Genomic DNA, 52,781 nt, shown 5'->3' with positions numbered 1-52,781 from the left:
TCCTTGAGGGGGGAAAGAGAGAGAGGGGGCCGGCCACCTCTCCTAGTCCTAATAGGACTAGGGGAAGGGGGGAGGCGCACAGCCACCTTGGGCTGCCCCTTTCTCCTTTCCACTAAAGCCCACTAAGGCCCATATAGCTCCCGGGGGGTTCCGGTAACCTCCCGGTACTCCGGTAAAATCCCGATTTCACCCGGAACACTTCCGATATCCAAACATAGGCTTCCAATATATCAATCTTTATGTGTCGACCATTTCGAGACTCCTCGTCATGTCCGTGATCACATCCGGGACTCCGAACAACCTTCGGTACATCAAAATGCATAAACTCATAATATAACTATCATCGTAACCTTAAGCGTGCGGACCCTACGGGTTCGAGAACAATGTAGACATGACCGAGACACGTCTCCGGTCAATAACCAATAGCGGGACTTGGATGCCCATATTGGCTCCTACATATTCTACGAAGATCTTTATCGGTCAGACCGCATAACAACATACGTTGTTCCCTATGTCATCGGTATGTTACTTGCCCGAGATTCGATCGTCGGTATCCAATACCTAGTTCAATCTCGTTACCGGCAAGTCTCTTTACTCGTTCCCTAAAACATCATCTCACAACTAACATATTAGTTGTAATGCTTGCAAGGCTTATGTGATGTGCATTGCCGAGAGGGCCCAGAGATACCTCTCTGACAATCGGAGTGACAAATCCTAATCTCGAAATACGCCAACCCAACATGTACCTTTGGAGACACCTGTAATGCTCCTTTATAATCACCCAGTTACGTTGTGATGTTTGGTAGCACCCAAAGTGTTCCTCCGGCAAACGGGAGTTGCATAATCTCATAGTTATAGGAACATGTATAAGTCATGAAGAAAGCAATAGCAACATACTAAACGATCGGGTGCTAAGCTAACAGAATGGGTCATGTCAATCAGATCATTCAACTAATGAAGTGACCTCGTTAATCAAATAACAACTCATTGTTCATGGTCAGGAAACATAACCATCTTTGATTAATGAGCTAGTCAAGTAGAGGCATACTAGTGACACTTTGTTTGTCTATGTATTCACACATGTATTATGTTTCCGGTTAATACAATTCTAGCATGAATAATAAACATTTATCATGATTATAAGGAAATAAATAATAACTTTATTATTGCCTCTAGGGCATATTTCCTTCAGTCTCCCACTTGCACTAGAGTCAATAATCTAGATTACACTGTAATGATTCTAACACCCATGGAGCCTTGGTGCTGATCATGTTTTGCTCATGGAAGAGGCTTAGTCAATGGGTATGCAACATTCAGATCCGTATGTATCTTGCAAATCTCTATGTCTCCCACCTGGACTAGATCCCGGATGGAGTTGAAGCGTCTCTTGATGTGTTTGGTCCTTTTGTGAAATCTGGATTCCTTTGCCAAGGCAATTGCACCATTATTGTCACAAAAGATTTTCATTAGACCCGATGCACTAGGTATGACACCTAGATCGGATATGAACTCCTTCATCCAGACTCCTTCGTTCGCTGCTTCCGAAGCAGCTATGTACTCTGCTTCACATGTAGATCCCGCTATGACGCTTTGTTTAGAACTGCACCAACTGACAGCTCCACCGTTTAATGTAAACACGTATCCGGTTTGCGATTTAGAATCGTCCGGATCAGTGTCAAAGCTTGCATCAACGTAACCTTTTACGGTGAGCTCTTTGTCACCTCCATATACGAGAAACATATCCTTAGTCCTTTTCAGGTATTTCAGGATGTTCTTGACCGCTGTCCAGTGATCCACTCCTGGATTACTTTGGTACCTCCCTGCTAAACTTATAGCAAGGCACACATCAGGTCTGGTACACAGCATTGCATACATGATAGAGCCTATGGCTGAAGAATAGGGAACATCTTTCATTTTCTCTCTATCTTCTGCAGTGGTCGGGCATTGAGTCTTACTCAACTTCACACCTTATAACACAGGCAAGAACCCTTTCTTTGCTTGATCCATTTTGAACTTCTTCAAAACTTTGTCAAGGTATGTGCTTTGTGAAAGTCCAATTAAGCGTGTTGATCTATCTCTATAGATCTTAATGCCTAATATGTAAGCAGCTTCACCGAGGTCTTTCATTGAAAAACTCTTATTCAAGTATCCCTTTATGCTATCCAGAAATTCTATATCATTTCCAATTAGTAATATGTCATCCACATATAATATCAGAAATGCTACAGAGCTCCCACTCACTTTCTTGTAAATATAGGCTTTTCCGAAAGTCTGTATAAAACCAAATGCTTTGATCACACTATCAAAGCGTTTATTCCAACTCCGAGAGGCTTGCACCAGTCCATAAATGGATCGCTGGAGCTTGCACACTTTGTTAGCTCCCTTTGGATCGACAAAACCTTCCGGTTGCATCATATACAACTCTTCTTCCAGAAATCCATTCAGGAATGCAGTTTTGACATCCATCTGCCAAATTTCATAATCATAAAATGCGGCAATTGCTAACATGATTCGGACAGACTTAAGCATCGCTACAGGTGAGAAAGTCTCATCGTAGTCAACCCCTTGAACTTGTCAAAAACCTTTCGCGACAAGTCGAGCTTTGTAGATATTAACATTACCATCAGCGTCAGTCTTCTTCTTGAAGATCCATTTATTCTCAATTGCTTGCCGATCATCAGGCAAGTCAACCAAAGTCCATACTTTGTTCTCATACATGGATCCCATCTCAGATTTCATGGCTTCAAGCCATTTTGCGGAATCTGGGCTCACCATCGCTTCTTCATAGTTCGTAGGTTCATCATGATCTAGTAGCATGATTTCCAGGACAGGATTACCGTACCACTCTGGCGCGGATCTTACTCTGGTTGGTCTACGAGGTTCAGTAGTATCTTGATCTGAAGTTTCATGATCATTATCATTAGCTTCCTCACTCATTGGTGTAGGTGTCGCAGAAACAGATTTCTGTGATGTACTACTCTCCAATAAAGGAGCAGGTACAGTTACCTCGTGAAGTTCTACTTTCCTCCCACTCACTTCTTTCGAGAGAAACTCCTTCTCTAGAAAGGATCCTTTCTTAGCAATGAATGTCTTGCCTTCGGATCTGTGATAGAAGGTGTACCCAACAGTCTCCTTTGGGTATCCTATGAAGACACATTTCTCCGATTTGGGTTCGAGCTTATCAGGTTGAAGCTTTTTCACATAAGCATCGCAGCCCCAAACTTTAAGAAACGACAACTTTGGTTTCTTGCCAAACCACAGTTCATAAGGCGTCGTCTCAACGGATTTTGATGGTGCCCTATTTAACGTGAATGCGGCCGTCTCTAAAGCATAACCCCAAAACGATAGCGGTAAATCAGTAAGAGACATCATAGATCGCACCATATCTAGTAAAGTACGATTACGACGTTCGGACACACCATTACGCTGTGGTGTTCCGGGTGGCGTGAGTTGCGAAACTATTCCACAGTTTTTCAAATGTACACCAAACTCGTAACTCAAATATTCTCCTCCACGATCAGATCGTAGAAACTTTATTTTCTTGTTACAATGATTTTCAACTTCACTCTGAAATTCTTTGAACTTTTCAAATGTTTCAGACTTATGTTTCATTAAGTAGATATACCCATATTTGCTTAAATCATCTGTGAAGGTGAGAAAATAACGATATCCGCCACGAGCCTCAATATTCATCGGACCACATACATCGGTATGTATGATTTCCAACAAATCTGTTGCTCTCTCCATAGTACCGGAGAACGGTGTTTTAGTCATCTTGCCCATGAGGCACGGTTCGCAAGTACCAAGTGATTCATAATCAAGTGGTTCCAAAATTCCATCAGTATGGAGTTTCTTCATGCGCTTTACACCGATATGACCTAAACGACAGTGCCACAAATAAGTTGCACTTTCATTATCAACTCTGCATCTTTTGGCTTCAACATTATGAATATGTGTATTACTACTATCGAGATTCAATAAGAATAGACCACTCTTCAAGGGTGCATGACCATAAAAGATATTACTCATATAAATAGAACAACCATTATTCTCTGATTTAAATGAATAACCGTCTCGCATTAAACAAGATCCAGATATAATGTTCATGCTCAACGCTGGCACCAAATAACAATTATTTAGGTCTAATACTAATCCCGAAGGTAGATGTAGAGGTAGCGTGCCGACCGCGATCACATCAACTTTGGAACCGTTTCCCACACGCATCGTCACCTCGTCCTTTGCCAGTGCCCGCTTATTCCATAGTCCCTGTTTCGAGTTGCAAATATTAGCAACAGAACCAGTATCAAATACCCAGGTGCTACTGCGAGCTCTAGTAAGGTACACATCAATAACATGTAATTCACATATACCTTTGTTCACCTTGCCATCCTTCTTATCTGCCAAATACTTGGGGCAGTTCCGCTTCCAGTGACCAGTCTGCTTGTAGTAGAAGCACTCAGTTTCAGGCTTAGGTCCAGACTTGGGTTTCTTCTTCTCTTGAGTAGCAACTTGCTTGCCGTTCTTTTTGAAGTTCCCCTTCTTCTTCCCTTTGCCCTTTTTCTTGAAACTAGTGGTCTTGTTGACCATCAACACTTGATGCTCCTTCTTGATTTCTACCTTCGCAGCTTTCAGCATTGCGAAGAGCTCGGGAATAGTCTTGTTCATCCCTTGCATATTATAGTTCATCACGAAGCTCTTGTAGCTTGGTGGCAGTGATTGGAGAATTCTGTCAATGACGCAATCATCCGAAAGATTAACTCCCAATTGAATCAAGTGATTATTATACCCAGACATTTTGAGTATATGCTCACTGACAGAACTGTTCTCCTCCATCTTGCAGCTATAGAATTTATTGGAGACTTCATATCTCTCAATCCGGGCATTTGCTTGAAATATTAACTTCAACTCCTGGAACATCTCATATTCTCCATGACGTTCAAAACGTCGTTGAAGTCCCGATTCTAAGCCGTAAAGCATGGCACACTGAACTATCGAGTAGTCATCAGCTTTTCTCTGCCAGACGTTCATAACATCTGGTGTTGCTCCAGCAGCAGGCCTGGCACCCAGCGCTGCTTCCAGGACGTAATTCTTCTGAGCAGCAATGAGGATAATCCTCAAGTTACGGACCCAGTCCGTATAATTGCTACCATCATGTTTCAACTTTGCTTTCTCAAGGAACGCATTAAAATTCAACGGAACAACAGCACGAGCCATCTATCTACAATCAAACATAAACAAGCAAGATACTATCAGGTACTAAGTTCATGATAAGTTTAAGTTCAATTAATCAAATTACTTAAGAACTCCCACTTAGATAGACATCCCTCTAATCTTCTAAGTGATTACGTGATCCAAATCAACTAAACCATAATTGATCATCACGTGAGATGGAGTAGTTTTCAATGGTGAACATCGTTATGTTGATCATATCTACTATATGATTCACGCTCGACCTTTCGGTCTCCGTGTTCCGAGGCCATATCTGCATATGCTAGGCTCGTTAAGTTTAACCTGAGTATTCTGCGTGTGCAAAACTGGCTTGCACCCGTTGTAGATGGACGTAGAGCTTATCACACCCGATCATCACGTGGTGTCTGGGCACGACGAACTTTGGCAACGGTGCATACTCAGGGAGAACACTTCTTGATAATTTAGTGAGAGATCATCTTATAATGCTACCGTCAATCAAAGCAAGATAAGATGCATAAAAAGATAAACATCACATGCAATCAATATAAGTGATATGATATGGCCATCATCATCGTGTGCTTGTGATCTCCATCTCCGAAGCACCGTCATGATCACCATCGTCACCGGCGCGACACCTTGATCTCCATCGTAGCATCGTTGTCGTCTCGCCAATCTTATGCTTCCACGACTATCACTACCATTTAGTAATAAAGTAAAGCATTACATCGCGATTGCATTGCATACAATAAAGCGACAACCATATGGCTCCTGCCAGTTGCCGATAACTCGGTTACAAAACATGATCATCTCATACAATAAAATTCAGCATCATGCCTTGACCATATCACATCACAACATGCCCTGCAAAAACAAGTTAGACGTCCTCTACTTTGTTGTTGCAAGTTTTACGTGGCTGCTACGGGCTTAAGCAAGAACCAATCTCACCTACGCATCAAAACCACAATGATAGTTTGTCAAATAGACTCCATTTTAACCTTCGCAAGGACCGGGCGTAGCCACACTTGGTTCAACTAAAGTTGGAGAGACAGTCGCCCGCAAGCCACCTATGTGCAAAGCACGTTGGGGGAACCGGTCTCGCGTAAGCGTACGCGTAATGTTGGTCCGGGTCGTCTCGTCCAACAATGCCGCCGAACCAAAGTATGACATGCTGGTAGGCAGTATGACTTATATCGCCCACAACTCACTTGTGTTCTACTCGTGCATATAACATCAACATAAATAACCTAGGCTCTGATACCACTGTTGGGTTTCGTAGTAATTTCAAAAAAATTCCTACGCACACGCAAGATCATGTGATGCATAGCAACAAGAGGGGAGAGTGTTGTCTACGTACCCAACGCAGACCGACTGCGGAAGCGCTGACACGACGTAGAGGAAGTAGTCGTACGTCTTCACGATCCAACCGATCAAGCACCGAAACTACGGCACCTCCGAGTTCGAGCACACGTTCAGCTCGATGACGATCCCCGGACTCCGATCCAGCAAAGTGTCGGGGAAGAGTCCCGTCAGCACGACGGCATGGTGACAATCTTGATGTACTACAGCAGCAGGGCTTCGCCTAAACTCCGCTACAGTATTATCGAGGAATATGGTGGCTGGGGGCACCGCACACGGCTAAGGAATAGATCACGTGGATCAACTTATGTGTTTCTGGGGTGCCTCTACCTCAGTATATAAAGGACTAGAGGGGGGAGGCTGGCCGGCCAAGGGAGGGCGCGCCAGGAGAGTCCTACTCCCTCTGGGAGTAGGATTCCCCCCCCCCCCCCAATCCTAGTTGGAATAGGATTCCTTGAGGGGGGAAAGAGAGAGAGGGGGCGGGCCACCTCTCCTAGTCCTAATAGGACTAGGGGAAGGGGGAAGGCGCACAGCCACCTTGGGCTGCCCCTTTCTCCTTTCCACTAAAGCCCACTAAGGCCCATATAGCTCCCGGGGGGTTCCGGTAACCTCCCGGTACTCCGGTAAAATCCTGATTTCACCCGGAACACTTCCGATATCCAAACATAGGCTTCCAATATATCAATCTTTATGTCTCGACCATTTCGAGACTCCTCGTCATGTCCGTGATCACATCCGGGACTCCGAACAACCTTTGGTACATCAAAATGCATAAACTCATAATATAACTGTCATCGTAACCTTAAGCGTGCAGACCCTACGGGTTCGAGAACAATGTAGACATGACCGAGACACGTCTCCGGTCAATAACCAATAGCGGGACCTGGATGCCCATATTGGCTCCTACATATTCTACGAAGATCTTTATCGGTCAGACCGCATAACAACATACGTTGTTCCCTTTGTCATCGGTATGTTACTTGCCCGAGATTCGATCGTCGGTATCCAATACCTAGTTCAATCTCGTTACCGGCAAGTCTCTTTACTCGTTCCATAATACATCATCTCACAACTAACATATTAGTTGTAATGCTTGCAAGGCTTATGTGATGTGCATTACCGAGAGGGCCCAGAGATACCTCTCCGACAATCGGAGTGACAAATCCTAATCTCGAAATACGCCAACCCAACATGTACCTTTGGAGACACCTGTAATGCTCCTTTATAATCACCCAGTTACGTTGTGACGTTTGGTAGCACCCAAAGTGTTCCTCCGGCAAACGGGAGTTGCATAATCTCATAGTTATAGGAACATGTATAAGTCATGAAGAAAGCAATAGCAACATACTAAACGATCGGGTGCTAAGCTAATGGAATGGGTCATGTCAATCAGATCATTCAACTAATGATGTGACCTCGTTAATCAAATAACAACTCATTGTTCATGGTCAAGAAATATAACCATCTTTGATTAATGAGCTAGTCAAGTAGAGGCATACTAGTGACACTTTGTTTGTCTATGTATTCACACATGTATTATGTTTCCGGTTAATACAATTCTAGCATGAATAATAAACATTTATCATGATTATAAGGAAATAAATAATAACTTTATTATTGCCTCTAGGGCATATTTCCTTCATATATATCTCTAGAAAAATAGAGTACTCCACAAGAGAAACAGGTCTGGCCCATTACGAAGGAAAAAATTCACGCACGAACTGATTCCTTCACTGGCTCCTTGAATCACGCCCTCGTTCATTTCCGTTCTCCCTCTTCTTTCCCAATTAATTTCCCCCAAATTCCTAAGAGGCGCCCCAATTCCCAAAGTTAATCAATGAATTTCTTTGGTTCCTCGCATCCTGTAAACTGTCCCAAAATCAGATTTTCTTTGGTTCCTCGCTGCCCCAAAGGACCCCGACGGACGTTGGCCAGCCGGTGACACATCCTTGTCCTGGCCCCTGGGAAGAACGCGAGAGCAGCAACCTACACCATGGCCGTCCATCGACAGAGCCGTGGTCAGTGTCTGAGGGCAGGCGATGCAGACGTGAAGTCCAGGCACTGTTCAAGCTAAGCAATCAAGCCATTGCTCCTCCAGGTAATTTTTAGATCTCAATTCTTTGATCTTTGCCTGTGTATTTCTGTTATGATGAGTTGACGTAATAATCAAAATTCATGATAAGCCATTGCTGATGTTTAACCTACTTGATTGCTCTATTTTTGTTCAAATTGCAGTCATGTAAATTATGCAGGTTGTGTCCTTGCATGAATTTTTATTATTGGATGGATGGAGCATAGAATTTCTTCTAATTTACTCCAAAACCAAGATTTTGGAATTCAGGTGCTCTCTCCTTTTTTTTGTTTGTCATAATGTTCCAAAAAAGCAATTATCATCGGTTGTGAGAAAAATAAAGGATCTAAGTTGTAAATTAATTAGTTGAATTTGGAAACGGTGCTAAGTCCTTCACTGGAAAAAAATTAAGTATATTATAAGGGCCCATTATATGAAACTCGCACAAGGGCTTCTAAGGGCATCTCCAGTCGCGCCCCCAACAGGCCCCCCAGGCCACTTTTTCGGTGCCGTCGCCGAAAAAACGGCCCAGTCGCACCCCCAGGACGCCGAAAATCGCTGGTTCGGACCTTTTTTCCGCCCGGCGGTCACAGGCCGAACCCGGCGCGCTGGGGAGCAGTTGGGGGCTCCGGCGCTTGGAAAAAGCACGCCTGGCCCACACCGATAGGGGAAAAGTCAAGGTTTTCTTCTCCCGACTCGCCTCGCACCCCCCGCGCCCTCGGCCACCACTAGCTATATCCCGGCGACGGCCGCCGCCCTACTCCGGTAGATAGCCATTCCCCGCCGGAAAATAGCAGCGCTTCACCGCGGCAGCCCCTCCCACAGCAGCTGGGCGTTTCCGGCCGCCGTTTCCGGCCGCGGAGGCGCGGTTTAACGGCGGGTACACGCCCACCGAGCGCAAGGTGTTCGGCGTTTTGCCTGTCTCGGCGATGGACTCGGATGAGGAGGAAGAGCTCGCCGCGCTGCTGGAGGAGGAAGCCGCGGCCGACGTCCAGGAAGAAGAGCATCTCATGGTGCTCGCCGCCCTTGCCCAGCTGCTGGCGAGCAATGAAAAGCCGCGACGAGGTGGCTCGGCGCCGGGGCGGGTGAAAGCAAAGAACCGGCATCGTCTCCAAGGCTACTGCATGCTCTACTCCGACTACTTTGCCGATGCTCCACTTCATGGCGAGAGAACATTTCGGCTTCGTTATCGGATGAGCCGAAAGCTCTTCCTCAGGATTGTGAATTCCATCCGGGAGTTCGACAACTACTTCAAGTGTAAGATGGATTGCACTGGCGCTCTTGGATTCACCTCCATCCAGAAGTGCACGACAGCGATGAGGATGCTTGCATATGGAGCTCCCAGTGATTCACTCGACGACTATGGGCGCATGGCCGAGTCCACCAGCATAGAGTGTTTCTACAAGTTCTGTCGGGCAGTGGTGGCAGTGTTTGGGCCACAATACTTGAGAACACCCAATGCGGAAGACACTGCTCGGATCCTAGCCCAGAATGCAGCAAGAGGATTTCCTGGGATGCTTGGAAGCATCGACTGCATGCATTGGAAATGGAAGAACTGCCCATTTGGTCGGCAGGGGATGTACAAAGGCACCAAAGGCGGTTGCAGTGTGGTGCTTGAGGCGGTAGCCACACAGGACCTCTGAATTTGGCACTCCTTCTTTGGTATGCCAGGAACTCACAATGACATCAACGTGCTGCAGTGCTCTCCTGTTTTTGCCAAGCTCATTGAGGGCCATTCTCCTCCGGTGAACTTCAAGATCAATGGGCACCAATACAACAAGGGGTACTATCTAGCTGACGGCATTTATCTGAGATGGTCGACATTTGTGAAGACGATCTCAAACCCTGTGGCAGGAGGCAAGAACGCCTGGTTTGCGAAGCTTCAGGAGGCTTGCAAGAAGGATGTCGAGCGGGCATTTGGTGTGCTCCAATCTCGATTTGCTGTTGTTCGGTACCCCGCTCAGACCTGGTCCAAAGATTAAATGTGGGAGATTATGACTTGCTGTGTCATGTTGCACAACATGATCATCGAGAGCGAGCAAGAAGACCCAGTGTTTGACACTGAACCATACTACAGGCAGGGTCCTCTAGCCGAAGTTGATCACCAACTACCGGCAACTTGGACTGCCTATCTCAGTATGCGTCAGGAGATCCGAGACCCACAGGTGCATCATCAACTGCAGAAAGATCTGATTGAGCACCTATGGAGGCTCAAGGGGGACGCCGTGTGATGAAATACGAGTTTTTATTTGTTGAACTATATAATTTGTATTGAACTATTTGTTGTTGTACTATTTTGTTGAAGTATTTGATTTTTCTGTGATGAAATATGTGATAAGAAATAATTGTGTTGATAATTGAACGCCAAGACACGGCGAAACCACGCCGAATATGGGCCTATTCTCGCCCATATGGGCCCTTTATTCGCCGAAATTGGGCTGCAAAGTGGGCCAATTTTGGCGCCTGGGGGCGACGACTGGGCGCAAAACCGCCCCCAGCGCCGAGTGTATCGCCGGCTCACCCCCAGGGGGCGATTTTTATGCGTCCTGGGGGGGCCAACGGCTGGAGATGCCCTAAGATGCTAGGGCTGGCCCTGTTTGAAGGGAAAAGCTTAGCTTCAACCGGTTGATGCGTGCGCGAGCGTCCGCCGCTTGTGTAGCCGTTAGATCAATCCTGGTCAAGCAGCCATGCTGGTCATAAGGCAGTCCCGCGTGAGGAGTCGTTTTCTTACAACAAGGGTCTTGTTTCAATAGATTTATGCAACACAAGACTAATTTTAGAAAGAAAGAAAAAAAATCGATGGTGAAGGTTTTTTTCTGTAACTGGGGTCTTGTTTCAAAAGATTTTCGTAACATATCTTTTGTTTCGGAAAGAAAAGAAAAGTTTTGGTTGTGAAGGTTTTCTTTTCTGCAACAAGGGTCTTGTTTCATAAATATAGCCCGAGTTGCAGCGCCGCAGAAGCGCTCGACGTTAGAGAGTGGGTGGTCAGACACTGCAACATGAGGCATGTTTCAGAAACATAGCTCCGGTTGCAGAAAACGCAAAAACAGCGTCGGGCGTCAGAGGTCACCACCGTCGTGCTCGATGGGAGCTAGTAGCTGCTCGCGGGGCTGGTACGGAGGAGCAACAACTCCGGCGAGCACGACAAGCACTAGTTCCCCGGCGCATCGGCGGCAGGGATTTTGCGGTGGCGGCGACTGCCGCCGCGCTGGGCGGAGCTGTGGAAGGACGACGAAGAAGGGATTCTGTTTTCGAAACTGAGCGGTTGTTGCAGAAAGTAGAGAGGTGGTCACGTGCGTGCGATGGTTAGATCAGACGGCTGTCAGGGTGCTCATCCAACAGTGCTCCATGCGGCCGATGTTTCTAATACATCCGCGGGAAGACGCGTAGCGGCAAAGCTTCCAAACAACCGGCCGACTTTACGCATGCATCCACCACGCGCTACACCGTCCGATCACAATTTTTATGTTGGGCGTCCGTTCACACGGGGATAGTACCTTTTCAGTTACATGGTCCTGTACGCAGCGCTTACACCACTGTGTCTTTGAAATTCAGCGCTTCGCACGATACTAGTCAGCTAATACTAGTAAGCTAGTAGGACACCAAGTGAACTTGAGTAGAGAAGTAGCTTCGGCTTCTTCCCCATGGCCGACCACACGTTGCTGCTGCCATGGCCGGCAAGAGTGATTGATGCTGTGAGCGCGTGGATGGTTGTTCGGCGAGCCGGCCCATGATGCTGCAACAACGGCGAGACGATATTGGCGATGCTCCTGCAATCGCTATGCCGTTGATGTTGTGATCACAATGCCGATCATGTTGCAACCGTAATGCTGATGATATGATGTGACATGTCGTTGCAAAGGGGCATAGTAAAAGGGAAATGGTACCCGGTGGCGGAGGCTAACATTGACGATGCTGCAAACAGTGGCGAACGACAGTTGTGCTCTGATGTTTTGAGACATCAACTTCATTGCAAAAATTTCCGCAACATTACCTATATCGCAAAAAGTTCCATAACATTATCGAAGTTGAAAATCGTGAAGACAAAAATAAATAAATTCCGCAACGCAATCTCTGTTGCAAAAATCCTTCCGCAACATCGTCAATGTTGCAAAAGGGTGAAAGGCGATTTTTCTCCAACACAACCTCTGTTGCAAAAAAAATCTGCAACATGATCTTTGTTGCAAAAATTTCTGCAACATTACCTATATCGTAAAAAATTCCATAACATCACCAAAGTTAAAAATCGTGAAGACAAAAAAATATATTCCGCAACACAATCTCTGTTGCAAAAATCCTTTCGCAACATCGGCAATGTTGCAAAAGGGTGAAAGGCGATCTTTTCTCCAACACAATCTCTGTGCAAAAATATTCTGCAACATGACCTTTGTTGCAAAAATTTCCGCAACATTACCTATATTGCAAAAATATTCCATAATATTACCGATGTTGAAAATGACAAAGACCAAAGAATAAAATTTCTACAACACAATCTTTGTTGCAGAAATCCTTCCGCAACATTGTGTATGTTGCAAAAAGGTGAAAGACGATTTTTTTTCCTGCTCTAGGTGTTCCGCAAGAAATTCGTTAATCAATTCTGTAGTGAGCCGGCCAATCCAAGTAGTGCGCGTCGGGCTGATCCGATTAGAGCGTTTCAGCCTCTGCACCCGAGGTAAATACGCCATCCGTCACCTGCGGATCACACGGCTGGTAAGGCGGCTGATGTTTCTTAATTTTCAGCCGACGGACGCGTAGTGCAGCCCGGTAGATAATCCAAACTTCCGCCTCCTTGATTCTGTTTTGACTTGCTGCTGCTAGTCGCTGAGATGCGTCATTGGCTACGATTCGGTGTCACTTTCCATCAGGTAGTTTTTCAAGAGTTCTCATGTCGTACAAATTTTGTTAGGGCGAACCGTAAAAAGGAATGTTTCCATTATTTACTTATTATATGATTCTGCCACAAGGGAAATCTCGAATAAAAGCATCTACAGCAGGCCCTTCAAAGCCGGATGGCCTGTTCACTAACACTTAAAAAAAGACCGACCCAGGCGGACGCCTTAAACTGGCCTCAGACGTCCGGGTTGGTCGTTACCCCTCATATCCAGCCCAAACCTGAAGCATATATGAGAAGACCTGACACGTCTGCCACATCGGAGCTGGCCCACCCCGACTCCACATATAATCGTCTTCATCCATTCCTCGGATCAAACCCTAGCCACTCCACTCTACTTCCTTACAATCCACTCCTCCACCCAAGCTCCTGTCGGCGCGATCTCCGGCCTTCTCCAGCATGGCGGGCAATGTATCCGAGTCCTCCGTCGGTCGATCCATGAACCTGACCTCATTCCAGTCGAGCCCGAGGAGGAGATGATTGTCCGCATTGCGCTCCGCCGCCCCCTCGAGGTGAATGCCCGATAACGGTCAGACTCGAACCGCTGCAAATCCATCGCGTCGCCCAAAGGGTGTGTGGATCCGACACGAGGCAGGTCGACGCTGCCTCGCCTGAGGCGGTCCGCTCCGTCTGCGAATGCGCAACCCCTTTGTTGGTGCACGGATGATGAGGCCATCCGTGGCCCGTCCGTTGAGTGTATGGCGCGGTGTGCCTGTCATTCGAGGCAGAGGGTGCGGGAGGCCGCGATAACCCTCGCAGTAGACATCAGCGAGGCGGAGTCGCACTCTTCGTCGCGTTGGATGGGCTGCAACACCGAGTGTCACAGCTGTGTCATGGTGGATGTGGCCTTCGACCATGACGGATCCGTCGTGGACCTCACATCGACCGGCATCGTCAAGGCTCCGGACTCCGACGAGGAAGAGTACGGCATGAGAGACGGCGGCGCCTTGAGTTCCTTGAGCCGGTCTATGCCACATGTCCTACTCTGTGTCGCCGTGACCGGGGAAACGCTTAGATTAGGTTTCACATTGCAAGTAATTGTATAGATTTGAGGTTTCTTAATTGAGGTATCCGGTTGTGGAAGATATTATTTGAGGCATATGACTGGTCACTGACAGTGGACGCGCCCGCTCGCGGCGTTTGAGGGTTGGATTTGGTGTATCCGGCTGTAGATGCTTTAAGACATGATTATATTAATATATATCCAAATACTTCAAACGAAACTTGTAAACTTATTTTCATGGAAAATATAACTTTGAGTTTTTTTCCAGAAACGCACACAGATGCGCATAACACACCCAGTCCTATGAATGCACGTATCCACACCTTGTCGCATAGAGGTTGGTTCCACGAAGAAATCTAAGGACCAAATAATCTGCAAAAGAAATGGAAGTTAATCATCTAAGTCATGCTTCGTTCGTAAGTATAACCACGAGTCTTGATTATGTTATGACCATATATGCGGCATTCAAACGACATACTATGCTGATTTTGTCCTTTTTAATATAGCTCACATGCTAAAATCTCCTAATAGAATATACTCATGTGATTTTTCAGTATTTTTCAAACAAAAAATTTGCTAGTCACGATTATCCAAAACAACAAAATTAAATATAATATATTTGTCCTAGTCACAACCATGTCAATGTGCCTAAGAATTAAAATATTATAAGGAATCGGTACCTTCTATTTGACGTAGTTTGTCGAAGTTGTTCGTCTCTCTTGTAGCCCGACCACAGTCTGAGAATAGTATACCAGACATAAATCTCCCATCCAACATGGGATATGGCTGACACGGAACTGCTACTGGTCACGGAAATGCCGGATCCTATTTGGCGCGTAATGCGCTAGATAGCGAGTCCATTTAAAAAAAAATCCCACCGGTTTTCAGCAGGTTTTACAACCTTTCCTGATCCATTTGTTTATTTATTTTTTCTTCTTTTGTAATTTTATATTTTTCGTTTTCCATGTTTATTTTTATATTTTACTTCCATATTACGACATTTTAGTTTTTCCAATTTATTTTCATTTTGTGATAATCTTTCATATTCACGAACATTTTCTGCAAATTCAAGAACATTTTTTGAAATTGTAAACATTTTCGAATTTGCAAACATGTTTTACAAATTTTTGAACATTCTTTGAAATTATTAATGTTTGTTTTGAATATGTAAATATTTTCTAAAAATTTAGAAGAAAAAAATTTAATTCACGAAAATTATTTAAGAAAATATTTTTTTATATGCATGAGAGTTTTTCGAGTTAATGAACATTTTTGGATTGATGATTGTTTTTAATTTTGTGAAAAATTAAACAATTCCTGAACATTTTATGAATTTACACGAAGTTTTCAAATTCATGAACATTTATTGAATACGCGATCATTTTTTGAATACATTAACATTTTCTAAAAAATCATGAACATTTTCTGATTTCCCAAACAATTTTTACAAAATCGTGAAACTATTTTAAACACGCAAACAGTTTTTCTAAGTCATGAACAGTATTTTAATCCGTGAACCTTTTATGATTTCCCTAATATTTTTTCACAAACATTTTCTTTATTGCAATTTTTTCACAATGTAAAACTTTTTGGGAATACTGAATTAATTTAAACAAGGAAAAGCAAAAAAGAAAAAAAATGAAATCAAAAAATAGGGGTGTCTCGCCACGCCCATGAGCGGGCCCAAACACGCGTGCAGGAGGAGCATGAGGTGCGTGTTCCCTCCTTGTTCAGCGCATAGCTCGCTAAATAGGAGCTCTTGCACGGCATAGTTGTCGTGCCGTCTTAGGGCGTCAGTGAACACAATGATCTAGCTCAGAAAATCATTAAAAGCTCATCTCGACAACCCAACCATTTGCCTTATATGTATGTGGTATGTTTTTCTAAGATCGTGGATAGATTACAATCGGTTTATATTTGGTTTTAGTTAAGTCTAAGTCAATTGATGTGTGCATGTTTATTCTTAACTTTTTTGTCTTTGTTCTAGATTTATGTTTTCTAATACATTAATATATTTGTCAAAGCTCGCGCCAGAGGTGGATATGCATACGACCATGAAACCCTAGCCGTCACTCATCTTCTCTTCCTCTCACCGCCCCACGAGCACATCATTGACAAAGCCCATGTGACGCCGGCGAGTAGATCCTGTTCGGGGACGACTCGATGTTGAAGTCAGGAAGTTGTCATGCTATGGTGATGACTCACAAGTACATGAGACCACAACAATCTTGGAGGGAAGTCTTTTAACCCATGTTTGTTGATTCAACATAAAGGGAGTCAAAGGATGTTTATACGCCTTAAAAATTGAGTTGTCAATTTAATCACAACTGGATAGACAACTTGCTTGGCACAAATTTTTTTGTAACAAACTGATATGATAATAGTAGTAGTGAAATAGTAGGAGGAACGGTGTTGCAGTGAAGTAAAAGATTATAGTAATAGTAGTTGTAAAGAGAGCAACAATGATAAAAAGCGTAGGTATGAAAGTTGATAATGGGTGCTGCATGGATGAAATCAATTATGCAATAGTCATAACATAGAGCGACAACAAACTAGCTCCAATTTATCAATTATATGTGTGGTACAAATGGAAATTTGTTCGGAGGTGAAAGGAAATCAAAACAATGTTGTTGTATGGTATGAAGCATACCTTGTCATACAAGGTTTTACTCAAAAATCCAGAGCTAGGCTATGAAGAAGCATACTCGTCGGTCATGAGTAAAATCAACTTTAAATCTCTCATTATAATGACAGTAAAATCCCAGATAAGCCTATTATTATGGCGCTATGAAAATAGTACACAAAAAAGTACAATATTACCTTACATGGATATCAAGCTTTCTGTGGAACAAATATCGGTACCATATTATATGTACACGTCAAAAGTGTTGAAAGGATCTACAAAAGAATGCATACCCACTTGCAACCCGGGAGGGTTCAAGGACCTTACAACAAAGGTGCATAGATGCAGGTTGAGGAAGACGAAAACACTACGATGTGAAACAATACTGCACTCATATTAACATCATTGTGGATCACCTCATGTCACATTGCCCGTGAACATGTGTTATTTATAGTGTAGTGCCCACCAATAACATCGAGAAGGCATGACGAATATTCCCTCGATATCTCAGGAAATCAAGGCAGAAATTATTGACCACCCTATGAAAAGAGCAAAAATAATTAACCACAGTGGAATGTGCAGATGCCCGTTGCAACTTTCATGTCACAACTGTCGGAAAACCACCACTTTACAAAAAGTGGAACTTTGCACCGAACAGAAGAATTAACAGTGGCAAAAAACATCAATAGTAAATGCTAAGTGGTTTGATGACGTCACCAATCGGCTGGACCAACCCGTCGGGTTGAGTTAGCAAAAAAAGGCTCAAACCTTCCAATTACATTTTACCATTAGTGTTTTTACCACCATCAATTCGTTGGTTCGGTGCAAGTGTCACTTTTTGTAAAGTGGTGATTTTCCGAGAGTTGTGACACGAAAGTGATGGTTCAGTACATTTTAGGGCTAGTTCTTTTGGGCGGCTTAAAAACTAAGCTGCCTCTCACCAGCTTAAAAAAATAAGCCACCCTCTAAGTTTGTTGAGATTTCTAAATTAGTTATTCCATAACTAAGTTAGAAGCCTCAATGAACAATAGAGGCGGCTTATGGAAAAAGCTGAGAAGAGGACGGCTTATTTTTTAGGGAAACGCTAACTATCACCCAGCGGATTCTACCGCTCCATCCGCCGCCTCATACGCACGCCACGCGTCCCATGTGGCCATCACTGTGTATCTTTTTTCCTTCTTATCTTCACTGTGAGCCACTCGTTTCCTTTTTTCCCCTCATTCATCCTCTACATCTAGCTCTGTAGTCACAGCATGCCTCCACACCATGCGTCTCTTCAGTGAAGTATTGATCTCGTCCATGACGAGAAGCGCTCCATGGCCGGTGACTGGTGCAGCAACCCATGGCTGGTCCGTAGATGCTGGAAGCCGGCCACCATGGTGCTGCCTGCCGGCTACGCCTGCGCTAGAAGCCGCCGGACCAGACCGCCCGCCTCTGGAGCTGCATCTGCCGTCGCTCGCCGTTCGATGTCGCCGCCGTCCTGGAGGAGTGCCGACGTTCATGGCTCTCGCCTCCTCGAGCTCATATGCAACAACAAATTTGTTGCAATTTTTGCAACACAGGTCTTGCTGTAGAAAATTAGACGCGGAGGAGGTCTTTTTGCAATTTCTGCAACAAGGGTCTTGTTGCAAAAAATTAGACGCGACAAAAGTTGTTGTTGCAAATTTTGCAACAAGATCTTGTTGCAGAAAATTAGACCCGGCGGAAGATGTTGCAGAAAATTAGACGCGGCGAAAGACGTTATTGCATTTTTTGCAAAGACCTTGTTGCAGAAAATTAGAGAAGAAGAGGTTTTACAATATGGGTCTTGTTGCAGGAAATTGTAGAAGATGAGGTTTCGCAACAAAGGTCTTGTTGCAGGAAATCAGAGTAGAGCAGATCTTGCAACAAGAGCATCGTTGCAGGAAATTAGACAAGATAATTGAACGACTCGTATCACGCAATTGAACGGCTCATGAGGCGGTGGATCTTCTAAAAAAAATCTGTTGCAAAAAATAAAAAATGCAGGCTCGAGTAATTGCAACAAGCAGACTGTTGCAGAAACACCACTCTTGTTGCAAAGGGTGGCTGCTTACGTTACATTGGTAGATCGGACGGTAATTAATGTATCAATCCAATGGTCAGAAAGGTGGCGGATCCTTTTTAAATTTCCGCCGGCGGACGTGTAGCATCGCCCTATTTTTTAAGCTGTCAAAAGAACTGACCTTTACTCTTTTATTAAACTAGCAGATCCTAAAGCGACTCGTTCATATGAATATACTCTTCAAAAACAACTACCGTGTTGAAAAGCAAGTGCGTAGTATAATATATAAGGGCATGTACAATGATTCTATTTTAAGAGTGCCACATAGGATAAATAATAAGGTGGAGGAGAGAGAAATTATAAGAGAAGGCTTGTCTTATCTTATTTAAGAGAAGACAAGAGATGATCTCTTAGCACAATTTGTCTCACCATATTTTTAGGAACAACTAATTATTAAAGATAAGACTAAGAGATGATCCATTGTAGACATATTTTTTTGTCATCTCTAATTTACATGCAAAACTTAAGATAAGACTATCTTATTAACCATTGTACATGCCCTAAACATGTCAAAACGCAGTGGGTTAACCGTTTCGCACGTATGAATGTTGTTTCCTCTCGACGGCGTGTCGACCCTCTACTTGATTGCTCACCGGCGAAGTTTCTGAAGCTGACTTGGCCTTGAAGATGAAGTGTCTGTCGACGCATAATAAATCCCAGATAACGAAAGCATTTTTATCTCCCGCAGAAGATATTGTTTGCTTTACGTTGACGGGTCGCGCCTGGCCGGCGAACCACCACGGAAATCGTCGTCGTCACAGCTCACGAGCAGCGGCAAGTCAGCCCACGACGCGCTCGATTCCAACAACCTGAACCAGTCCAGTCTCCATGGATGGGCCAGCCGCCCTAGCCTAGCCTCGCCTAGCACACCTCCCCCGTGCCAGCCGCTCCCAGTTGGCCACCCGTTCTCAGGCGAGAAAAGCACACGCACGACACGCGAGGAAGCATCATCCATCAATTCGCCGGCGGCGGGCGTTCAACATCGGAGGCAAGCCGCCGCACCGGACCGGAGCCCCAGAGGGCGGAGAAACGCAAAGAATCCAAGAAACAGAGGCGCCGAGGCAAGCAAGAAACAGAGACCGCGCGGCTCGCCGCCGTCAAGCTCGCGGCCGCTGTCCCTGCAGGGAAGGAGGAGGAGGCGGTGGTGGTGGTGCTCTGCTCGTCCCTGACGCCGCCGTTGACTCCGGACCGCCGGCTCCGGCAGGAGGAATCTCCGCTCTTCGTTCGCCCTCCCGTGAGTACCTGTCGTCACTGCACCTGTCATCTACGCACTTGCGGTCTCCGTCTGTCTCCCTCCCTCCCCGCACATGCCCTGTCCACGAATTCCCCGTCCTCCCCGCTAACCCCGGATGGAACCCGCAGGCTCGCAAGAGGATCCTCCCGGCGAATCTATCGAATCCCCCCTCCTGCCCGCGCCGGAGACCAAGATGCCGCCACCGGGACCGGCGGCGGCGGCGCCCATCCAGCTGGGGGTGCCGCCCCCGTACCTGAGGACCCACGGGGCCAAGATGGCGCGGCGGCACATGTACGACTGGATCGTGCTGCTCCTCCTCGCCGCCATCGAGGTCGTGCTCAACCTCATCACGCCCTTCCACCGCTTCGTCGCCGAGTTCATGATGGACGACCTCCGCTACCCCATGAAGCCCAACACCATCCCCGTCTGGGCCGTCCCGGTAGGTACCCCCATCCACCCCCACCTACCATATCTTCCTTATCTCTGCAAAATTTGTTCTTTTTCCTCCGCTGACGAACCTTGCTCGTCGTCGGCTCCGGTGGATGGTTGCAGATATACGCCGTCATCCTGCCGATGCTCATCTTCGCCACCATCTATGTCAAGAAGAAGAATGCCTACGACCTGCATCACGCCATACTAGGCAGGTTATCCTTGCAGTGCTACCATTAATTGTTGTGCTGCAGCAGACTGCAACTGCGTCAGTTCATTCAGAACACTGCTCTTGTCATCAGCTCTGAAAGATGTGTGGTGAAATTTGCAGGCCTGCTGTTCTCCGTGCTCATCACCGGCGTCCTCACCGACGCGATCAAGGACGGCGTCGGCCGACCCCGCCCCAACTTCTACTATCGATGCTTTCCTGACGGGGTGCCGGTGAGCTCTCTTCCGCAATTGCTTCGTCAGAGCTTTCCATTTCTTCAACATCTGCCATGCTGAATCCAGTTGCCATTTCAGAACTACGAGGCGGTCACTCGACAAGTCATATGCCACGGAGACGCGAAAGTCATCAAAGAAGGGCACAAGAGCTTCCCCAGTGGCCACACCTCATGTAAGCTTGGCCACCATCTGCAATTCTGAAGACCATCTGAACTTGTTTGAGTTGCACTGTAGCATGAACTGGTTATCTTTCTAGATCATTTCTCATGTTCATCTGGTATGGAATGCAGGGTCCTTTGCCGGGCTGGGCTTCCTGTCGTGGTACCTTGCCGGCAAGATCAGGGTGTTTGACCGGGGCGGACACATTGCCAAGCTCTGCATCGTGATCCTGCCGCTGCTCTTCGCTGCCATGGTCGGCGTGTCGCGGGTCGCAGACTACTGGCACCACTGGCAGGACGTGTTTGCCGGTGGAATCCTTGGTACGTTCCAACTCCATCAGAGCCGTTATAAGTTCAGTAGTGTCTCCATCTCTTGAAGATCGCACTGACAGACTGCTGATCATGTGGGTGTATCTCTGCAGGGCTGGTTGTTGCTTCGTTCTGCTATCTGCAGTTCTTCCCGCATCCGGCTAGCAAACACGGTACATTTATAATTTACTCTGGATTAACGAAATAGGTTTTCTCCTTGCTTTATATATAAAGCAACCACCACATCCACATGAGTACATTTGTTCTGGATTGTTAGTGCATACACAATGCCACTGCTCTTTGTTCCGCCATTGTCAGATGCACAGAAATGAAGCCCCTTTTCACAACTACAGTATAACTGAAGTGAAATGTTACCTGTTCTGTTTCAGGGCTGTGGCCTCATGCATTCCAACATCACAATCCTAACCCGGAAACTGAGAACCAAGGAACAACAGATGCCCATCAGTCGGTGCTGCCGCATGATCTGTCCGTGGTACAATATGTTACCTCCATGGAGATGAGAACCAATGGCCGAGCGTTGGATAACATGGAGGCTGGCAGCGGCAGAGCTTGGTAACTGAATACGACCACCATGGGGATGGGGGCAGGCACGCACCATCAGAGACATCAGCTTGTAGGTAGGTAGGTACTAGTAGAACTCTTGTTCTGTATATGTTTCTTGTAAAGACAAATAAAATTGCGCGATTTGGTTCGTGGTCGGACCGAAGTAGATCTAGTCCTTGAGTTTTCAGAATCAATCCATTGATCTAGTCCTAAACAAGTGCATTTTCTGTTCATGCAAATGCAGTATATACTTTTGCTATCACTTGCATCAAAATAAAATAAGTATTTTGTACATAACCTAACATGTTAGGAATTGACTAGCTGCCCCAAAAGGGAACGAAGAGGGAGTTAACTAGTGCTCATATCTTTTCGAAAAAGCTTATGCAACCAATTGAGGGGATGCGATTAGTACATAAAAAGCATTTTTGTGGCAAATACAACACATAGCCACCCTGAAAAAACATCACATAGCCACTGCTATTGTGGAATTTAACAAAAAACCCGACTGATTTAGGGGCATGGTCTGATCGCTGCCGTGTTTTGACAACCTATTATGACTGGCGGGGTCCACATGTTTGAGCTAAGGTGGTCAAAAGTATGACAAACGATACATGTACACATATTTGAGCATTTGGCGAATGAAAAAGAAAAACAGCGGCAGGGATATTTGTATATGGTCTGAAGGCATTACTGTAAAAAGCCTCGAATGTAAGCGAAAAGATTAAATAAATCAATGGAAGGTGTGTGCAACCAGAAATTGCAAAACCATAAATGAAAACCTATCTGATTTTTCAACTAATGATTCATCTGATGAACAACTCAAAGTTTTTCACCATTCTAAATATACTGCCTGATATATGAAACACTGTAGTGTCCGAGGTCCCAGATTTGTGATTCTCAGCTGGTCATTTCCTCCTCTTTTTTCTGAAGGAAATGTGAAATGCGGGCAACAGCTACTTACTAGTAAACAAATCGCATTCAAATTTGATATACACATATGGTACAAAAAGAATGACATCCATATGCTAAAGCTTAACTAATATTCTATAGTATGAATGTGTCCTTCTGTAGAATTTAACTTTGCAAATCAGAGAACATCATTCTCCATATATCATAAAATGATGACCAATATATTCATGACAATTTTGGACAAAATCATGGCAGTACGGCTACCTACAGGTTTTACCACAAACAGGTGCATTGCAAATAGGATGATGATAGACAGATTCAAGGACCAAATCTGTTTGTAACATTTTGGCGTATTGGTCTACTTATTTATTTTGGACCGCTGCAAATAGGCTAGCCCGCTTCCGAAGCAAAATAAAAATGTAACTGTTGGTTTATTTGTGAACATTCAACATTTAATGGAGCTTGGAACGGCACCTTTACAAGGTCATAAAACAATAACAATTCAGAGCAATCAATTGTATGAACAATAAACAATAACCAATTAACTAATTCAGGCCAATGAATCTTATATGTGAGTACTAATGGAGTGTCGAAAAAATATCTTACATTATGAGACGGAGGGAGTACTGAGGTAGCAGGAGAGCAATAATTGCTAGAGTAGCATTAGTTCAGAGCTATAAGACTGAAATAACCCCTCTGAGTATTACAGTACAGAAAAACAATTTCTCAAGTAGTACAACCTCCATTCCTAAATATAAGACGTTTTGGAAGTTTAAATCAAACTGGAACAGAGGGCGTAACTACTATCGGTTCAAAGCAACAACAAACTGGAAACCAAAGCATAACCCAGACATGAATTTTTGCTCGATTATGGAGACATACCAGACATGAATGGCTGTAGGTTTCCATGGGATACAAAGGAAGGTCTGACCTCGAGCTAGAGAAAGGACAACTTTATATGGTTCAGCCTTGCTTAGTGGCAAACTCAAGAAAAATATTTCTGGTTTAGCCCTGCCACGGAGAATGTTACATAGGCTCCTTGAGACTCCATCTGGTTATGTATTACATGATTCCCCATATCTATCTCAGTTTCAAGGAGGTTTTGGATTGCTTTGATGTTTTCTGAAAGCTACAATTTGATGCAACACTTATCATTCCTAAATATCCATAAGAACAAACTGCAAGTGAAGGATGTGGGCCAGGAAGATGAAGACAGTGGTGATTTAGTAGATCTAAAAGACGTCACATGTCTATTTATGTAAAGCTAACCACAGCATCATCGTTGCTTATGGGTAGAATTGTTTTTACTTGATCTCTTGAAACTGAGAATTGTTTACTTGATCTGTTGACACTTGAGATATGGCAACTATATCAGTATCATCAATATTGATGGGCAGCCCCCTGGTGTTTGCAAAAGCATCCAAAACCTTCTTCAGAAGCCTGGCTTCGTCAAATTCTCCTTTCAATACCCTTCAAGAAAAGATTCTCCTTTCAATACAATCAGGCTGGAGCACCGGACAAGGCATGTTATTCAGAATAGGGTGTTGTGGCAAACCTCTAGAAGCAAAGTCTTCAATAATTTTCTGTAGAACATCTACTATTCATTGATTGGATGTTCAGATTTCAGATCGCGTAAGTGTTTGCGTCGACGTTGGATGGATCATTTGCGACAGCGAGCGCGCACACGTGTCGCCGTCGTCGGCGGCATGTGAGCACCCAATCAAAGCTTCGAGTGCGAATATATGCTACTCTAGTGTTGTAGCTGGTCGTCCACTTCAACAGGTGTAAGCCAGACCTGGCGCTGTCAACTTCCTGTGTCTCTCCCCTTGTCTCGACGTGCGTAATCGCCAAGCTTATCTTATCTTACAATGCTTGACATTGAAAAGTGTGTTACAAAAGATGCAAATAGATCATTACTAAAAGTAGATGAGAGAGATGATATGTTTTTTCTAAGAACAGGGAGATGATACGTGTATGTTAACCAAATATATCAATACATACCCTAGGAGCATGACTATGGGTGCTCCTTCCATGAACTAAATCACATAATACGGATCGACGACAAGTTGGCCGTGAGCCGCCACCTCGGCCGCGCATGGCGGCGTTGGCGGAGGACTTGAAGCCGCCACCACCTTAGTTTGTGCCCTGGAATAGCGCCACCCTTTGATCGAAGTTGCTCATCTGAGCATACAGTTCATCAAGGGTGACGGGCTGAGTGCGGGCGTCGAGGGCGGAGACGAGGGGTTGATACTCCATGTCGAGGCCGGCCGTGATGTAGGAGATGAGCTCGTCGTCATCGAGTGGCTTGCCTGCAGCAGCAAGCTCGTCGGCAAGGGAGCGCATGTGCGCGAAGAAGGCCGCTACCGACTGGTTTCCCTTTCTGTGCGTTCGCAAGTGCGACGCGGATGTTGTTGATGCGGGACAGCGACTGAGACGAAAACATGTTCGCCAGCACTGTCCAGAGCTCGTGTGCATGGCAGATCGAGGTCACCTGCACGAGTACCTCCTTGGAAAGATTGTTCAGAAGATAACCAAGTACCTGCTGATCTTCCCGGAACCAGATCGGATGAAGGGGGTTTGGTGTGGTCGCCTCCTTCCCGTCCTTGTCCTTGGTGACGACGGTCTTGGCTGGTTCCGGCGTGGTGCCGTCAACATAGCCATAGACGCCCGCGCCTCTGAGCTGCGGAGTGATTTGTGTGCGCTAGAGGATGAAGTTTGTGCGGGTGAGCTTCTCGGTAATTTGGCCGGTGAGGGTGGAGTTGGATGAGCTGGAGGATGCCATGGCGGAAGCTGGTGCGATGGAGGGCTAGGGCTAGATGAATGGAAGAGTTAGGCTCTGATTACCATGTGAGAAAGGCTGGGAACGTCGTGCCTTTGCCAGGGCCGACGGCTTCGTGTTTATATGCACGGTCGCAACCTCCCTGATAGCGTACAAGTTGTTGGGATTACAAACTTGGAGAACAAGAGATAGACTAAGAGATAGATATCTAGTTTAACAGGAAAATAAACCATAACAGATTTCTAGTCTATCCTACGCTAGAAGCTTCGGTTGTTAATCCCTTGGCACATACGATGAGGGCTGTCACGTTGTCTAACAATATGCACCTAAACAAAGGAAATGCAAATATAGGGCAGTAGTGTATTTACAGACTTGAAGTTGAGTAACGACCACTCTTTTCTCAGACAGTAGCAAGTCACGAATCAAAATGGGTTTATAAAGCGGTTGCGGCACAAAAATAATTGGGCCTTCGGAGAAATTTAGATCGCACAGAGGCTTGGTCTACCTTGAGTAATTGTCACCTACCACAACAGGTGCACTGTAAATAGGATGATGGTAGACAGATTCAAGGACCAAATCTGTTTGTAACATTTTGGCGTATTGGTCTACTTATTTATTTTGGACCACTGCAAATAGGCTAGCCCGCTTTCGAAGCAAAATAAAACTGTAACTGTTGGTTTATTTGTGAACATTCAGCATTGAATGGAGCTTGGAACGGCACGTTTAGAAGGTCATAACACAATAACAATTCAGAGCAATCAATTGTCTGAACAATAAACAATAACCAATTAACTAATTCAGGCCAATGAATCTTATATGTGAGTACTAATGGAGTGTTAATAAAACATCTTACATTATGAGACGGAGAAGTACTGAGGTAGCAGGAGAGCAATAATTGCTAGAGTACCATTAGTTCAAAGCTATAAGACATCCCTCTGAGTATTACAGTACTCTCTCCGGTCCTTTTTAGTTCACATATAAGATTTGACTGAAGTCAAGCCTCGTAAAGTTTGACCAACTTTATAGAAAAAAGTACCAACATTCACAATCTGAAATCAATATCAATAGACAATGTTCAAGAAAGCGGTAAGCGTAAGCGGAGCGGAAGGCCACAGCTTAGAGCAATGGCTGCTTAAGCGCAACTTAACCGGGATTAAGCGTTTTTTTATTTGGCCAGAATTTGGCTGTTTCTGAATAATATGCACAAGAAAACATGAAATATAGCACATAGGTAACTGAAAATCTGAAATAGCATATAGGGTTGAGGTTCAGTGGTTCACACACCACAACAAATAGCCAAATAACACATAAGGATAAGGTTCAGTGGTGGTTCAACAGCAAGCATAAATGCATACTATTATCTTAGAGCATATAAGATAAATGGCAGCAGCAGCAGCAACCAAACAACAGCAGCAACCAAACAGCAGCAGCAGCAGCAGTCAAACAGCAGCCCCATCCCAGCCCAAGCAGTAGTTCAGATCCAGTCCGGGGACGAGGAGGAAGAATGCATGGAGCTGAGTTGGATGCAGAACAGGAGCATCTGGACTGGAGCTCTCTTCTCCCCACTCCCCTTCTAACCCAGTAAACCCTAGCCGAACAGGCCAGTATTGGGCCAGGCCTTTATACCCACCTTTTACCTCCAGTCCGTGGCCCATTCCTTGCCTTTTGAATGCTTAAGCGCGCTCAGCGACCGCTTAGCCAGCGCTCAGCGCTAAAGCGGCCGCTAAATCCCGCTTTTTTTCGCTTAACGCTAAAACTTCCGCCTAGGGCAGAAGCGAAGCGTTTAGCTATCGCTTAGCGCTTAAGCGCGCTTAAGCGGCGCCTAAAAACGCTTTCTTGAACATTGTCAATAGATGTGTCATGACTTAAAGTTTCATATTGTATAACTTTAGCATGTCAGATGTTGATATTTTTTCATATAAATGCGGTCAAACTTTGTGAAGTTTGACTTCAGAGAATTCTAATATGCAGAGTAAAAAGGACCGGAGGGAGTACAGAAAAACAATTTCTCAAGTAGTACTACCTCCGTTCCTAAAAATATAAGACATTTTGGCAGTTTAAATCAAACTGGAACAGAGGGCGTAAGTACTATCAGTTCAAAGCAACAACAAACTGGAAACCAAAGCATAACCCAGACATGAATTGCTCGATTATGTAGACATACCCGACATGAATGGTTGTAGGTTTCCATGGGATACAAAGGAAGGTCTGACCTCGAGCTAGAGAAAGGACAACTTTATATGGTTAAGCCTTGCTTAGTGGCAAAATCAAGAAAATATTTCTGGTTTAGCCCCGCCACGGAGAATGTTCCATAGGCTCCTTGAGACTCCATCTGGTTATGTATTACCTGATCCCCTATATCTATCTCAGTTCCAAGGAGGTTTTGGATTGCTTTGATGTTTTCTGAAAGCTACAATTTGATGCAACACCTATCATTCCTAAATATTCATAAGAACAAACTGCAAGTGAAGGATGTGGGCCAGGAAGATGAAGACAATGGTGATTTAGTAGATCTAAAAGACGTCACATGTCTATTTATGTAAAGCTAACCACACCATCATCGTTGCTTATGGGTAGAATTGTTTTTACTTGATCTCTTGAAACTGAGAATTGTTTACTTGATCTGTTGACACTTGAGATATGGCAACTATATCAGTATCATCAATATTGATGGGCAGCCCCCTGGTGTTTGCAAAAGCATCCAAAACCTCCTTCAGAAGCCTGGCTTCGTTAAATTCTCCTTTCAATACCCTTCAAAAAAAGATTCTCCTTTCAATACAATCAGGGTGTCATCTGCGTATTAGAGCACCGGACAAGGCATGTTATTCAGAATAGGGTGTTGTGGCAAACCTCTAGAAGCAAAGTCTTCAATAATTTTCTGTAGAACATCTACTATTCATTGATTGGATGTTCAGATTTCAGATCGCGTAAGTGTTTGCGTCGACGTTGGATGGATCATTTGCGACAGCGAGCGCGCACACGTGTCGCCGTCGTCGGCGGCATGTGAGCACCCAATCAAAGCTTCGAGTGCGAATATATGCTACTCTAGTGTTGTAGCTGGTCGTCCACTTCAACAGGTGTAAGCCAGACCTGGCGCTGTCAACTTCCTGTGTCTCTCCCCTTGTCTCGACGTGCGTAATCGCCAAGCTTATCTTATCTTACAATGCTTGACATTGAAAAGTGTGTTACAAAAGATGCAAATAGATCATTACTAAAAGTAGATGAGAGAGATGATATGTTTTTTCTAAGAACAGGGAGATGATACGTGTATGTTAACCAAATATATCAACATCGCTATACATACCCTAGGAGCATGACTATGGGTGCTCCTTCCATGAACTAAATCACATAATACGGATCGACGACAAGTTGGCCATGGCCATCAGACACATCTCAATGCCCCATGGCCTGACCCTTGGCACAGTCGCCCGGACCATCCCCTTCGTGATCTCCTGTCTAGCCAACAGCTTCGTTTAGTCTCTTTTGGCCATGCGACAGTGCACTTCATTAATAGTCCTGACTTTCATATGTTTGAACTAAAAACCTAACCCTCTGCATATTCCGAGTCCAAACTATATCCCTATATAGATAATCGACATAATTCTAACGTAGTGTACACTTAGGTGACAGGTGTGCGGCGCATATCCAACTTGATGCTGACGGCGTCCGGCGGGAACCCAGAATTCCATACATCAGTTTGATTATTTGGCCAGTGTTGCTACACGTTGCATGCTCCCTCTCGTTTGTTTCTTTTTGCCGGCAATCACGCAACCACCAAGAGAAGTTTCATAACTGGCAAATTCTCCTACACATACGCATACGTAGTGACAGTGATACAGCCTCAATGATTGTAATTTGCAGAGGTCCGCATCATCAATTTCATTGTTATTTTCAGCCAGCATGCAGAGTCATTAGGTCACAGTTAATGTTTAACCAGGAAATGGCATGTGCTACACTGTGACTGGTACACAAATGGGAATTAGAGATCTCCTGACAATTGCCAGGATGACACCTCTACAAACCACATCATTGATCATATATTTTACAAAGCCAAATCAAGTTTCCAAAGTCAGCCACGTAATAGCAAATTCCACACCTACCATAAGCGAGCTTATCTACCGTTATAAAACTGGCTAAACTATAGAGTTTACAAAGTAGATGCATACATGGTTTTCGACTCCTTTCTATGTATGTACATCACTGCTGACAGACTATTTACATAACTTAGGCAACATGAACGGGCCGGCCGGGCTAGCCAGCCACGTCACAATGTCGCCGAGGGCTGGCGGCAGAGGGGGAGCACCGGGTGGCTGACGGTGAAGGGGCCAAAGTGAGGCCTGCCGGGAAACAAGGTGGACACCGGCGACGGTCCCGGGGATGACACGGCGGAGACTGTGGAACGGGTGGTGGCGTCACATGATGAGCCCGCTGGGAGCACCGTGCTGAACCCAGACAGGTGGTGATTCAGATTGTAGAGCGGATACGGGGCACGGGAGGCGCGCAGCTCCGCCACCTCCCGTTGGAGCTTACGGTTCTCCCGTGCCAGCGCCTCGCAGCAGCGCTTCAGGCGCTCGCAGTCCGCCTCCGTCTGCTTCAGCTTTGTCCTGTGAACGACATGATGTTAGATTTCCTCGCTCTTCTGTTTTGGAAAATGGTGACATCAAAAGGGAAAACTATTGGTGTGTAAATTTTGCTATACCTGGCTCTTCTGTTTTGGAACCAGACCTCAACTTGGCGTGGTCGAAGGCTCAGCCGGTTGGCTAAACAGCTCTTTTGTTCCTGGATATATGCCGAATGAATCCAGCTATATCATCCACTTATTTTGATCGATTAGGAAAATATGTAGGCAGAAGGTGCATACTAGGGTTAGCGTGCTGTGCTCTTTGAAGCTACCCTCTAGAAACGCAGATTGTTCCTTGGACAGCCTCAGTTTCTTCCTCACCCTTCCACCTCCATTGTCTTCATCCTCTGAAGCTTCCTCATCAACTCCCTGTGTCACAGGAACCTCCATATGCATGGACGGCGGTGACAAAGACCTCACTATCGATGCTCTGCCATCCACCGGAACAGCAGCGTTCACATCAAACCCGCGTGAATTCGCACTCGCTGTACAGAGAAAAGACTCATCAGCATACAAAGAATTTTACAGACAGACGCTACGAGCACATGCAACGTATGGACGGCCCTACTGGGGGAACCGATCAATTCAACAGCTTGTTCTGCAGGATTCTCTTCAACTCACCTGTTTGTGAAGAGGCTTGGCGAAAAGGGCTTGCTCTGACAGGCAGTTCGCGGCATGCTTCGTCGCTATCTTCTTCTCCCTCCGCAGTTTCTATGCTTATCCTCTGGTTATCTTGGTCAGCTCTTTGGGTAGCCGTTACTCGTAGCCCTAGCGCAAGGTCGTCGTGGTCTTCTCCTTGGCATGTCGCCGGCGCAGGCATGGTGCTGGCCTTCACTGGAGCTGGAAGATCGCCTAGACTAAGCTCAAGCTCCATGTCAAGGAAAGGGAGGGGTCTTGGAGTGATGAGGCGAAGAGGAAACAAATAGCAAGTACCACATATATAGAAGTGGTCGGCCAATCAAGTAAGTAATCATCAGTTTGACAAAATAAACTCAAGCATGATTAAGTATCAGAGAACACGTTTGGATTGGATTGTTATCTAATGCTTGTCCCATCAACCTCCAATATTATATCATGTCTCCTTCTATTCCAATAATTTGAAAAATATTTTTTATAATGCTAGGCTAAGTGTGCAATCTATTTGAACTTTGAAACTACTCTTATGGAGAGGATTAACTAGAGATTCATATTTCAACCGAGGTCCACAAAACTATCACTTTGACATTCAAAAATAGGAGATTCTCAGAGGAGCATGATTATGAGCTATTATGACATTTGTGTTTCTCCCACACATTAGGAAGCTTTAAGACGTTTTCTTTTCTTAAGGCCTCCAAGAAAAGGCATGGTTGGAAACCAAATATTTTATGCAACTAGTGCAATAGAAAGCTAAAACGCTTTGTCTTTTCTTAACAAAATTACTGGTTTTGCCCTTCCAAGAAAAGGCATGGTTGAAAGCCAAACAATTTATTCAACTAATAGAGGATTATCATTAATTTGATCAATAATTGTGCTCTGCATAAATAATACAGAATATGCTTTGTCAAAAGATTGCTTGGAAAGTTATCTCTCCTTAAGAAATGATAAGCTTATCGGTAAGAGACAATTCTTACTGTAACAAAACCCGTACAGCAAGGCAGAATGCTCACTGAATTTATCACACTGACTGCTACGGCTGCCTATGGAAATAGGAGTAGTTGGTATCGTGATGTCCATATGTCAAAATCTGAGCTGCGATCATCTTCAAGATGAGGTGGTCTAGATACTCCACAAATAAGTAGCCATGATATGACTATCTGGAGTCTAATGTGTGGATAACATGTAACAAACCACTTTTTCAGAAGTTGTAAGAACCACTACACTAGGTAGCAAGTCCAATTGTGTAACAGATGTCTACATTTCTAGAGTGGCCACGGTTGGATGACAGATTGTGTAGCAGTTGTCAACATTTCTAGAGTGGCTAAGGTTGGATGAGCGAATTGGAAAATATCTTTTTCCGAGGATATGCAGGGAGAACACACAAGTTAATTAGTACAGGATACAAGCAAACTCCAACTGCCTACAACCTGAGGGCGATGAGACAAGATGCTCTGGTGACCCCCACGAGAAGAAGTTGTGTTTGCAGTCATCATTGATCTTCTATATTGTGTGGCAGATTACACCTTGCAGGTGAATCATTTACCAAGAATTCTGCGACCATCCTTTTTTCCCTCTGAACTTGACAGGTACAGATTGCAGCAGATGGGGATCTGCAGATGCACATGTGCAAGATTAGAACTGCTTCCAAGGTGAAGATCCTTTCCATCTCATTAATCTGCAAGGGAGACCTTACCAGGGTTTTGTGTGGAAGTGCAACCATTTCCATCTGAGCTTCTTATTTTGTTCTGAAGTGTCCAATCAAAATGGCTACAAGACTTGGGCAAGTTTAATCAGTATGAACTATGAAGCATATCTTGAAACTTACAGCTCTAACAGGATCACTCCTACAGACAGTATATGAGTGATGATCCCCATTGAATTTGCCCCCGTGCATAACTATTATATTGAGTGTGGGGCCATGGGCTTGAATCTTCCAGTTTTGACTCCAGTCGGACAAGATTCTGGAATCTGGATCATGATGATCAAGCAGCCTATATGCACATGAACTCTCATTTCTTATCCATGGGCGTGCCCGTCTCCAGTGGCAAGGATCAGCGATTATAGCGACAAAGAACGGTTCTTTGTCTGTTTGTCGTAGTTGCAACAGAAAAGTTGAGGACTTTCTCTTGCAGACCTTAACATACACCTAAACATTGCTTTCACTAAAATTTCAGCCATAATCTAGTTTGACAACTAGACCAGTAATATGTGTAAAATATTGTTTGAATATATATTTGGGCAGATAAAGTACAGGGAAGGCTGTTCGGCATGGCCAAAGGTACATATATACAAAGGGCAAACTGCCTCTTGACAACTTGTAGATTTGAAACTAATAATGTACAGGAAAAGTGAATGAGCTGAGGTCACCCTTTTGTTCTCACAGAATATTTAATTACAAAACTGATTAGATTTCTTTGCAGATAGACATGATACGACTGTTTGATTTTGGGGAACACTTTGACTCAGTTGAAAGGGCGGATGAGTTTTATGCAAAATAATGTCTTTGTGGAATATAAGCTTTCATAAATCCTTGTTATGGTTAACTAATTTAAAATATTCTCTGACAACAGAAGTCAACTAATATATCATCTATAACTCGCTAACCAATAGCTTGCTTTTTAAGGAATCGCGGACTGAAGCAACAACACTAAACCCTGGAACAGTACTTACTTTTCAAAATCCGGGCACGTCAATGGATCTTTAGGTTTTAAATTTGTTGTTGAGAAGTTCCTGATAATATTTTGGTGTTGCTAAGTAAATTTCTGATAGCAAAGTGTTATAAAACTGCATTTGGGGTATGAAAACAGCTACGGATCAGAATATAAATGATTCGATGGCACATCATTGTGTGCTAGAAACCTTCTGCAGTTATATTATGAAACAAGCCTCCCAGTTACAACAATTTATCGGTAAGAAAAGGATCATTCAATGAATCATTAGGAGAAAGGTTGTGACATCTATCCTGTGATATTTTACTATGTATTGGAGCAACGTACAGCTACCGGGAAGTATGAAAAGTTATTAAAAATTCATAAAATACAGTGAACAAATGAAAACAATAAACCTCCATAAGTTTTTTTGACCAGAAACAACACGACTTTGCTGTGTGTATTTTTATTGTTTTTCAAATATAAATGTACAAGGAAAAGAAAGAAGCAGAATAAAACCTACAACAGGGGTCTGAGCTAGCCCCAAAGAGGTAAACAACGAAAAAACAAGCAGAAAGCTCCACTGACTAGCTCAGGATACATGAAAATGGAAACAAGGCCCTTAATGGATTTTTTTTTACCCAGTTCTAAAAACTGTTCCATCTCTTTCTCTTCGAACTATGCAAGATCCACCGTAGCTCCTCTTTAAACTTGCCTCCGCTACAAATGAAAAGAGACTGTGAATGTCAATCCAGTTGCCCGAGACCCCATTTAAAAGAACAACAGTTTTGGAAGTCGTTAGCAGAGAAATCATCCACAAAACCCACCTGCTTATAAGATCCTCATGTTCTCAGGATGGCAAATAAAGCCTCCCATGATACGGCGTCAAACACTTTGGTGAAGTCAAGTTTGAGGACCAAGGCTTTCTTCTGTCTTTTCCTGCAAGTTTGTATAAGGTCCATCGCACACAGGAGGTTGTCGGCTATGGATCTTTTCTTGATGAAACCAGGCTTTTTCGACAAAGATGATGAAACCAGATTGATCAGTAGCCACCAGCAAAGTGATTAGATCCTGAAGCCTACCCGCCAAAAACCTTTGTAATCCGCTTTACAGAGCAGTTAAAAAGGGAAATCAGTCTGAAATTGCTGGGGGGTAGAATCATATTCATATATGACATGTTAATTCTGTTCCAGCTGCAGAGACCCATTGAAGAATGGGTCAAAGAAAATAAACATGTCTCCTTTGAGAATATTGGCAGAAGTCCTGATAAAGCGCAGAAGTGGAACCATCCAGAGCTTTTATTCAGCTACCGATAAATATCTCCAAAGCAGAGTGAGAGCCTGGGACACTTACAGTACACATCAATCAGCGCGTCGACCACCAACGCGCCTCACTCCGCAGCACTTCGATATGCATACTCATGTTCTTTCCTGCCGCCAGTATAATGGCAAGCGCAGAGCAAGCACTGACAGTACTAGCTAGCCCAAAGCTGCGTCCCCCAAACGAGACATGTTTCTCCTCTCCACTAAAGAACATAAACTCTTGGTCCAATTCAAGCATGAACAGGCTTGCATCCGCTAAAGAACATATTGTTTCTCCTCTCCACTTACCTACCTAGTGCAATAATCTAGCTAACGCAACAATAATTCCCACCATATCCATGCGGTAATTTTCCATCTTTCAGAACTGAGAAGCGAGCAGAGCAATGATCTGAATAAACTGACGCGGTTGTAGCCTGCAGGCTGCGGCAGAACGCTAGTTGCAGTGCAGGAATAACCTGCGTGCTTAGTGTGACGTGATGCAGGTCGTAGGCATTCTTCTCGACGTAGATCCCGGCTCACCAGCCCGGTGACGGCGAGTACCTGCGTCCTTCCGCCAGCAAGATTCGATCAATCCACGGTAAAAGAATGTCGAGAATCACGCGCGGAGTGCGTGGGATCCGTTCGAGTTCAGTGAGCAGCGGAGAAGAGCACCACCGGCGGCCACCGTGAGAGGAGGAGGAGGGCGTGGGGGTCGCGCTTCGTCTCGTCGCCGTCGTTCCTCACGCCGGAGACTCGTGCAGCAGCGAGGGGATGCGCGCCGGAGCGGGACGGGACGTAGGCCGGCTCTGCTACGGGTAAGACCAGCTGTGCTGGATCGCTTTTGGTCCCACATCATCGATTTACAACGTTCTGCGCCGATTTATAGGAGTTTTTTCTCTGCACAACTATCATCAAGTAGCAATAGAGTAGGGTCAGGGTGTACTGTATCTTGAATCTACTTCTTTGATCTTCTTTTCTTTTAATGCCATTAGCAGAGGGCGGTTCCAAGGCTGTTAGAAGAATGGCTTTGAAGCACCGATTGAAAAAAATGTGTTGAGGGGGTTACATGTGGAAACTACGGGGATGATAAGCTAGAAAAGCGAGGCTTCATGAATTTTATCTTGGAACCACTTGAGCAATAGCTTGGCCATCTGACAGTAATCAGTGTGTGAAAACTGCTAGTCTCTGGTTCATGTTCCGTTGAAATGCCCTGCCGTGCAATGAACCATTAATTAATCATAATGCATTTCAATATTCTAATCAAACAAGCAAAGTGGCAACACCCTTTGGGCAGAGAAAACATGATAAATTTGGTTATGGGCCAATAGCCAGTCATGGACATGTAAAAGGAAAGCTGCATGTAGCACAAAGCATAAAATGCTTCCACTTTACAAGCAGGAGAAGCTAAGCAATCCACTTCCAAGTGATGCATACATAACCCTGTATTTTTCCTGAACATATAGCGGTTATCCTGCAAGTTCAAATATTAGCAATTATGGTTATCCTGCAGTGAAACAATTGGATTCAGAATCTGAAAATGGTATTCAGAAAATAGCTTTGTTGTCTCAGCCTTATTTATTTTATGTTGAAGATTAGTGCTGTATTTGCTGTCCTTCAGTTTTGTTTTCCTTCTAATGCTTAATGCTAGTTGTCTCAGCCTTATTTATTTTATTGAATCCAGAGGTAACGGCAGGTGTTGGATCAACTATTTGGCCATGCTTGGCTGTTGATATTTCGCACATTATAACATCATGCTATCTATTTTATTCATTGCAGGTTATGACCTAACCCACACGTAGCAAAGGCATGAGGCAATAAAGGGGATTCACTGGGAATCTATTTGGATGCACTTGCGTTTTTGTAGATGGATGCACTGCTAGTTCACCCTGTAGTTAAACTTGATGGGTGGGTGCAGCAGTGTCTTCTGTTTTGCTCGATGCAAGTTATTGCCACTTGCCAAGGTTTCACTCTGTCTATTGTAAGTGAAATACAATAAAACCGAAACCACTCCAAAATTTTGCACAAAAACTAGTTCTGAAAACCCATGTGCTCTTTTTTTGTTCAGAAGGAGAGTATGCTGATAAAAATTCAGAAGAAGGGACCCTTTAAAACAACTACATGAGTTGTTGACGAAAAGTGAGCTTGCTGAGGTGATTATTCGTAACATGTATTTAGCTTTCCTCTATGTATTTATCATCAGTCCTAGTGGAGCATGTACTGTTCTTTCCCTCAAGAGAGGTACAATTTTTCTTGCAATAGTGGCGATATATGATTTAAATAAAGTCAGAGAACCCTTAAAATAACCTTGCTATTGAAATCCCAGCATCACTGACTTGTCAAACCTTGCTATATACAGATTGCAGTTTAGTTGTACGATGATTCTACGGAAGATCATGTTGACTGCCTGTGAATTTAAAGAATTCATCGTCACATCAATCTCCATTTCTTTGTGAATCTGACGGCTTATCTTGTTTCTCTCAGGTAGTACATCGTGGCTGAGGATATAAAGCAAAGGCCAATGTGCCATGTGAGATCGGCCGAGCCGATGAAATAGCATTGACAGAGCTTATATCCAGCGGTGCTTTGAAGGACGCTAGTGTAGTAGAACAGATGTGAGCTTGACTTGCTCATCTGCAGGTTCCAAGAGACGATACAAAGAGCTACTGGCTTCCTGCTTGACTGCAAGCAAGTTCCTGATATACTTGTAAAGAACCATTTGAGTTGTTGATGCTGCAGCAACATGCTAGTTTTGGAATGGGATTCTATTGCCGGGGCATATTTTTGGGGCATTGCCAAATGCCCATGGAAAATCCAGCCGGGTGTGAACCGGCCTGAACCGTCAAGAGTTCATCTGGACCAAGAAGAACATGACGGCACCTACTGGAAATTAATGCGTAACGCCAGGTGTGTTTACAACAACAAAAAGTGAAATGCAGCCGGGAATACATGCGAGGATGCAGATCTCGAGGTGAGCGTAGCGAGCATATATGTTTTATGTGGCATCAATCAAGTAGTCCTGTGCTTTGAGACTCGGTCTATCTGCGTAAACAAAATATTTCCACTGTTAGTTGTTTGGATGTTATGTAGTAGCCAGCTCAATTTTGTGTTCTTTTCCCAAGTCCGATCAAATATAATACGTATGCAGCAACTAGCAAACGTTGGTTGGTATATACGTATATCATTCTTGTGATAGTTGAAGAGAAGAATTCCTGTCAGGGAGAGAAAAGGCTTTCATCAAAGAAGATGAGATAGGAAGAGCATATGCTTATCATCTTATATGATTGCTCATACACTGACAAATTCTATTGATTCCCCACCACCACCGCCAGTGGCTGCTGCTGTTTCCCTCGAGCTGTTCCTCCTCCCACCTGAATCTGCTGGTTGGCACCAAGAGGAGATGATGAAGATGGCCTCTTCTGCCTGCAGGACGCCCCTGCTCCTTTTCCTGCAGGTGGTGCTGGAGGGCCGAGGGGACAGACGGGCAGTGGCCGCATGTGACTTGTTGTCGCCGGAGCTGTACGGCGGCCGATGCGTTCTTGGCAAGGATGCTGGACGTGGGGTGGTGGAGGCAAGGATGACAATGTTTGAATTTGCAACGGCACGAACATGCAAGGAAACAAACACAAGAGGCTACTAGTCTCTGAAGTCTGAACCCAGCAAGCCAAATTGTTCTTCCTCGCTTCACAGACCTAGTTCAGGTTCTTAAGTCACCCAAGCAGCATTAGCACCAACAATCAGCATCACATGCATATACTGTACCTGAAATAATTCCTTTTCGAAGTGGCTGATAGTGCAGCCTTCCATGAGGGGGAGGGGGCGCGCGGCCTGCCCTGGCCGCCCCTCCTCTTCTCCACTTTGGGCCCATGAGGCCCATTAACCCTTGGGGGGTTTCGGTAACCCCCGGTACTCCGGTTTTATCCGAAACTTCTCCGAAACACTTTCGGTGTCCGAATATAGCCGTCCAATATATCAATCTTTATGTCTCGACCATTTCAAGACTCCTCGTCATGTCCGTGATCACATCCGGGACTCCGAACAATCTTCGGTACATAAAAATATATAAACTCATAATGAAACTGCCATCATAACGTTAAGCGTGCGGACCCTACGGGTTCGAGAACAATGTAGACATGACCGAGACACGTCTCCAGTCAATAACCAATAGCGGAACCTGGATGCTCATATTGGCTCCTACATATTCTACGAGGATCTTTATCGGTCAGACCGCATAACAACATATGTTGTTCCCTTTGTCATCGGTATATTACTTTCCCGAGATTCGATCGTCGGTATCTCAATACCTAGTTCAATCTCGTTACCGGCAAGTCTCTTTACTCGTTCCATAATACATCATCTCGCAACTAACTCATTAGTTGCAATGCTTGCAAGGCATTAGGTGATGTGCATTACCGAGAGGGCCCAGAGATATCTCTCCGACAATCTGAGTGACAAATCCTAATCTCGAAATACGCCAACCCAACAAGTACCTTTGGAGACACCTGTAGAGCACTTTTATAATCACCCAGTTACGTTGTGACGTTTGGTAGCACACAAAGTGTTCCTCCGGCAAACAGGAGTTGCATAATCTCATAGTCATAGAAACATGTATAAGTCATGAAGAAAGCAATAGCAACATACTAAACGATCGGGTGCTAAGCTAATGGAATGGGTCATGTCAATCACATCATTCTCCTAATAATGTGATCCCGTTAATCAAATGACAACTCATGTCTATGGTTAGGAAACATAACCATCTTTGATCAACGAGCTAGTCAAGTAGAGGCATACTAGTGATACTCTGTTTGTCTATGTATTCACACATGTATTATGTTTCCGGTTAATACAATTCTAGCATGAATAATAAACATTTATCATGAAATAAGGAAATAAATAATAACTTTATTATTGCCTCTAGGGCATATTTCCTTCATCTTGTCCACACGCTCACCAGCAAAATGGGTTTGCTGAACGCAAACACAGACACATACTTGAAGTTGGTCTAGCACTGTTGGCTGGTGCCTCCATGCCCCTTAAGTTTTGGGATGAGGCTTCCTTGCAGCTGTTCACATTATCAATATGCTACCTAGTCGTGTCATCAACTATGAAACTCCTATTGAGCATCTCCTCCACACTAAACCGGACTATACCACTCTGTGTGTGTTTGGTTGCGCTTGTTGGCCCAACCTTCGTCCTTACAATCCTCGCAAGCTCATGTTTTGCTCTAAACAATGTGTTTTCCTTGGTTATAGCGCTTAACACAAAGGTGTCAAGTGCCTTGATGTTTCTACTGGTCGCATCTACATCTCTCAAGACGTTGTTTTTGATGAGACTAAGTTTCCCTTTTCCGATCTTCATCCCAATGCCGGAGCTCTCCTTCGCAAAGAGATTCTTCTCTTGCCCTCTAGCCTTACCGGAATCACCCAAGGGGAAAATAATTGTAGTGACTCAATGTTGACTAATGCTCATAACCACGTCTCTGAGTTGTGTGATGATGCAGATGATGATAACTATGAAGAAACAGGTGCAGAAATCAGCAAAAATGATGCAGAAAGCGCTCCCAACACGACACATTTTATGTGTCCAGAATTGGAGAGCAGATCCTCCTCGAGATCCATTCCCCTACAGACTGACAGCGGATCGTTCTCGGGATCTGGCCCGCACCAGGACGGCAGTGCGTAGGATCCCGTGTCGCCTGCCCGTCGCGGCTCCACATCCGCCATGCGGCGCCCCGCCCCTGGCCCGGATGCTCCCTCCGGCCTACACCACTCGGACACCCCCACGCAGCGCGCCGAGACCCGTTGGGCCGCTGTTGGGCCCCTCCACTACGAGCGCCGCCCGCCGACCGGGGCGCAGCCCCGTCTGGCGCCAGGCGCGGGCTCCAATACCGATCCAGCCCTGCCTCCTGCCGCTTGATCCGGCGCGGATTCGGCTGGGCCCACCTCATCATCGCGGCATGATGGGCCTGCGCTGGATTTGTCCCGCAGCCTCGGATCTTCTGCGCCGCGTTTTGCCTCGACCCTAATGCCTCACGCTCCAGATGCCGCAGACGATCCGTCTGGCTCGGATGCAGACGAGGCGATACTTTTCTGTGGTGCTTTTAGCATCTTTTTGTATGGTTTCTTGACAACTCTGGTCTTTCAGATGTAGATAACCTATGGCGACTGCCATTGCAGATGGCATGAATTATCTCTAGAGACCGAATCACTGCATTTACTTTAAGTGGAATACAAGAATAACATGACCACATTCCGTCCCAAAATTTGAGCTGAATACAAGAATAATAATACAATATTTTTTCATGATAAGCGAACAATTCTATATGAGTAGCCAAACAGTGTCAACTACAGATAGATAACAAAATGTTACAAGGACCAGAAGACAAATATCTGAGGTCACACAATGTCAAGGAGATCATAGTTGAAAGTTTTTCCCAGCCGAAACCTAAGCCTCAAGACAGGCCATTCGCCCAGTAGCTTCGTCAGAATGGGCAACAAAGCTACAGTAATGCAAATTGCAATGGCCAACCAGTGGAGATGTGGGGCCAACACCGTATATAAACCAGTTGAAAAGGTTGTGGTAATTGCCACATATGCAAACCACATGAGCTTCTTAGTAAAGGATCTATAGTAACTCGTAATCCTCCCACCTTTCCATGATGCATATGAAGGCGGCAGCAAATGAAGAGCACATCGCTAAGGTATCAGAGATCAGGAATGCCTGAAATGCAACCTTGCGAGCCATGACGGGAAGTCCCTCGCTTCCAGCACCATTGCTGTATCCTCCAGGTAGGGTGAAAGCAGCAGCAAAGGCAATCTCTTCTGTCAAATGGCAAATAGTAAATGAACTCTCCAGGTTACCCTTCTTCCTATCACTCCTTCTGTCTTCATACATCTCCCACTCTGGGTCAACCCATTCAACTATCTAAGTGATTTCCAATTGACATAGGACAAATTATTGTAAGCATCAATTCCATCAAAACTACAATTAATAATGACATAAAGAACAACAGAATAACTGCAGTAAACAATGACATGTGCACTACACTAACCCTAAGTAAACTAAAGAACAACCAAATATGTGCACTGCAAACCAACCTCCTAGACAAATTATTTAAGCAATGAACTTTACAAAAAGTACAGCAGCTACAAAGCACACTAAACTTTAAGCAACTGATACTAAACAATAACTCAACTTTGAGCATCTGACGCTAAAAAATAACTGAACTTTGAGCATGTGACACAATCACTAAGCTGTCCAATTAAAGAATGAACACCTGACACTAAACACTTACTGAATTTTGAGCATCTGACACTAAACAATCACTAAGCTCCCCAATTAAACAATGATCATCTGCACTGCAAACTAAGCTCTTGGCCAATTATAAAATTAACATCTTCTGGCCAAATTAAATATACAAGAAGTGCATCAGCAATTGCCTACTCCAATGATGAGCATCAGTACTACTAAATGGCTTAATAATGATCATTAGTACTACTAAGAAATGGCTAAACTAAAGAACATGAGCATGTGCATTGCATCTGCGCTGGACTTCTCTACACACCATCTGAACAGGAGCATGTATACTATCAATTTTAATACAACTAACAGAGATTGTGCAGAATCTTACTTTCTAAGCACAAACTAAGAACCTCCTGCCCATGTCAAATGCCTCAAAGGCAATACGCCTCTCAGCTGGCAGACGATGGTGCTCGCAAGGAACAATGGGTCCTGCCTCAATGCCCATGTACTCTTCGCCTTCAATGCTAGCAGGGATCTATAGGTGCAAAATGAACAAAAATCCCCAAATCAAAGATCGAATCCCCTCAATCCCCAAAGCAGAAAACATAACCCTAACCCTACATCCACCACTCACCAGGTACTTCATGCCGTTGTTGGAGGAGTTGATGTACAACAGGCTAGAGTAGTCGTTGCTACTCTCGTCCTCATACACCATGGCGGGGTGGCGGTGATGGTGGACTGTGCGGCGGCCGATAGCGAATCAGAGAGAGGAGGGCGAGGCTGGATTCAAGGCCGAGAGTGAGGTGGGCGGCTTGGTTCGACCCAGCCCAGCCATTTACACTGACCGAGCCGGCCTCGTCCTAGTCAGCGAAGCGGCACGCGCTGGTTGGCCAGTGTGTCACCTGACAGATGGGGCCGTGCGATCAAATACAGTGTCAATACGAGATTATACCATGCTGAGACCATTTTGCAACAATTAGGCGCATAGATGTTACTGACATGAAAAAAGGTGACTAGTGATACCCGTTACAACGATGTGGTACTTTCTTTCCGTGCAATTAACTCGAGCCATGGAAATGAGATCCGACGGTGCACAGAAAGGCCTGTGCTATGCTGCTGCGTCCGTCTCTGCTACACTTGTCTCTCTGTCCGTCGGAATGGCAATCGGAACGGCAGCAGCGGCGGCGGTGCGGCGCAGCCTCGGCGCCGCAGTCCCGGACCTCGCCGTCGCCCACCTCTGCTGCCCCTCGACCCCCGTCACCTACAACGCAGCCCACCTCCCGCCCACGCCGGCCACCCTCCTCGCCCTCCTCCGCCGCGCGCCCGCGCCCGCGCCGCACCCCACCACCGCCGTGCACGCCTGCCTCCTCAAGACGGCCTACTTCCGCCCGGGGGGCTGCACCGTCCCCAACTCGCTGCTCGCCTCCTACGCAACATCCGGCGACTCCCTTGCCGCGGCGAAGCTGTTCGACGAAATGCCTCTTAGGGACGTCGCGTCCTGGACCTCCATGATGCGGGCACACCTCGCGGGGGGCTCGGCGTCCCAGGCCCTGTGCATGTTCAGGGACATGCTCGCTGGCGGCGACGACGCACCGGAGCCGGACGGGGTCGTCCTCGTCGTCGCGCTCCGCGCCTGCGCCGAGCTCGAGGACCTGGCGCTCGGGGCCTCCCTGCACGCCCTCATGGAGCGCCGTGGGCTGCAGGGCTGCGATGTCTTCGTCGCCAACTCGCTCGTCGACATGTACGCCAGGTGCCTGGACCTGCAGTCCGCCAAGAAGGTGTTCGACATGACCCCGAGCAGGAACGTGGTGTCCTGGAACACCATGCTCTCCGGACTCGCGCGCACCGGCCGTGCCACCGACGCGCTAGACCTTCTTGCCTCCTCCTCGTCCTTGCTGAAAGAGGGCAGCGACATCGGCTTCGATGAGACGACGTTGGTGGTGCTGCTTCAGCTGTGCAAGAGGCTCGAGGGCGGCCAGGCCATGTGGTGCCGGTCTGTCCATGCCGCGGCCGTGAGGAGGGGGCTCCTATTGTCCTCGACAGGCCTGCCTCTGTTGAACGCCCTGCTGGACGCATACGCCAAGTGCGGCCTGCTTGAGCACACGGTCAGGCTGTTCCGCGGCATGCCTGAGAGGAACATCGTCACGTGGAGCACCGTCATCGCTGGATGCGTCCACAACGGCTGGCCTGGCGAGGCGATCGCGTGCGCCGTCGTGATGAGGGAGGCCGGGGAGACGCCCAACTCGGTCACCATACTGAGCGTCCTCGAGGCATGCACAGACTGTGCGGAGATGGCAGCGTCGAGATGCGCCCACGGCATGGCGCTCAGGAGTGGGCTAGCCTTGGAGCGGGACGTCAGCAACGCTCTGGTGGACATGTATGGTAAATGCGGCAACCTGGCTGCGGCGACGAGGGTGTTCAATGCGATGCCGCGAAGGGACGTGCTCACCTGGAACTCCATGATTGGCGCTCTGGGGATGAATGGCCGCGCACGTGATGCCCTCGCCCTCCTCGACAGGATGGAGCAGGAATGGGACATCATGCCGAACGGTGTCACGATGCTGGCCGTGCTGTCGGCATGCGCGCACGGAGGTCTGGTAGAGGAGGGCGTGGCCTGCTTCGAGAGGATGACGGCGACACACTCGGTTGAGCCACAGGTGGAGCACCTATCGTGCGTCGTCGACATGCTCGCGCGTGCAGGGGACCTTGAGGGGGCCGCTAGGGTCATCGAGGAGAGGATATCCACCAGCAGCAGTCCAGCAGCCTGGAGTGCGCTGCTAAGCGCCTGCAGAGGCTACAGCAGCGACTCGAGTGTTGGACGTGATGCTGCCTGCCGCGTCCTGGAGTTGGAGCCGGGCAATGCGGCGGGGTACCTGATGTCGATGGGCGTGCCCGGCGCTGGCGAGACGGCAGCGCGGATGCGACAGCTGATGAGGGAGAGGGGAGTAGGGGTGACTGGCGGACACAGCATAGTGCAGGTGGGGTGCAATGCTCACAGCTTCATGTCATGGGATGGATGCCACCCTGACAGAGGGCGGGTTTACTCCATGCTACATCTCCTGCATCAACAGATGCTGCCGCCTACTCCTCCACATCCAAACCACCATCATCTTACCTTATTATCACACAAGTGTCATGATTAAGGTACATACGAAGTCCTCAGCATCATCTATGTTTATCAACCTGGTTATCTATAATATACTGTATATGCTAGTAATTAGGCTGAATTCTGTAGTGCATTTTGAGTGCGTGCTTTGGATTTGTTCAGTGCAATTCTCAGTATGGTTCTTTCATGACCTGTAGATGATTGATATGGGTGGGTACGCATATGGAAGGAAATGCAGGATTGCATTTCATTTCTTCTGTGGTAATACTGGAGACGCCAAAGGTCAAAACAAGATGACATTTTTTGAAACCGATGATGCTGTGTTTACATCGTTCGCCATTGCCATCCGCAGGTTCGCCACCGGCTCCATGAGATACTGCGGAATGGGTTGGAAGGCGGAGTGATCTCCGTCTTGCCCTCGAGCATCTTCAGTTCTTGACCACCACGCTCATTGACGGCCTCGGCTGCACGCACTAGAACACCACTTTGCACATCCTCTCCACCAGCCCTCTGCAACGCGATTCATGGCGGACTGTTGCCACCATGAGTTCCATCAGCTCGCCAGCTTCGTACCTGGTCCATGCGACCATGAGGAACCATTGCTGGCTGCTCTTCGGCGTGGCATCGACATCTTGGTTACTACCATGCTTGACGATCTTCAGGAGGAGCATGCCGAAGCTGTAGACATCACACTTCTCGGTGATCCAAACCTCCAGTGCGGTGTGCCCAAAAGTGCTGCGTTCGCGGGACAGAGACGTGCGTGTCGCAACGGTTGACGAGGCTTGCGAGGCCAAAGTCGGCCACCTTGGGGCTTGGGCCTGAGGGTGCCGTCGAGGAGGTATCTTGCTGTTGCTAACTTGAATGGATTTGTCATTTTTGAATAGCCTAACTTGTTCTTCCAAGGATGGATGAGTAATAGAAATATCGCGAGTGTCATTACCGGTGGCAATCAGTTGGTCTGCGTTTTTGGTAAGAGAATAGCAGTGTTGTTCCTGTCATCTTCTGGTTTACTGTATGCTACCTATTGCATTATATTAGATTATGGTTAGACTTTTAAACATCAGTATGATTTTTGGTCTCATAGAGATTTTCTGTTCAAAACTTTTCAGCTTATGTGATAGATGTGCAATAAATGAATTGGTGTGATTCATTATTGTTCGTCTAATGTTGCACACCGTGAACTGTAGATTTTTTGGTATTTTTTCCTGGAGGCTGGTATGTTATCAAGTTGTTTGTGCTACCAGCTGGATGAGTCCCTCTTTAATGATGTCCACTTGTTACACAGCTTGTTTTTTTTTGTGCCCTGATCTAATTTTATGAATAGGAACAATGTTATATTAGCACTTCCGTTTCAGAGGCGTCTGTGATATCCATAATCCATTTGAGTGGTTTTCGTCAGTAACTTGATTGGTCTTGTATAATCATTGCATGCTGGTTCATTTCCTAATATGTTCCCTTTTCCTGGCTGGGCCTGTAAGCATTCTTTTATTCTACTGGTTGGAGTATGTGTATAGCTGACCTGTGGGCATTCTTTTATTTTTGGTGTCGTCTAGGTTTTGTGTTTAAAACTTTTCAGCTTATGTGATAGCTGTGCACTCGATGAATTGCTGTTCGTTTGATTTTATTACAGAGGGGGTGCTGGTGGATACAAAAATGCTTCTCCTGGGTCCTGGCAACTACGGTGGCGATAGCCTGAATCAAGGGGGTGGAGCACCTGCTAAGTGATCTCAACCTTGATGGTGCTTGCAAGGAGGATGCTCTTTGCAAGGAGGTTTGATGCGAGCACGAAGAGAAGCGATGGTCACGATGGCTTTCTTGGGGACGACTTCCAGGATGAAGATGACCATGTCAGTCCCGTTAGAAGAAGCAGCACCGGCCGAATAACTCTTATGGATTTGTTCTCCATGACCACATTGATTTGCATCAGCTGCTTGTTATATACTACTACTACTTGCTCTGTAAATAGATGTACTACGAATAAGGGGGTTCGATCGAGGGAGAACACAATGCCAAAAGGTCAGCAGGGTTTACCCAAATTGGTCGTTCATTAACTCATACTGGAGTATAATTTTTCATTGCACATGGACTAGTAGGTGGAAAAGACAGTGTACACCAGCACGTTGTTTCATCTCAACAACACTGATCAAGCATTATGCAATACTTCTTCCGTGCCGAGTTACTTGTTTTAGATTTATCTAGATACACATGTATCTAGCCACAAGTAATTTGGAACGGAAAGTAATAGTGGCGAGCAAGGCACGGCACGCCTGTGTGTAAGCATGCATCCCTCTATGCGTGTAGCTCCATTGCTGATGCAGGCGGGCAATAAGGATCACAAGTTGGGCAATTTGCTTGGCATTCGCCTATACTACGCCAACACGGGCTGCCCGGCAGCGTGGCACAGCAGTGACAGATTTTAATAACGAACCAACTATGACCGCAGTGCCTCTTGACACACCATTTGAGGGTGAGCTTGCTTTCATTCGACGACGGATCCACAGCGCTGGCGTTCGCGGTTATGTTGCCACCATGTTCTTGGTTGCTTCTTGCAGCCACAAGACCACCTACATATATATCATCACACACAATATAAATATATGTAGTGTTTGTTAGATCACTACACATAAATTTAACTTAAGACAAACCTAGTATACGGAGTAACAAGAAACGGAGAGGTACAACTGGAGGCATCGGTTTATGCAAGACTGATAAATTTGCTGCGAGAATGTATGCGATAAGACGGTCGGTGTTATGCTTACACTGCCCGACCGCGACAAGGCACCCGATGAACAAGAGAGGGACCATGCACACGCCCCCTCTCATGTTTGGTCTTCAGCTTCTGGGAACCGAATGAAGTATGAGAAGTGAGAGGCAGCGGCCATGGATCCCTCTGGCCGCAGTATATATATGGAGGGTAGTATAATTTCAATGAAAGGATTCCATGCATGCATGACGATTTGGTGATAGCGCATTATAGCTGGCCATCACCGAATAATAGTACGCAGTACCTGCAGATTATGAATGTGTAATTTGTTACCATGCATTTCCGCAGCCAAACGGAAAAAAATGATTTGTTACCATGCCTACATCCGGTTACTATCAGCAGGATTTGATGTACCAGGTGCTAGATGATTAGTGACTATATATGAATTAACCGACGAGATTACTTACCATCCGAAAATAAGTGTATAAGAGAGTAAAATATATAAGCATTCAACAGGACGATGGAAAAACATCATAAAATCAAGAGTGTAAGATTTTCTTTTAAAAATTCAGTAACTTTATTTCTCTTAATCAAAAGACAGTTACATCATCCACCAGCCACCTTACAATGGATGCCAGCGGTTTCTCTAACCGAGTTGAGGAATGAGGATGGCATTGAACCCGCTAGGCTAGCTAATTCATGAGAGACAACATTCACCTCCCTTGGGCAACGGACGAAAAGAAAAACGAACGATAACCAAGAGAAAGGACATTACAATTGTGTGGATAGCTGCTATGTACAGTTGATGCCATGAAGCCACCTCCTTGCATTGTGTTAATCACCTTGTTTGCGCGAAAAAGGAAAGATGCACTCATACAAAAAGAAAAAGGTTTCGTATAAACGTCTCCCTTGCATCAGGGTGCAAAACGTTGTGGGCGTGCCAGTGTACATATTACACAAATACACGAAGAAAAAGAAGAAAGAGTGGAGCCTACTAGCGCGGCCAAAATGATCAAACAATCGTGGTCTCCTAGTTCCCGGGGGCCTAGAAAAGCCCCTGGGTTAATTACTCCCACAGATAGAACCGCGGGACACCTCCGAGCACGCTGCGCAATCATCGTCTACGGTCTTCGCTCGTGTTCCTCATGCATGGTGGTGGTGTGTGTGGCGGCGGCAGAGTCCGTGCGTGTCGGACGCCATCCATGGCACCTGCTCCGAGGCCATCCTCGCGTCCTGCTCTGCCTGCATATTTCCCGCATGCTCCGTTGCTGCCGCAGCCTCCCTCGCTGCTCGTAGTTCCTACGCTCGTTGATCTCCTTCATCTTTTCCGCAAATCACTTCTTTGCATGCTCATCCAAGAGGTTTCGTCCGCCAACATATGATCTTCACACCCTCCGCTTTCCATGCGAGATGCAACCTCTCCTTCTCAAGCTCTCCGAGTGTCTTCACCTTCTCGATCTCCCATTTGATCGCCGCCTCTTGCTTCTCCAACTCGATTTTCCCCTCTCAATTTCGAGGCATACACAGTCTATGTCGTGGCGGTCGGGGACGGGTTGGACGACATGTAGGGCGGCGGATCGGGACAGGTGGTGAGGATGGGGAGCAAGGGTGGCGGAGGGCCAGGGCTTGGGCAAGGGAAAGATAGGAGGGAGGCGGGAGGAGGAGGAGGAAGGGTTTGGTGGATTTAATGCAATTTGCGGTGGGGTAGGGCTGTCGAGTCCGACGTGGCGGACGTGCCTAGGCGCCTTGATATCCGCCTCAAATTTGGGCTAGACATAAAGGGTGCCGATCAGCCCAGGCGTTTGAGGCCTATTTAAGAAGCCCGCCTGAGTTCAATTTTTATGACCCGGCCGTCCGCCCGGGCGTTTGAGACAGATTTGGGGCGCCCGGCTGTGTAGATGCTCTTACAACCACGAAAGGAACCACAACAACAAAAACTCCACGTGTGGGAGTGAGTGGAATTAAACAATATCATCAGAAGCAAAAACCTCTGAAATGCATGCACATATGTATACCATTTTACTAATAACTGTATTATGTACTCCCTCTGTCCCAAAATAACTGTATCTATACCGGAGTTAGTATAAAGTTGAGATACTTATTTTGAAACAGAGGGGATAGTATTTATAAAGATCTGTCTTGCGCAATGGCCATGCACTCAAATATGAACTACCGCTAGGGTTTGGAGGTGAAGGCCGCGTTGGCTGTGAAGATGAACGCGGCAGCAGATAGATGTGTGCGAGTGCGACGTCATGCATGGAGGTGGGTGGTTCCCGGTGGCCGACATTATGCTGCCATTAGTGACGGCCACGGAATCCCCACATGCACGGCGTGTTGCCATGCAGGCAACCGTCTGCGGTCCAAGCAAATCTTTGCTTAGTCTTTTTTTACATGGTAATACTAGTCTCATTCATCTTATAAAGATTAAAATACAAATCGCGTAAATATTGACATGACAAAACTGAAAAAATAGCAGAACATCTTTGAGTTTGACACCAACGCCCGTCATCTGCCCCCGGCATCACCACGGCGGCCACCGAAGAAAAAAATGACGGATCACCTCCTCACCCGAACTCGATGCGGCTCCATAGCTGATATGCAGCTTTGCGGACCTCCAAGGTGGGTCACCAAAAGTGAAGTCTTTGCCGTTGAACGAATCAGACCGGAGCAACAACCCGGACACGCCACGAACTCCAGATCTGGAACTCCACCATGACTAAAACACCGAAGGAGGAAACCATACCTGCCATCCACGAACCACAAACTCAGAACACGTTCCGTCTTCCAGATGTCATCCATGCAGACCACAATCTGCATCCGCTCCTGGACTACCTCCCAAGCTCCGCGCCGACGCTGGAGCAAACACCGTCGCAACGGCGGAGCCCGAGGACACTGTCCACCACGAGGATGCCGCCACCGCCACGCCATCCTTACTTGAACAGACTAGTTTTCAAATCCATTCCCAACCATAGGACCAATGGCCTCGTTGGGAAGGATCCGAAGAATTTTTATTCAGCGCTGTCATCGCCATCGCCGAAGCCAAAGCGATGAACAACCTAAAAACCTAGACTACAAGAGAGTAAAAACGATCCACACCACGTGGATCCGGCGACCCCCCTGACCACCAACGACCGAGGTCGCCAGTAGAGAGGGGCCGCCGGAGGACGGCGCTGGAAGACTGGCCTCTCCTGGCGGTGGCTAGGGTTGCAGCCGTGTGTATCGTCATGGTGCCATCAAGTACGGCAATGTGGCCACGTGGCACGCAGGTACGCCCAGCGTCTACCGTAGGCTGTGAGTTTTTCAACGTGCTCGTTGCGACCATCGTCTTGCATGGGAGATGATCATATTGTCCTTTTTGATCCAATAAATTAGCTCTTCAATTTGTACTACCACTGAATGGATTGAGATCTGTGCAACTTTTTAAGGGATGTGCCAAAGTGTACCAAAGCATATCTATTTTAATTTTTAACTTAATGTGATTGCGATTTAGTTTTGCTCATTTCTTGAAAAAGGTTTCAAAACTGTACAATGAGATGGTGTGTACTATTTCTACCCTCAATAGAGAAGTTAGAGATATAGATTTAGATTTGCATAACATAATCTAATTGTAGAAAAACTGAATTATTCATGCACAAAAATGATTGTTGTGATTATATTTATCTTGGATTTTGTTATAGCCACAAATGCAGGGACATTTTGATATGATAATTTACTACTCCCTCTGTCAACAAATATGAGATGTTTTTCGCGAAAAAAACAAATATAAGTTGTTTTAGATTACTAAAATAATATCGCTTTATATATAGTGTTACTATTCATCACCCAGGGTGCAGAATAAGTTATTCTTCACCCGAGGTAATCTTATGATCATTTAATAATTAAATTACGTTTGGAATTCAAATAGTTACATTTCTATCGATTCACAACGTAAAATTTGGCATAAGAAAAAAAATATAGGTCATAAGACAAGAAAATTTACAGTTTATGTGTACTTTACATTATGTTTTTACATTTGTAATTTTACATCACATAAAATATATTTTTCGACGATTATATATTTTCTTATAGTCTCTTTTTACTTTGGAAATAAGGCAAAATTTACGGAACGTAAAATTACAGTCCACTGATGGTAAAATAGAGGATGATGAAGCATAACTATTCATCACCCAGAGTGACGAATAGTCAATCCATATATATAACAACAGAATAGTTATATATATATATATATATATATATATAACAACAGAATAGTTATATATATATATATATATATAACAACAGAATAGTTATTTGGATCACAGTCAGCCCTATAAAGGCCCGATCACATGTTTCCGAGATCCGAAAACACAAAACAAGCAACTTGACCGGTCCATCAAACCACTCTGATCGGCCCACTCACCACGTCATGACCTTCAACCACCGCCACCTCTCGCACCGCTCTCTGCCCCAATCCTCCCGCTGCCAGTGCCACCCGTCGCCCACG

The 52,781-nt window shown here is 45.6% G+C and overlaps 3 protein-coding genes and 2 pseudogenes across 7 annotated transcripts; 2 read left to right on the top strand and 3 right to left on the bottom strand.

Moving 5' to 3' along the window:
* The window catches only part of LOC119355328, a 27,517-nt pseudogene extending 13,608 nt beyond the window's left edge, over nucleotides 1–13,909 (bottom strand).
* A 6,029-nt stretch (nucleotides 13,910–19,938) lies between these two features.
* LOC119290176 (lipid phosphate phosphatase 2-like) lies at nucleotides 19,939–22,588 on the top strand. The gene is made up of 8 exons (XM_037569201.1): nucleotides 19,939–20,451; nucleotides 20,580–20,890; nucleotides 21,004–21,091; nucleotides 21,212–21,321; nucleotides 21,403–21,496; nucleotides 21,615–21,803; nucleotides 21,905–21,964; nucleotides 22,181–22,588. Exons 2-8 carry the CDS (start codon nucleotides 20,645–20,647, stop codon nucleotides 22,366–22,368), a joined length of 975 nt encoding a protein of 324 aa, XP_037425098.1. The 5' UTR covers nucleotides 19,939–20,451; nucleotides 20,580–20,644; the 3' UTR covers nucleotides 22,369–22,588.
* Nucleotides 22,589–25,429: 2,841 nt separating this feature from the next.
* LOC119296199 lies at nucleotides 25,430–25,568 on the bottom strand (annotated as a pseudogene).
* Nucleotides 25,569–30,005: 4,437 nt separating this feature from the next.
* On the bottom strand, nucleotides 30,006–31,562 carry LOC119331184 (homeobox-leucine zipper protein HOX7-like). Its single transcript, XM_037604391.1, has 4 exons — nucleotides 31,286–31,562; nucleotides 30,905–31,149; nucleotides 30,743–30,822; nucleotides 30,006–30,647 (listed from the first exon to the last, which is right to left on the bottom strand). The coding sequence occupies exons 1-4, from the start codon at nucleotides 31,536–31,538 to the stop codon at nucleotides 30,308–30,310; spliced, it is 918 nt and encodes a 305-aa protein (XP_037460288.1). The 5' UTR covers nucleotides 31,539–31,562; the 3' UTR covers nucleotides 30,006–30,307.
* Nucleotides 31,563–43,605: 12,043 nt separating this feature from the next.
* LOC119290139 (pentatricopeptide repeat-containing protein At2g17210-like) lies at nucleotides 43,606–47,708 on the top strand. 5 transcript variants are annotated; one of them, XR_005141759.1, is made up of 4 exons: nucleotides 43,606–45,632; nucleotides 45,792–45,855; nucleotides 45,947–46,563; nucleotides 47,225–47,708. XR_005141759.1 is itself a non-coding variant. In XM_037569200.1 (2 exons), the coding sequence occupies exon 1, from the start codon at nucleotides 43,646–43,648 to the stop codon at nucleotides 45,629–45,631; it is 1,986 nt and encodes a 661-aa protein (XP_037425097.1). In that variant the 5' UTR covers nucleotides 43,606–43,645; the 3' UTR covers nucleotide 45,632; nucleotides 47,225–47,708. The 5 variants fall into 5 exon arrangements, 1 of the variants encoding a protein (XP_037425097.1); XR_005141753.1 differs by having other exon boundaries at nucleotides 45,792–45,876; nucleotides 45,947–46,432; XR_005141747.1 differs by having other exon boundaries at nucleotides 45,792–45,876.
* The last annotated feature ends 5,073 nt before the right edge of the window (nucleotides 47,709–52,781 follow it).

This window comes from Triticum dicoccoides, chromosome 1A, assembly GCF_002162155.2.
Source record: "Triticum dicoccoides isolate Atlit2015 ecotype Zavitan chromosome 1A, WEW_v2.0, whole genome shotgun sequence".
Classification (NCBI taxonomy): Eukaryota; Viridiplantae; Streptophyta; class Magnoliopsida; order Poales; family Poaceae; genus Triticum; species Triticum dicoccoides.
This window is presented reverse-complemented; position numbering and strand designations above follow the sequence as displayed.

Excerpts from the sequence above, each read along its gene's own strand:
- LOC119290176 (XM_037569201.1), top strand. The coding sequence starts at position 20,645 with ATGCCGCCACCGGGACCGGCGGCGGCGGCGCCCATCCAGCTGGGGGTG. Across the intron at positions 21,092-21,211 it reads CCTGCATCACGCCATACTAG|GCCTGCTGTTCTCCGTGCTC; the intron begins GCAGGTTATCCT and ends TGAAATTTGCAG. Across the intron at positions 21,497-21,614 it reads CCCCAGTGGCCACACCTCAT|GGTCCTTTGCCGGGCTGGGC; the intron begins GTAAGCTTGGCC and ends TATGGAATGCAG.
- LOC119290139 (XM_037569200.1), top strand. The coding sequence starts at position 43,646 with ATGGCAATCGGAACGGCAGCAGCGGCGGCGGTGCGGCGCAGCCTCGGC.
- LOC119331184 (XM_037604391.1), bottom strand. The coding sequence starts at position 31,538 with ATGGAGCTTGAGCTTAGTCTAGGCGATCTTCCAGCTCCAGTGAAGGCC. Across the intron at positions 31,150-31,285 it reads CCAAGCCTCTTCACAAACAG|CGAGTGCGAATTCACGCGGG; the intron begins GTGAGTTGAAGA and ends TTCTCTGTACAG. Across the intron at positions 30,823-30,904 it reads AGCACAGCACGCTAACCCTA|GAACAAAAGAGCTGTTTAGC; the intron begins GTATGCACCTTC and ends GCATATATCCAG.